The sequence below is a fragment of the Oncorhynchus masou genome, chromosome 12, assembly GCF_036934945.1.
Source record: "Oncorhynchus masou masou isolate Uvic2021 chromosome 12, UVic_Omas_1.1, whole genome shotgun sequence".
NCBI lineage: Eukaryota > Metazoa > Chordata > Actinopteri > Salmoniformes > Salmonidae > Oncorhynchus > Oncorhynchus masou.
In genome coordinates, this window is record NC_088223.1 from 17,263,490 (window position 1) to 17,333,047 (window position 69,558).

At 43.9% G+C, this 69,558-nt stretch overlaps 2 protein-coding genes across 5 annotated transcripts in view; both read right to left on the reverse strand.

Moving 5' to 3' along the window:
* LOC135549618 (TBC1 domain family member 5-like) overlaps window positions 1–11,567 on the reverse strand; it is a 43,121-nt gene extending 31,554 nt beyond the window's left edge. The window contains exons 1-2 of one of the 4 annotated variants that reach the window (XM_064979742.1): window positions 11,486–11,567; window positions 1,279–1,364 (exon numbers count right to left, since the gene is read on the reverse strand). The gene's annotated coding sequence lies outside the window, so the exon portion shown is untranslated. Of the gene's footprint in view, window positions 1–1,278; window positions 1,365–9,228; window positions 9,248–11,485 lie in introns of those variants that run through there. The other 3 variants (XM_064979743.1, XM_064979741.1, XM_064979744.1) reach the window with 3 other exon arrangements.
* A 17,739-nt stretch (window positions 11,568–29,306) lies between these two features.
* Window positions 29,307–60,702, reverse strand: LOC135549040 (DNA-binding protein SATB1-like). The gene is made up of 12 exons (XM_064979109.1): window positions 60,279–60,702; window positions 54,617–54,878; window positions 54,256–54,441; window positions 53,930–54,056; window positions 49,918–50,041; window positions 48,266–48,377; window positions 44,517–45,043; window positions 39,439–39,648; window positions 39,287–39,358; window positions 38,983–39,174; window positions 31,550–31,747; window positions 29,307–30,911 (listed from the first exon to the last, which is right to left on the reverse strand). The coding sequence occupies exons 2-12, from the start codon at window positions 54,849–54,851 to the stop codon at window positions 30,087–30,089; spliced, it is 2,808 nt and encodes a 935-aa protein (XP_064835181.1). The 5' UTR covers window positions 54,852–54,878; window positions 60,279–60,702; the 3' UTR covers window positions 29,307–30,086.
* Between the last annotated feature and the right edge of the window lie 8,856 nt (window positions 60,703–69,558).

A 69,558-nucleotide genomic window follows, 5' to 3' on the forward strand; every position in this document is an offset into this window, starting at 1 on the left:
GGTCCCTTTATTAATTATGGAAATCACCTTTACAAAAGGCATCTCCTTAAACCCATTAACGAGGCGCATGGAAAGGGGCTTCCATAAATCAGCCGTGCACGCTACCAAAATAAATCATTTTATATGCATAATGCATGCTCCCGTTTGCCTCGGCAACATCTGTTCTTCACAAAGACTAATGCCTTCTTTAAGTAATTTCAGTTTCTCTTCTCCCCCTTTTAAAAAGGCATTATCCCATTAAATAATTAGAACTAATCTCCAATGAGAGAGAGAGAGATGCTGTGAATAGGTAAATAATGGGTTGCGTTTCCTCATTTTGAACTAGAATGGATTCTGAAAATAGTTTGACGTGTTTCAGACGTGGCTGATCGGCTAGTTCCTCAAACTCTACGACTGCTCACTGTCAGGCCACGGGCTGTGTACGTTTCATGTCAATTTAATTTTTTACAGAAGAATCAGAACATGTAACAGAAGCTACTAGCAGTGCAGCAGTTCCAGCATCTCAGGTCCTCTAATCATGTAAGATGACGGCCTTCATCTTCAAATGGCCCAATAGAGACCAACCAAACCATTATTAAAAGAAGGGGGAGTTCTAATCTCAATATTTAGAAATTTAACAACTACACTGAACAAAAATATAAATACAACAAGTAAAGTGTTGGTCCCATGTTTCATGAGCTGAAATAAAATATCCCAGAGATGTTCCAAACGCACAAAAACCTTATTTCTCTCAATTTGTGCAGAAATTTGTTTACAGCCCTGTTAGTGAGCATTTCTCCTTTCCCAAGATAATTCACCCACCTAACAGGTGTGGCATATCAAGTAGCTGATTAAACAGCATGATCATTACACAACTGCAAATTATGCTGGGGGCAATAAAAGGCTACACTAAAATGTGCAGTTTTGTAACGCAACACAATGCTTCAAGTTGAGGGAGTGTGCCATTGGCATGCTGACTGCAGGAATGTCCACCAGAGCTGTTGTCAAAGAATTTAATGTTAATTTCTCTAACAACGTTTTCGAGGAAGACAGTACATCCAACCGGCCTCACAACCACATGTAACCACGCCAGCCCAGGACCTCCACATCCAGCTTCTTCACCTGCGGGATCGTCTGAGACCAGCCAACCGGACAGCTGGTGAAACTGGGTTTGCACAACCAAAGAATTTCTGCACAAACAGTCTCAGGGAAGCGTATGCGTGTGCTGGTCGTCCTCACAGGGTATTGACCTGACTGTTCTAGAATGTAGGGCCCCGACCTCAGCGGGAAAATGCTCACCTTCAATGGCCACTGGAGAAGTAAGCTCTTCATGGATCAATCCCAGGTTAACTGTACCGAGCAGCTAGTAGACAGCGTGTATGGTGCTAAAAAACAATTTGGAAAGGTATACGTGACCAACCGATGCATATCTCTATTCCCAGTTACATGAAATCCAAAGATTAGGGCCTAATGGATTTACTTAAATTAACTGATTTCCATTTATGAACTAACTAGGGTTGCAAAGGGTCGGAAACTTTCTGGACAATTTCCGGAATTTTCCATGGGAAGTTAAGCCTGGGAATTTAGCTTAAATTCATCAAAAAAATAGTTATAAGCTAACAGTGAACCTTTTGGTTAAACTGTCCTCAATTCAATGGAATTGCAACCCTCTGCATGCACGGTGCATTCTGCCATCACAAGGACAGCTGATTCTCAAGATCTTGCACACTAATGAGATGCTATTGAGCCCACACTACTACACTGGAGACAAGGACTACACGCTTTCTGGTAAGTTTTGATTACAATACTGGGTGGGGTGAATATATTTTATATGACATTTTTGTCTAACTAGTAAATAGTAGCCTACAGCAAAGTGTGTTTAAATGATTTTTAACTTAATTTCTGCAAGTTAGTGTTTGGACCATGTGGGTTTTAAGTTGCTTGATCCTGCTAACTGATGAGTGTTAATTCACCTGTTTCCATACATATATTTCATTTTAAAACATTTATATTACAAAGGAGTTGTTTAATCTAACTGCTTAACTATTTATCTGTACATGGAATTGTATTTAGATTATTTTTTTACTCATCTTTACAGAAAAATTCCACAGGCATTATCTGATGTGTGGAGACATTTCACTGCAGCTAATGTAAAAGAAAAGCTGTGTACATTTGCAAATACTGTGCCAAATCATGTGAAGAACGCAAATAAAGATGCCGAATCATCTGGCCAAGTGCATAAAGTTCCCTTAGCGCTCACAAGCAACCTCGAATAGAAGATGAGGGACTTCTGTCAGAGGTGAAAATTATGTGTCAGACACCTTATAGATAGCAACAGCTCATGGTCCTCCTGGAATCAGAACTTATTTTAACTGAATGGAGGTATATCGTCAGAGTAATGATGAATGTCTTGTTCGAGCTGTGTATGCAACTGGTTCACCTCTGACGCTCACAGGCAATGTGTATTGAAAGAGAATTCTGTATGTTCTTCGCCCAGCATACACCCCTCCAACCAGACATGCTTATCTACTCATTTGCTGGATGCGGAGTTCAACAGAGTTCAAGTGAAGGTCAAACAAATCATAGCGAAAGCAGACTAGCAATAATCTCTGATGGGTGGTCGAATGTTCGTGGGCAAGGAATAATTAACTACATCATTTCCACCCCTCAACTAGTATTCTACAAGAGCACAGACAAGGGACAGACACGCCGTTCTCTACACTGGAGATGAGCTGAAGGCAGTCAATGACCTTCGACAACAGAAGGTATTTGCACTGGTGACAGACGATGTCACCATGAAGGCGAACATAAGGCTGCTTGCTCTAAAGTGGAGGAGTCCTACCCCCACATCACACCCATTGATTGTGCTGCTCATGCATGGAATCTGCTCCTGATTCACCCTGTGGGGGAGGGGCGTGGGCCTGGGAGGGCCTAGGCATGGGTGGGCCTGGGAAGGTCTGGGGAGCGGGCCAAACGTCCTGCACGGTGTTGGGCTGTAAGCACAACCCCCACCTGTGGACGACGGGCCCTCATACCACCCACATGGAGTCTGTTTCTGACCGTTTGAGCAGACACATGCACATTTGTGGCCTGCTGGAGGTCATTTTACAGGGCTCTGGTAGTGCTCCTCCTGCTCCTCCTTGCACAAAGGCGGAGGTAGCGGTCCAGCTGCTGGGTTGTTGCCCTCCTACGGCCTCGGAGTCTACAACCCACACAAGTGGCTCAGGTAGTGCAGCTCATCCAGGATGGGACATCAATGCGAGCTGTGGCAAGAAGGTTTGCTGTGTCTGTCAGCGTAGTGTCCAGAGCATGGAGGCACTACCAGGAGACAGGCCAGTACATCAGGAGACGTGGTGTACTGATGTACTGGCCTGTCTCCTGGTAGCGCCTCCTGGTAGCGCAGATCTCTTCTAGAGCAGTGATGTTTTGGGGCTGTTGCTGGGCAACACGGACTTTCAACTCCCTCCAAAGATTTTCTATGGGGTTGAGATCTGGAGACACATTTCATCTTCATTGCCCTTGCTGATGGAAGGGGGTTTTCACTCACTCACGATACATGGCCCCATTCATTCTTTCCTTTACACGGATCAGTCGTCCTGGTCCCTTTGCAGAAAAACAGCCCCAAAGCATGATGTTTCCACCCCCATGCTTCACAGTAGGTATGGTGTTCATTGGATGCAACTCAGCATTCGTTGTCCTCCAAACACGACAAGTTGAGTTTACCAAAAAGTTATATTTTGGTTTCATCTGACCATATGACATTCTCCCAATCTTCTTCTGTATCATTCAAATGCTCTCTAGCAAACTTCAGACGGGCCTAGACATGTACTGGCTTAAGCAGGGGGACACGTCTGGCACTGCGGGATTTGAGTCCCTGGCGGCGTAGTGTGTTACTGATGGTAGGCTTTGTTACTTTGGTCCCAGCTCTCTGCAGGTCATTCACTAGGTCCCCCCGTGTGGTTCTGGGATTTTTGCTCACCGTTCTTGTGATCATTTTGACCCCACAGGGTGAGATCTTGCGTGGAGCCCCAGATCGAGGGAGATTATCAGTGGTCTTGTATGTCTTCCATTTCCTAATAATTGCTCCCACAGTTGATTTCTTCAAACCAAGCTGCTTACCTATTGCAGATTCAGTCTTCCCAGCCTGGTGCAGGTCTACAATTTTGTTTTAGGTGTCCTTTGACAGCTCTTTGGTCTTGGCCTGTCATAGTTGAAGTGTACCTATGATGAAAATTACAGGCCGCTCATCTTTTTAAGTGGGAGAACTTGCACAATTAGTGGCTGACTAAATACTTTTTTGCCCCACTGTACATACACTTAACAGAATAGCTAGTGTTTTTCCAGATGGCCTTGGTGCCCTGGCAGGTTGGGCACCTCTTGAGGGCCAAATGGCCTTGCACCTAAAATTCCAGGCCTGGTGTGCATGCCTGGAGGAAGACTTCACTTCTATTCTGAAGTTATATTTCAGAGTGTCAACTCCTTTTCTGTAACAATAACGACCAACTTCTCAGTGCAATAATCAACGCAAATGAACTACTGCATTATTTACCACATATCTCAAAAAGATACATATTTTATGTAATCAAATAAATACATAAATGGAAGGCATTAATAAACCAATAGGTAAATAGCAATGTAAAGTTATCTACAAGCATGTACTGGGATAAGATAAGACACTTGCCTGTGATTTAGCATACTGAAACAAGGCCCGCTAAATCCCACTTGTGTGAAAAACTGTGCCATATTCACTAGGTACCAAACATAACAAAACGGACTGAAACAGGGGAAACCTGGACTTGTCCAATAAGAAACGCTTGTTATTTTTCCATTGCAAAAATGTTTTGCTACAGTGTGCACTAATGAATACGATCCAGACATTTGGGGAATGAGGATACCCTTAGCACAGTCTGAGCCATTGACATTATTACGACACACATTAGAGTCCTCGTCCTGACCTCTACATGATCCCAGCCAGAAACAATGATTAGCCTTATGTAGTCGTTTGTACAGCGGATGACAACACATTACAGAAACAGAAAGCTAAATTTGACAAATGCCTTACAAAATAAAATGAGACATGCAAGTGAAATACATAAAGCTACACTTTCATTCCCTCAGGGAGATTAATAAACCAACATAATGATTCACTTCCTCTTTACTGTAAACAGCACATCACTTCATGCCTGCTTTGAAGAGGTGAAGTCCCTCTCCCTCCCTCCCTCCCTCCCTCCCTACTCCACTCCACTTAAAAGAAAGATTGAGGACTTGGAAGACCTGAAATGGTAGAAAACAAATTGGATATAAAATGAGCTAGACAGAGGGGCTGTGTAGTTTCTGCCCAGAGCCATAAAGACTTTATTCTGCTTTCAGTCAGTCTGATTATGTTGCTGTAGAACAGCAGATAAACTAGACATTCTGAGTTCTGACAACAGCAGAATACATTGAGGAACAACAGAAAGAGCAGGGTACTTCAGTGCTAGTATAGAAGACTACGACTTTCATGTGACTGAGGGTCCATCTTAGTGGAAGTAGTCTATACAGATTGGTTCAGTCTTCTTCACTCTGCCTAATGTAACCTGTTTCAAGAAGCTAGGGGGTATGTCGCACACCACAGGAGAGGCATTTGTATTTTTTTATTTTACCCCCTTTTTCTCCCCAATTTCGTGGTATCCAATTGTTTTTAGTAGCTACTATCTTGTCTCATCGCTACAACTCCCGTACGGGCTCGGGAGAGACGAAGGTTGAAAGTCATGCGTCCTCCGATACACAGCCCAACCAAGCCGCACTACTTCTTAACACAGCGCGCATCCAACCCGGAAGCCAGCCGCACCAATGTGTCGGAGGAAACACCGTGCACCTGGCAACCTTGGTTGGCGTGCACTGCGCCGGAGTCGTTGGTGCGCGATGAGACAAGGATATCCCTACCGGCCAAGCCCTCCCTAACCCGGACGACGCTAGGCCAATTGTGAGTCGCCCCACGGACCTCCCGGGCGCGGCCGGTTACAACAGAGCCTGGGCGCGAACCCAGGGTCTCTGGTGGCACAGCTGGCGCTGCAGTACAGCGCCCTTAACCACTGCGCCACCCGGGAGGCAGGAGAGGCATTTTAAGTTATTTTAAATAGATTTTTTGGGGACAAAAATGCCTTCAGGAACATGTGAGCTTTCATGTGCCTTAACAAACTTGTATGCCATCTGTAAATACGAATAACATTTAAATTATGAGCCTAGTTGGTTTATCCACAGAAGAATACAGGAACCTTGCCACTAGCCATTGTCATGACGTTGGCCTGGGGGTTAGGTTTATGACAAGTCATAAAATACCTCTTCCCACCTTTTCCATTCTCTACCCTACTGAGGTTACATTTGCAAAACCCTTGGTTAACATAGAGATTCAGGGAACATCAAAAGGTGTAGGGAAATGAACTATATTCTGGTAATCCAAACAATTGAACATGTGCTTTGGTACTTAATGAAAATGATGTCAGTTCGGTTGTCATCTGAGACATTCTCATCAATGATCAGATGACAAACTCTACAGTGGAAAGTCTACACAGAGTTATCAGATTCACACGTAATTGTTGTTCAATTTAAATGTTTGAATATGAAATTATTTGTGATGGGATGAAATGTGATTTTAGCTTCTAAAATGTGAGACAGGGCTCTGCTCAATCAGTGGCCCGCCCCTGTGAAGGGACATGGGCTATAAAACTTTTCAAACACGCCCTCCTCTCCCTTCCTATATAAGCCCTTGACGACAATATAACTTCCTGTTCCGAGGATGTAGGACGACTGTCCTATGTCAGAATGGTTCAGATAATAACTACAGAACGAAGCCAACATCAGCGTGAGATTTGGTTGCGAATGGTATGAACTTTGAACTCTTATTCACTACAGAAGTGATACCTCCTAGCTGTCGAGTTAGCAACAGCAGATGCAACGGGGTTAGGAAGGAACAGACAGAGTATCCCGTCTATCACACAATGACGTTAATACAACGTATTCAATTGGCAACCGGAGACATTCTTCAAAGGACTCGGTTGGGCAACACGGCCTTTCATCTACCACCAACCTACCGAAGCGCAGCTCAGAGTAAATATTTATTGCATTTTCCTTTTCCAAATGGGGGGGTAATTTAGAATGCATAAGATACTGTATTTACGATAGCACAGCTTCGCCTTTGTTCCTCAGTCTTCCCGCTACTTCACTCAAACCCAGTCCCTTTTCTTGTGGAACAAGCTGTCATATCTGTTCCGCCCACTAGGGACGTTTTCCTTTATGACATAATTTGAAATCAAGTTATGATTTAATTATGTGTATGTGTAATTCTGTGTGATTAGTTAGGTATTTAGTAAATAAATAATTAAACCCAATTTTGTATTGCTGATTCAACTTGTTCGCCAGGGATCGTGCAGATAACTAAGAATTTACAACTTTCAGATGAGACTGAATTAAGATGACGATTGATATTGACTGCTATTGATGTAAAATATTACTAGGTCTTTAAGAGTTTATTCCGAAGATAACAGCTCTATAAATATTAGCCAAAGACACGACATAGCCAAAGACACGACACCATGATCGGCTAAGATAATGGATGGGCTGGACAGGCCAAGAAATTAGTTTGGATTGGTCTACCATGAAGCATGCTCCGGTCTATAACATCAGATGCTCAGTATGTGTGGATAATCCTCTAACGGGGTTTGTTTTTTAAAGATATCATTAAGAACTGAAAAAAGTGTTCCATTGCTGCCCTAAAGTTAATAGCACTATAGACAAAGATCAGTGGGAAAACGTTGTGATGGACTACTTTTTTGACGATTGTTACATGCTGAAAATGAATCACGATGAGGAAATCCCTGATTTTAGGTTAAAAAAAATATTTGAACCAGACACTGTAGTCTTCCCCCATCACTGTCGTCAGAAGAAACAGCGAACAACAGTGGTTGTTATGAACAAGTTGCCCAAGTTTTTAAATCAGTGGAAGCTGAGAGATGAGAGGCTGTTGTTTAAAAATGTAATCCGGAGACAGGTGTTTTTATACAAATGGCAACTACATGACAGAGAAGCGGTCATCCATATAGACGGGGAAGAGTCTAGCTACATTTTCAGATATTATACGCTTCTAATTTTGTCAGAAAGCTAATTTAATTGCAAGTTAAAGCATACTGTTAGCTAGCTAATGTTAGCTGGCTCGCTCACTATCTAACGTTACGCGTATGATCTGATTAGTAATATTATTGGCATCTCAGACCATTTGCATTGCTCGTTATAGCTTAATATTAGCTAGCTAGCTAACATTGACCCTAGTTGGTTATCTTTAGCTACCTGCAGATTCATACGTGGTAGAATGAGTTGGGATTATGGTTCATTGTTTAGCTAGCTAGATGTTTAAACAAAAGGCTACTATGCAAGTAACCATTTCACTGTAGCGTTTACACCTTTATCCCATGCTTGTGCCAAATAAACTAAACTTGGATTGGATTTGATATAGTGTGTGTTCACCAGAGACGGTAATGTGAAGAACAACATGACCGGCACCAAAGTCAGATCAGGATACAGGCCAAGGACTAGTGCATTTTTACTACTACTTTATTCTTCTACTTATAGTCTTTAGTTGTTTACTAGACTACCGTATTTACTCTGTTCAGTACATGGCCTTACATGTGAATCATTAAAGAGATGGGTGGAGCTAAGGCTTAAGAGGGTGTCAACAATGCTGAATGGGTGTAGACAAATAAGAGCTCTCCAGTATGTGTACCAAAACATTCAAGGGCCATTTTCTCAAAAGTGGGGTTACAAGTTTATCAACTTTCAAAGCATAATTACTTTCCCATTGTTCCTCAACTGCAGTGGATGATAAAGCAACAAAATGGTATGAGTCTCTACTTTACACCAAAGTAAAACATTAAAAAAATAAAAATAAAAAATTCAAAAATTCAAATTTTGCTACATAGGATTAAATCCAGGTGGTGGATCACTGAGTACTCCCCACACAGTAAAAATACTCTACTTCAACTGTAAGCCTTCCTGGATGTAAGCCTAGCTAGCCCTAACTATATGTCACCTGCTGACAGACTCATCACCTGCTGTTCTGTTGACAGCACTAGTCTGTCTACCTACCAACACTATAAGCTACTGTGATGTCATCCTACAGGGAAAGACAGGATGTTTATGATCCTCCTCATAAACTCAGAGAGATACCCACTAATTATCAAAATCCAGAAAAGAGATATTAAATTCTACAATCACCTAAAAGGAAGCAATTCCCAAACCTTCCATAACAAAGCCATCACCTACAGAGACATGAACCTGGAGAAGAGGCCCCTAAGCAAGCTGGTCCTGGGGCTCTGTTCACAAACACAAACCATGAAAAAACAAATAGATAATTACTTGACACATTGGAAATATATTTTTTTTTTAAACAGAGTAAACTAGAATGCTACTTGGACCTAAACAGAGAGGACTGACCCAAACCTTAAGGAAAGCTTTGACTATGTACAGACTCAATGAGCATAGCCTTGCTATTGAGAAAGGCCACCGTAGGCAGACCTGGCCCACAAGAGAAGAGCTCTTAAGAGAAGACAGGCTATGTGCACACTGCCCACAAAATGAGGTGGAAACTGAGCTGCACTTCCAAACCTCCTGCTAAATGTATGACAATAGACACATTTCCCTCAGATTACACAGACCCACAAAGAATAAAAAAAACAAACCCGATTTTGATAAACTCATATCTACTGAGTGAAATTCCACAGTGTACTATCACAGCAGCAAGATGTGTGACCTGTTGCCACAAGGGCAACCAGTAAAGAACAAACGGCATTGTAAATACAACCCATATTGATGTTTATTTTCCCTTTTGTACTTGAACTATTTGTACATCATTACAACACTGCATACACATGCACATTTCTTTATTCTTTTGGAACTTCTGAGAGTAATGTTTACTGTTCATTTTTTAAAATTGTTTATTATCTAATTCACTTGCTTTGGCAATGTTAACTATGTTTACCATGCCAATATAGCCCCTTGAATTGGAGCGAGAGGAGCTGCTCTGATCGGAGCTGACAGGAAGAGTTAAGAGGGTGTCAACAATGCTGAATGGGTGTAGGACGACGGTCCTATGTCAGAATGAAGTTATTATCTGAACCAGCACACAATTAGCTCCATATTACTGCTGTACAGGGCTCTAGTCCCATGGTCTACAGGAGCTCCCAGACCAACACACAGGCTAATGTAAGATCCCAAATGGCACCCTATTCCCTATATAGTGCACTACTTGCCCCCAGGGCCCAAAGGAACTAGTGCACCATGTAGGGAATAGGGTGCCATTGGGGATGCATCCTATAGGCTACCACAGATCCTGAGCAGGCCAAGGTGCAGACCGGGATCCTGAAATGTTCTGTCTCTCAGTGTTTGAGACATGAAACAACAAAAATACACTATTATTCTTTTTTTTAATACTTTCTTGCTTCGCCCCTGCTATAGAGACTAGGTAGCATTTGCGCATGGGTGTACTAGAAAGATCCAATGCAGGGGGGCAGGGACAATAACTAGCTATATCTATAATCCAGAACTCCTTGTCCATCCCTCCGGATTGTATAATGGGTGGAAATCTGTAAAGAAACCGTCTGAGCCTACATTTATCTCCAAACCGGCACCTATAACTCGGCTTGGGTGGAATATCCGGATGGACAGACAAGGAGTTGCGGATTAGATGTCTTCAGTAACAGGTTAGACTGGCTGCTTCCCTGTAGTCAGCGTACCTCGCTCAGAGATCATAGGGTCGACGCTGACAGAACGGTTCTTACTGGACAGACCTCTCCTGTTAGGCCTCCGAAACAGCTCTGGATACAACCTGACTCAACTGTCACTACACTATGCAAACGCCCTGCAATTACCTAATATAATCAATGCCTTATACTGGGCCACAAGTGTTGTTGGCAACTATAACTTGGGACATGATAAAAACAGGTAGGCTAGTGCATAGCTAACTAGCAAACAACAGATTCAAAGTGGAGGCCAACTGAATGTCTCAAAATGCATCGACCGAATGTGAACACAGGGTAAATAGACAGTTAACAAAATTATAGCTTTAATAACAGAAAAGGTGAACAGACATTTTCACCGCAATGTTAGTGTGTAATATTGGCATGACTTAGCAGCTAACGTTAGTTGTCCAACAACATGGTGGTAGACCAACAAACAGGTCTTTAACTAGGTAGCAACACCATGCATATTTACAACAGCAAGCAAATAATGTATTATGCCACTGCGTTGCTGATGGCTCGTAATATAATTTAATCGTTAAACTGTCTCGCTAGTTTTTTTTCTTCAGGCTAGCTGCAAGAGCATTGCACACAGGCCCAGCTGTACACTTCCGACATGCAGTTAGATAAAGACAAAACAAAATAGCAACTTCATGCAAACACAAGACTTGTTTCCCAATAAAATATAAATAAAAAATCATTTGTATATTCTGTCGTTTACTGTGAGTGTGTTTTACCAGTTCTGCTCATGCGGGATTCCCCATTCTGGTCGGTCTGTCTTCTAATTGTAAACAGTCGCGAAACAGGCGGATATGCTGGTGCACAGCTGATAGAACATGTGACCAGGGAGATAATATTATGGCAGCGTATTTACCATAAACATGTTCTTGAAATGATCAATCATAACAAAAACAGGATGGGTTGAGGACCCATATTAAAATAGGAACCTTGGGATATGTTTCATTTATATTACATACTTCTACATCAAAATATTATCATGCAACACATCACTATCCTCTGTCATGTGATGAATGATGAGGATTAAACGTGTGTGATGAAGGCCCACTTGCAAAGTGCATGTCTGTGAAGGCTAAAAGAGAATCTACAATGGTGAAATGGTTAAACGGTACATTAAGCACACTTGCCCTTATTCCCAAACAGACTGAAGAACAATGCTTACATTGTTTTAGGGTTTGCAGCATAATAAGAGACAGCCCCTGAAGAGCCCCATAGCCACTAGCCCTCTGTAAGTAGAGCAGACAACTATTGTGTCAGATTGATATGTTTGTGTGTGTGTGTGTGTGTGTGTGTGTGTGTGTGTGTGTGTGTGTGTGTGTGTGTGTGTGTGTGTGTGTGTGAGCATGTGCAGGGTTGAATTCAAGAAATTTAAGCAGCCTATCAATCAATGTTTTTGAAACCAGTGGACAGCCTGTGAACAATGCACTCTTGGACCAGCTGCATTGTGTGGATTGAAGCCTATGGAATAAAAGTGGGGTTTTTATTTCTCAATCCAATTCACGCTGATACAAAGTAAATAAATACATCCATAGCCCTATTGACTCTTAAATAATCACACTTTATAAATGCCTCATGACTTTAGTTCAACTGTCACACTCCATGAGAACCCAAAATATAGACTTGTTTTATTCCAATGTTTGTAAAGACTGTAAATGTAAACAAGCACCCTATAGCCTCATAACATGGTTAAAACAATACTTCTGATATAGTGGAGGGTCAGTCCTTGCATCCATAGCTCTGTCTATTCATCTGAGAGTGGGTACATTTCTCCAGGTCCATCCCTCCGCATTTTACCAAAACAGAGGCGGGGCGACCGTTTAGTCATTTTTTAATTCTGTGGATTTGTCCTTTAAACAGCTGCATATTATCGAGATATCAACGTGTCACCAACAAAAAGATAAACAATAGGCCCATAGCAAATGCAGCATATAGCATTAATTTTTCACATGTAAATAGCACTTTTCAGTAGTTCTCAAAGCAGGCCATTACATGAGTGCAGCATTTATTTTTCAACTCGAATCAAATGAGCCCAATCAGTCCTCCATGACAACAAAATCATAAACAACAGAGTAGGGCTGGCTAATAAGTCCTTAGTTTTGGGGTCATGCTCAGGTAAAACAATTTGGATAATCTATACTTCCATGTTCCAAGTCCTGTTCTTGAAGATAAAGGGGTATAACATTTATTGGAATGACTGGAATTCTGATAGACTTTGTTTTTAATGTAAAGATATATTTTAACCATATTATTATATGTAGTAGAAAGTGATGGGTTAGAAGAAGCCTACATAACCAACCCATAAAGTAAAATTTAACATGCCAGCTATGCAAACTTTAACATTGATTTATCCTGCAATAGATGTAATTTAATTGGTAACATACATTTTTGTATTCTTCTAATGCCTCTTAAGGGGAAAGTCATCTAAAAGTAATTGAATGTAACCAGATTATGTTACTGAGTTTGGGTAATCAAAAAGTTACATTACTGATAAAAATGTTGGACAGGTAACTAGTAACTGTAATGGATTACATTTAGAAAGTAACCTACCCAACCCCGCGGGGGGTATCTTTTTTCTCGCTTATACAGTATAAAAGTTACATTTCAAATGTTTCCAAAACTGTATCGCAAGTGAGGCGTATTTACAATTAGACAGAGCGTCGGGATTGTAGTTCACGAGGGAGCCAGCTGTGATCAGTACCATCAACTGAGAACCCAAGGGAGGCCAGTTTATGGCAAACTTACCCCTGTCTGGAGAGCAACGCGAGTATGGCAACCTTACCCCTGTCTGGCCAAGACAGGTATGAAAGATGTTATAAAAAACATTCCATTAAAGAGCAACTGAAGGCATTAAGGCATGAACAATTTCTCTGGTAGAAAATGGATCATGTGGCATCAATGTTAGCTAGACACATTTATTCTAGTGTCAAAATTGACTACAAAGTGTAAATATGATCATTTTGGTCATGAAGTCAGTCTAGTCACACAATACCCCATACTGACAAAGCAATAACAGTTTATTTTATTTACATTTTTGCAAATGTATTAAAAATAAAATTGTAAATATTACATTTACATAAGTATTCAGACGCTTTACTCAGACCTTTGTCGAAGCACCTTTGGCAGCGATTACAGTCTAGAGTCTTCTTGGGTATGAAGCTACAAGCTTGGCACACCTGTATTTGGGGACTTTCTCCCATTCTTCTTTGTAGATCCTCTCAAGCTCTGTCAGATTGGATGGGGAGCATTGCTAGACAGCTATTTGGAGGTCTCTCCATTGATGTTCGATCAGGGTAAAGTCCGGGTTCTGGCTGGGCCACACAAGGACATTCAGAGATGTGTCCCGAAGCCACTCCTGCATTGTCTTGGCTGTGTGCTTAGGGTCGTTGTCCTGTTGGAAGGTGAACCTTCATACAAGGCTGAAGGTCATGACGGCTCTGGAGCAGGTTTTCATCAAGGATCTCTCTGTACTTCGTTCCGTTCATCTTTGCCTCAATCCTGACTAGTTTCCCAGTCCCTGCCGCTGAAAAGCATCCCCACAACATGATGCTGCCACCACCATGCTTCACCGTAGGGCTAGTGCCAGGTTTCCTCCAGACGTGATTCAAGTGATGCTTGGCATTTAGGCCAAAGAGTTCAATCATGGTTTCATCATATCAGAGAATCTCGTTTCTCATAGTCTGAGAGTCTTCAGGTGTCTTTTGTAAACTCCTAACAGGCTGTCATGTGCCTTTTACTGAGGAGTGGCATCCGTCTGGCCACTCCACCATAAAGGCCTGATTGGTGGAGTGCTGCAGAGATGGTTGTCCATATAGAAGGTTCTCCCATCTCCACAGAGGAACTCTGGAGCTCTGCCAGACTGACCATCGTGTTCTTGGTCACCTCCCTGACCATGGCCCTTCTCCCCCAATTGCTCAGTTTGGCTGGGGGGCCAGCTCTAGGAAGAGTCTTGGTGGTTCCAAACTTCTTCCATTCCATGATGGAGACCTTCAATGCTGCAGAAATGTTTTGATACCCTTCCCCAGATCTGTGCCTCGACACAATCCTGTCTCGGTGCTCTATGGACAATTCCTTCAACCTCATAGCTTGGTTTTTGCTCTGACATGCACTGTCAACTGTGGGACCTTCTATAGACAGATCTGTGCCTTTCCAAATCATGTCTAATCAATTGAATTTACCACAGGTGGACTCCTATCAAGTTGTAGAAACATCTCAAGGATGATTCATGGAAACATCACCTGAGCTCAATTTCGAGTCAATTTCGAGTCTCATAGCAAAGGGTCTGAATAGTTTTATAAATAAGGTATCTCTTTATTTGTGATTCTATGCTAACATGCTGACCACACCTCTCACGTTGCGTGTGTGTGTGCGAACATTGCAAAATAAATTTACACATACATGTTATTCAATCATTGCACCCACACTGCTCGCACGCATCAACGACCATTTGCGTAACCAGGCGCTAAAATAGAACTTGGTTCTATTTGTGACACTTGACGGGCTGCAAGTCCCGTCTCTCCGATGTCCTCATTGGTTTTTAGGAGCATATACCCACATGGGTGATTGCAAGATGAACTGAGGTCCACACTCCAGTCCAGTTGGTAGAGGTTACACACCTTAAAGTTGGTTGCCAAGCACCATATAAAGTCCAAAGAAAAAGATGAAGCCTGAAGGAGAAGAGATTACTGGAAATGAACATGGTTTACCCTTTTATCTGTGGATTAATTGTCGGAGGAGAGGACCTTGTGCATTTAAGTTAAAATAACAACCCAATGTTTATATCCCAGGACAAATTAGCTAGCAACAGCAAGCTAACTAGCTAAATTTCCATACATATTTAATGCTTTTCAGCCTGTCCCCAAATGAATATAGTTGGTTCAGAGTTCATTTTGATATTTCAACCTGCGTGTCCTGTTCGCATCTAGTGGACAAAATCAACATGCGAACGGTCTGATCGGCATGTAAGAGACATGTAAGGTTTTTGGTGAGCAACTGAGACACTGATAGAGAAACTGACACTGATTATCAAGAGCGGTTCTCAGACAAATCTAACTCATTAGTTCTGATTAAGATATGCTTAATGAGATAATTAGAGACAATTGATGATAATAGGAACAGAAGTCAATATGAAAATAAATGTAACGCACAAAGTTCGATGGAAGTTTATACATTTATAATTTTGAAAAACGTTGAGGGAGTGTGTGTGTGTGTGAGAAAGAGAGAGAGAAACCATTTGTATGGGGATTTATTTTTAAGATTGCTTTTGACAAGTGTTGATGATACTTCAATGCTGATGGTGCTTCATACTTCTCAGAGTTGACTGCTTGGTAACAGCCATGAAAGTTATCACAGCCATGAAGGTCATCACAGTAAAAGCCAATGAGTCTCCTGTCCATTAAGAACCTCAATAATGTCTGATGGGAGAGAGTAAGGGGGGAGGGTCATTAACCTGTCCTGCATTAAGAGTACTGCAGGAGGATGTTGATATGGGAGGGGGAGATGGGGCAGCGTAACGAAACAACAATGTCTAATCATCATCATCATTACCATCGTAATAATAATCAGGAGCGCTGCATTTTCAGAAACGCCATTAACGTTATTATCGCTAATATTACCGATGACGAGGATTCCACGGGCCCTGATTGGCCCCGGTAGAGATGTCGTCATGGTAACAGATGACAGAATGCCGCAAATCTTTATTGAATTATGCTAAAAGACATTCAGAGCAAATGGGGCTTGAACGATTCACTATCTGGTGAAGAATAGCAATGGGCAACATCATCGAGCAGAAGAACATAGAGAGAGAGAGACATAATGAAAGAGACAGAATGACAGAGACAGAAAACTGAGAGGCACTAACCTATGTCCGACAAGACACAGATTCACTTAGACAGAAAGCACCAACATTTTACAAGGTGACAGACTATAACTAAATAAAGCTGATAAACTGTGCATTCAATCTATTTAAAGTTTTAGGCCTACAATTAAACACCTGTATCTATTAATGATCTGTCTGAGACTTACAGATTGTTTGAGCATTGAAGTAGTTGAACATAGTGCATGATGGAAAACGTGTTCATCTGACAACAACATCCATCAACTCAGCCAGTGGCAACCTGTTTGATCCCCAACTGTTTTTTTGTTGTTGATGTTTTTTGTTGCCTGTCTTGCATGTTATTTTGCCATTAATACAATGCCCCTTGAATTTGTACACATTTTGTTACATTACAGCCTTATTATAAAATGGATTAAATAAATAAACTCCTCACTAATCTACACACAATACCTCATAATGACAAAGTGAAAACCGTTTGGGTCTGAAAAGGGTCTGAAAAGCATTCAGACCCTTTGCTATGAGACTCGAAATTGAGGTCAGGTGCATCCTTTTTCCAGTGATCATCCTTGAGCTGCTTACACAACTTTATTGGAGTCCACCTGTGATAAATTCAATTGATTGTACATGATTTGTAAAGGCACACACCTGTCTATTTAAGGTCCCACAGTTGACAGTGCATGTCAGAGCAAAAACCAAGCCATGAGGTTGAAGGAATTGTCCAGAGAGCACCGAGAAAGGATTGTGTCAGGGCACAGATCTGGGGAAGGGCATCAAAACATGTCTGCAGCATTGAAGGTCCCCAAGAACATAGTGGCCTCCATCATTCTTAAATGGAAGTAGTTTGGAACCACCAAGACTCTTCCTAGAGATGGCCGCCCGGTCAAACTAAGCCAAGGACCTTGGTCAGGGAGGTAGCCAAGGACCTTGGTCATGGAGGTGACCAAGAACCTGATTGTCACTGACAGAGCTCCAGAGTTCCTCTGTGGAGATGGGAGAACCTTCTAGAAGGACAACCATCTCTGCAGCACTCCATCAATCAATCATCAGTATGAGAAACAAGATTCTCTGGTCTGATGAAACCAAGATTGAACTCTTTGGTCTGAATGCCAAGCGTCACGTCTGGAGGAAACCTGGCACCATCCCCACGGTGAAGCATGGTGGTGGCAGCATCATGCTGTGGGGATAATTTTCAGCGACAGGGACTGAGAAACTAGTCAGGATCGAGGCAAAGATGAACGGAACTAAGTACAGAGAGATCCTTGATGAAAACCTGCTCCAGAGCCGTCATGACCTTCAGCCTTGTATGAAGGTTCACCTTCCAACAGGACAACGACCTTAAGCACACAGCCAAGACAATGCAGGAGTAGCTTCGGGACACGTCTCTGAATATCCTTGTCAAATCAAATCCCAAATCATATCAAATTTTCTTTGTCACATACACATGGTTAGCAGATGTTAATGCGAGTGTAGCGAAATGCTTGTGCTTCTAGTTCCGACAATGCAGTAATAACCAACAAGTAATCTAACTAACAATTCCAAAACTACTGTCTTATACACAGTGTAAGGGGATAAAGAATATGTACATAAAGATATATGAATGAGTGATGGTACAGAGCAGCATAGGCAAGATACAGTAGATGGTATCGAGTACAGTATATACATATGAGATGAGTATGTAAACAAAGTGGCATAGTTAAAGTGGCTAGTGATACATGTATTACATAAGTATGCAGTAGATGATATAGAGTACAGTATATACGTATACATATGAGATGAATAATGTAGGGTAAGTAAACATTATATTAGGTAGCATTGTTTAAAGTGGCTAGTGATATATTTTACATCATTTCCCATCAATTCCCATTATTAAAGTGGCTGGAGTTGAGTCAGGGTGTTGGCAGCAGCCACTCAATGTTAGTGGTTGCTGTTTAACAGTCTGATGGCCTTGAGATAGAAGCTGTTTTTCAGTCTCTCGGTCCCAGCTTTGATGCACCTGTACTGACCTCGCCTTCTGGATGATAGCGGGGTGAACAGGCAGTGGCTCGGGTGGTTGTTGTCCTTGATGATCTTTATGGCCTTCCTGTAACATCGGGTGGTGTAGGTGTCCTGGAGGGCAGGTAGTTTGCCCCGGTGATGCGTTGTGCAGACCTCACTACCCTCTGGAGAGCCTTACGGTTGTGGGCGGAGCAGTTGCCGTACCAGGCGGTGATACAGCCCGCCAGGATGCTCTCGATTGTGCATCTGTAGAAGTTTGTGAGTGCTTTTGGTGACAAGCCAAATTTCTTCAGCCTCCTGAGGTTGAAGAGGCGCTGCTGCGCCTTCTTCACGATGCTGTCTGTGTGAGTGGACCAATTCAGTTTGTCTGTGGTGTGTATGCCGAGGAACTTAAAACTTACTACCCTCTCCACTACTGTTCCATCGATGTGGATAGGGGGGTGTTCCCTCTGCTGTTTCCTGAAGTCCACAATCATCTCCTTAGTTTTGTTGACGTTGTGTGTGAGGTTATTTTCCTGACACCACACTCCGAGGGCCCTCACCTCCTCCCTGTAGGCCGTCTCGTCGTTGTTGGTAATCAAGCCTACCACTGTTGCGTCGTCTGCAAACTTGATGATTGAGTTGGAGGCGTGCGTGACCACGCAGTCGTGGGTGAACAGGGAGTACAGGAGAGGGCTCAGAACGCACCCTTGTGCGTTGAGGATCAGCGGGGTGGAGATGTTGTTGCCTACCCTCACCTTGTGTGGCCCAGGCAGAGCCCGGACTTGAACCCGATTGAACATCTCTGGAGGGACCTTAAAATAGCTGTCAAGCAATGCTCCCCATCCAACCTGACAGAGCTTGAGAGGAACTGCAGAGAAGAATGGGAGAAACTCCCCAAATACAGGTGTGCCAAGCTTGTAGCTTCATACCCAAGAAGACTCTAGGCTGTAATGTGATATTTCCGCTTTTTTTTGTATACATTTGCAAAAATGTAAAAAAAATACTGTTTTTGCTTTGTCATTATGGGGTGTTGTGCGTACATTGATGAGGGGAAAAAACAATTGAATCATTTTTAGAGTAAGACTGTAACATAACAAAATGTCAGGGGGTGTGAATACTTTCTGAGGGCCCTGTATCTGGTCTGATCTAATCAGTCAGACTTGTGGGAAAGTACCTGTTATCACTCAGGAAGTTGTAGTGGCTGGTATCGTCATCACTCCTTCCCAGCTACACTATATACACAAAAGTATTCAGACACCCCTTCAGATTAGTGGATTCGTCTTTTTCAGGTGTATAAAATGTGTATAAAATTGAGCACACCGCCATGCAATCTCCATAGACAAACAGTGGTAGTAGAGGAGCCTTACTGAAGCGCTCAGTGACTTGACTTTCACCCACATAGGATGCCAGCTTTCTCATAAGTCAGTTCGTAAAATGTCTGCCCTGCTAGAGCTGCCCCGGTCAACTGTAAGTGCTGTTATTGTGACATGGAAACGTCTAGGAGCAACAACAGCTCAGCCGTGAAGAGGTAGGCAACATAAAGCTAACAGAACAGGACGTAATAGTGCTGAAGCGTGTAGCGTGAAGAAAATTGTCTGTCCTCGGTTGCAACACTCAATACCGAGTTCCAAAATCCCTCTGGAAACAACAGCAGCACAAGAGCTGTTTGTCGGGAGCTTCATGAAATGGGGTTCCATGGCCGAGCAGCCGCACACAAGCCTAAGATCTCCACACGCAACGCCATGCAAGACTAAGATCTATACACAAGCCTAAGATCACCAAAGCTCACCACCATTGGACTCTGGAGTAATGGAAAGGCGTTCTCTGGAGTGATGAATCACGCTTCACCATCTGGCAGTTTGACGGACTAATCTGGGTTTGGCAGATGCCAGGAGAAAGCTACCTGCTTCAGTGCATAGTGCCAACTGTGTAGTTTGGTGGAGGAGGAATAATGGTTTGGGCTAGACCCCTTAGCTCCAGTGAAGGAAAATCTTAACGCTACAGCATACAATGACATTCTAGACAATTCTGTGCATGACAATGCCCCCGTGAACAAAATGAGGTCCGTACAGAAATGATTTGTTGAGATCGGTGTGGAAGAATTTGACTGCCTGCACAGAGCCCTGACCTCAGCCCCATTGGATACCTTTGGGATAAATTGGAACGCCGACTAGAATTCAGGCTTAATCGCCTAACATTAGTGTCCGACCTCAATGCTCTTTTGGCTGAATGGAAGCATTGCCCCACAGCAATGTTCCAACATCTAGTGGAAAGCCTTCTCAGAAGAGTGGAGGATGTTATAGCAGCAAAGGGGGGACCAACTTCATATTAATGCCCATGATTTTGGAATGAGATGTTCGACAAGCAGGTGTCCACATACTTTTGGTCATGTAGTGCATCACTAAACTAAACTATGACCTCCGCCCTAGGGTAGTTGCGCAAAGCGAGTTTTGTCCCTCTCCTTCCGAGCATTAGAAGTGTGTGTCTGAACGAGATGATCTAAAACCCAACCTATATTTCCTCACTGATTCTGTATCACGCTGGTGTAATACGAGAATGGGAGGGTAAACTTGTTGCCAAAAAATGTGTTAGTCCATCATCAGATTGATAAACCACAAAGTTGAGGTTCTGGAGACTTCACCAATCTATCAAAAACACTGCACCTCTGCTCCTTAATGATGTTGGACACCATTAGTCTAACTCTAACCCTACAACCCTGCTGCACCTCTGCTCCTTAATGATGTTGGACACCATTAGTCTAACTCTAACCCTACAACCCTGCTGCAACACTGCTCCTTAATGATGTTGGACACCATTAGTCTAACTCTAACCCTACAACCCTGCTGCACCTCTGCTCCTTAATGATGTTGGACACCATTAGTCTAACTCTAACCCTACAACCCTGCTGCAACACTGCTCCTTAATGATGTTGGACACCATTAGTCTAACTCTAACCCTACAACCCTGCTGCAACACTGCTCCTTAATGATGTTGGACACCATTAGTCTAACTCTAACCCTACAACCCTGCTGCAACACTGCTCCTTAATGATGTTGGACACCATTAGTCTAACTCTAACCCTACAACCCTGCTGCAACACTGCTCCTTAATGATGTTGGACACCATTAGTCTAACTCTAACCCTACAACCCTGCTGCACCTCTGCTCCTTAATGATGTTGGACACCATTAGTCTAACTCTAACCCTACAACCCTGCTGCACCTCTGCTCCTTAATGATCTTGGACACCATTAGTCTAACTCTAACCCTACAACCCTGCTGCAACACTGCTCCTTAATGATGTTGGACACCATTAGTCTAACTCTAACCCTACAACCCTGCTGCACCTCTGCTCCTTAATGATGTTGGACACCATTAGTCTAACTCTAACCCTACAACCCTGCTGCACCTCTGCTCCTTAATGATGTTGGACACCATTAGTCTAACTCTAACCCTACAACCCTGCTGCACCTCTGCTCCTTAATGATGTTGGACACCATTAGTCTAACTCTAACCCTACAACCCTGCTGCAACACTGCTCCTTAATGATGTTGGACACCATTAGTCTAACTCTAACCCTACAACCCTGCTGCAACACTGCTCCTTAATGATGTTGGACACCATTAGTCTAACTCTAACCCTACAACCCTGCTGCACCTCTGCTCCTTAATGATGTTGGACACCATTAGTCTAACTCTAACCCTACAACCCTGCTGCAACACTGCTCCTTAATGATGTTGGACACCATTAGTCTAACTCTAACCCTACAACCCTGCTGCACCTCTGCTCCTTAATGATGTTGGACACCATTAGTCTAACTCTAACCCTACAACCCTGCTGCAACACTGCTCCTTAATGATGTTGGACACCATTAGTCTAACTCTAACCCTACAACCCTGCTGCACCTCTGCTCCTTAATGATCTTGGACACCATTAGTCTAACTCTAACCCTACAACCCTGCTGCAACACTGCTCCTTAATGATGTTGGACACCATTAGTCTAACTCTAACCCTACAACCCTGCTGCAACACTGCTCCTTAATGATCTTGGACACCATTAGTCTAACTCTAACCCTACAACCCTGCTGCAACACTGCTCCTTAATGATGTTGGACACCATTAGTCTAACTCTAACCCTACAACCCTGCTGCAACACTGCTCCTTAATGATGTTGGACACCATTAGTCTAACTCTAACCCTACAACCCTGCTGCAACACTGCTCCTTAATGATGTTGGACACCATTAGTCTAACTCTAACCCTACAACCCTGCTGCACCTCTGCTCCTTAATGATGTTGGACACCATTAGTCTAACTCTAACCCTACAACCCTGCTGCAACACTGCTCCTTAATGATGTTGGACACCATTAGTCTAACTCTAACCCTACAACCCTGCTGCACCTCTGCTCCTTAATGATCTTGGACACCATTAGTCTAACTCTAACCCTACAACCCTGCTGCAACACTGCTCCTTAATGATGTTGGACACCATTAGTCTAACTCTAACCCTACAACCCTGCTGCAACACTGCTCCTTAATGATCTTGGACACCATTAGTCTAACTCTAACCCTACAACCCTGCTGCAACACTGCTCCTTAATGATGTTGGACACCATTAGTCTAACTCTAACCCTACAACCCTGCTGCACCTCTGCTCCTTAATGATGTTGGACACCATTAGTCTAACTCTAACCCTACAACCCTGCTGCACCTCTGCTCCTTAATGATGTTGGACACCATTAGTCTAACTCTAACCCTACAACCCTGCTGCAACACTGCTCCTTAATGATGTTGGACACCATTAGTCTAACTCTAACCCTACAACCCTGCTGCACCTCTGCTCCTTAATGATGTTGGACACCATTAGTCTAACTCTAACCCTACAACCCTGCTGCAACACTGCTCCTTAATCATGTTGGACACCATTAGTCTAACTCTAACCCTACAACCCTGCTGCACCTCTGCTCCTTAATGATGTTGGACACCATTAGTCTAACTCTAACCCTACAACCCTGCTGCAACACTGCTCTTTAATGATGTTGGACACCATTAGTCTAACTCTAACCCTACAACCCTGCTGCAACACTGCTCCTTAATGATGTTGGACACCATTAGTCTAACTCTAACCCTACAACCCTGCTGCACCTCTGCTCCTTAATGATGTTGGACACCATTAGTCTAACTCTAACCCTACAACCCTGCTGCAACACTGCTCCTTAATGATGTTGGACACCATTAGTCTAACTCTAACCCTACAACCCTGCTGCACCTCTGCTCCTTAATGATGTTGGACACCATTAGTCTAACTCTAACCCTACAACCCTGCTGCACCTCTGCTCCTTAATGATGTTGGACACCATTAGTCTAACTCTAACCCTACAACCCTGCTGCAACACTGCTCTTTAATGATGTTGGACACCATTAGTCTAACTCTAACCCTACAACCCTGCTGCAACACTGCTCCTTAATGATGTTGGACACCATTAGTCTAACTCTAACCCTACAACCCTGCTGCACCTCTGCTCCTTAATGATGTTGGACACCATTAGTCTAACTCTAACCCTACAACCCTGCTGCAACACTGCTCCTTAATGATGTTGGACACCATTAGTCTAACTCTAACCCTACAACCCTGCTGCACCTCTGCTCCTTAATGATGTTGGACACCATTAGTCTAACTCTAACCCTACAACCCTGCTGCAACACTGCTCCTTAATGATGTTGGACACCATTAGTCTAACTCTAACCCTACAACCCTGCTGCACCTCTGCTCCTTAATGATGTTGGACACCATTAGTCTAACTCTAACCCTACAACCCTGCTGCAACACTGCTCCTTAATGATGTTGGACACCATTAGTCTAACTCTAACCCTACAACCCTGCTGCAACACTGCACTACCATAGGTGCTATCTAGAGCCTAAAATGATTCTTCAGCTGTCCCCATTGAAGAACCCTTTTGGGTTCCATGTAGGACCATGTAGGTCACACCCTGTTTCACCTATCCTCGTTATTGTCTCCACCCCCTCCAGGTGTCGGTTGTTTTCCCCAGTGTATTTATCCCTGTGTTTATCCCTGTGTTTCCTGTCTCTTTGTTCGTCTTGCACGTTCCAAGTCAACCAGCGGTTTTCCCGTTCACCTGCCTTTTGCTATTCTCCCTTTTCCTAGTCCTCCCGGTGTTGACCCATGCCTGTTTCTGGACTCTGTACCCGCCTGCCTGACCATTCTGCCTGCCTTGACCACGAGCCTGTCTGCCACTCTGTATCTCCTGGACTCTGATCTGGTTTTGACCTTTTGCCTCTCCACAGCTATTCTGTTGCCTACCCCTTTGGATTATTAAACATTGTAAGACTCCAACCATCTGCCTCCTGTGTCTGCATCTGGGTCTCGCCTTGTGCATTGATACTCATGAGTGATGTTGGACACCATTGCTCTAACCTTACAGCCATGCTGCACCACTGCACTACCATAGGTGCTATCTAGAGCCTAAAATGATTCTTCAGCTGTCCCCATTGAAGAACCCTTTTGGGTTCCATGTAGGACCCTTTCCACAAAGAGTTCTATGTGGAACCAAAAAAGGTTCTCCCTGGAATCCAAAAGGTTTCTCCTATGGGGACAGCCAAAGAACCCTCATGGAACTCTTTTTTCTAAGAGTGCATTACTCATGCTCATTCAACTATTGTTGATTGAAATGTTGGCTAGTTGCACTCAATGATATCAAAGGTAACATTATTGTTCTTTGAACTGGTCAGAGTAAAAAAACAGTGTGTGTGTTAATAGTGTATATCAGAGCGTCTCCTTTGTGCTCCAAAGTGAGCTTTTAACGTCCTCAACAGAATGATCGAGAATAATAAGACGTTATTAGATATATGTGAAGTAAGCTATATGCTAATGTATGACTAATGAAAGTCATTTGATCTATTAACTGTAATTTGGCCGTGTTCTACTTCTCGCTCTTCTACAGCAGAGTTTATAGAAAGAAATTAGAGGCAGTTTGTCTCACGCATTAGTCTTTCTGTGCACAACGCATAACATAAACCCTGAATTAATATGTGAGAAATTATCTTTGAAAATTATGATTTACTCTCAGGAGAGAAAGGTTTATTAAAATACACAAAAAATAATCTAAAGAGAGAAAATGTGCAGTTGATTAAAGAGTCCTCGCCTTGAACAGCATTAAAGAATAATTAAGATGATTCCACTTCATAGGCCTATGTCATTGTGTCATTGTGTGGAGGTGTTTTTAAAAAGTCAAATCGCTTCTCTGAAGGACTTAATCTCGTATGAATGGTGTTTAAATATATCATGTGATATGATTTATTTGAAAAAAATAATTAAAACCCCCGAACAACCAGTCTGGCTTGAGAGGAGGGCGCAGTCAGTCAGTCTGTCAGACAAGCCAGGAAATTTTCATCAGGGCCCATCGTTTGTCAGATGTTTTCAGATCCTCCATAGTAGCCGCTCCTCCGTAGGTAGCTGATCCTCCATAGTAGCCGCTCCTCTGTAGGTAGCTGATCCTCCATAGTAGCCGCTCCTCCGTAGGTAGCTGATCCTCCGTAGTAGCCGCTCCTCCGTAGGTAGCTGATCCTCCATAGTAGCTGCTCCTCCGTAGGTAGCTGATCCTCCATAGTAGCCGCTCCTCCGTAGGTAGCTGATCCTCCATAGTAGCCGCTCCTCCGTAGGTAGCTGATCCTCCGTAGTAGCCGCTCCTCCGTAGGTAGCTGATCCTCCATAGTAGCCGCTCCTCCGTAGGTAGCTGATCCTCCATAGTAGCCGCTCCTCCGTAGGTAGCTGATCCTCCATAGTAGCCGCTCCTCCGTAGGTAGCTGATCCTCCATAGTAGCCGCTCCTCCGTAGGTAGCTGATCCTCCATAGTAGCCGCTCCTCCGTAGGTAGCTGATCCTCCATAGTAGCCACTCCTCCGTAGGTAGCTGATCCTCCATAGTAGCCGCTCCTCCGTAGGTAGCTGATCCTCCATAGTAGCCGCTCCTCTGTAGGTAGCTGATCCTCCGTAGTAGCCGCTCCTCCGTAGGTAGCTGATCCTCCGTAGTAGCCGCTCCTCCGTAGGTAGCTGATCCTCCATAGTAGCCGCTCCTCCGTAGGTAGCTGATCCTCCATAGTAGCCGCTCCTCCGTAGGTAGCTGATCCTCCGTAGTAGCCGCTCCTCCGTAGGTAGCTGATCCTCCATAGTAGCCGCTCCTCCGTAGGTAGCTGATCCTCCATAGTAGCCGCTCCTCCGTAGGTAGCTGATCCTCCATAGTAGCCGCTCCTCCGTAGGTAGCTGATCCTCCATAGTAGCCGCTCCTCCGTAGGTAGCTGATCCTCCATAGTAGCCGCTCTTCCGTAGGTAGCTGATCCTCCATAGTAGCCGCTCCTCCGTAGGTAGCTGATCCTCCATAGTAGCCGCTCCTCCGTAGGTAGCTGATCCTCCATAGTAGCCGCTCCTCCGTAGGTAGCTGATCCTCCGTAGTAGCCGCTCCTCCGTAGGTAGCTGATCCTCCATAGCAGCCGCTCCTCCGTAGGTAGCTGATCCTCCGTAGTAGCCGCTCCTCCGTAGGTAGCTGATCCTCCATAGTAGCCGCTCCTCCGTAGGTAGCTGATCCTCCATAGTAGCCGCTCCTCCGTAGGTAGCTGATCCTCCATAGTAGCCGCTCCTCCGTAGGTAGCTGATCCTCCATAGTAGCCGCTCCTCCGTAGGTAGCTGATCCTCCGTAGTAGCCGCTCCTCCGTAGGTAGCTGATCCTCCGTAGTAGCCGCTCCTCCGTAGGTAGCTGATCCTCCATAGTAGCCGCTCCTCCGTAGGTAGCTGATCCTCCGTAGTAGCCGCTCCTCCGTAGGTAGCTGATCCTCCATAGTAGCCGCTCCTCCGTAGGTAGCTGATCCTCCATAGTAGCCGCTCCTCCGTAGGTAGCTGATCCTCCGTAGGTAGCTGATCCTCCATAGTAGCCGCTCATTGGGGGGGTCATTGCCACGAGCCCGTATTCCCCAATTAAGGTGCCACCAACCTCCTGTGCTATACAACATAAGAGCAATAGCCAACAACGCATTTCCCCATGCTACATTGCGAAATGACAAGAATGACTTAAAAATCAAAACAACAGCAACACAATTAATGTCATTGATTATACACAGTTGAAGTCAGAAGTTTACATACACTTAGGTTGGAGTCATTAAAACTAGTTTTTCAACCAATCCACAAATTTCTTGTTAATAAACTATCGTTTTGGCAAGTCGGTTAGGACATCTACTTTGTGCAAAGTAATATTTCCAACAATTGTTTACAATTCCAGTGGGTCAGAAGTTTACATACACTAAGTTGACTGTGCCTTTAAAAGGCTTGGAAAATTAAAGAAAATGATGTAATGGATTTAGATGCTTCTGATAGGCTAATTGACATCATTTGAGTGGATGTATTTCAAGGCCTACCTTCAAACTCAGTTCCTCTTTGCTTGACATCATGGGAAAATGAAAAGAAATCAGCCAAGACATCAGAATTTTTTTTGTAGACCTCCACAAGTCTGGTTCATCCTTGGGAGCAATTTCCAAACGCCTGAAGGTACCACATTCATCTGTACAAACAATAGTACTCAAGTATAAACATCATGGGACCACGCAGCTGTCATACCGCTCAGGAAGGAGACTCATTTTGTCTCCTAGAGATGAACGTACTTTGGTGCGAAAAGTGCAAATCAATCCCAGAACAACAGCAAAGGACCTTGTGAAGATGCTGGAGGAAACAGGTACAAAAGTATCTGTCACCACAGTAAAACGAGGCCTATATCGACATAACCTGAAAGAACACTCAGCAAGGAAGAAGCAACTGCTCCAAAACTGCCATAAAAAAAGCCAGACTACGGTTTGCAACTGCACATGGGGACAAAGATTGTACTTTTTGGAGAAATGTCGTCTAGTCTGATGAAACAAAAATAGAACCGTTTGGCCATAATGACCATCTTTATGTTTGGATGAAAAAGGGGGATGCTTGCAAGCCGAAGAACACCATCCCAACAGTGAAGCACGGGGGTGGCAGCATCATGTTGTGGGGGTGCTTTGCTGCAGGAGGGACTGATGCACTTCACAAAATAGATGGCATCGTGTGGCAGGAAAATTATGTGGATATATTGAAGCAACATCTCAAGACATCAGTCAAGTTAATGCTTGGTCACAAATGGGTCTTCCAATTGGACAATGACCCCAAACATACTTCCAAGTTGTGGCAAAATTGCTTAAGGACAACAAAGTCAAGGTATTGGAGTGGCCATCACAAAGCCCTGACCTCGATACTACAGAACATTTGTGGGCAGAACTGAAAAAGCATGTGCGAGCAAGGAGACCTACAAACCTGACTCAGTTACACGAGCTCTGTCAGGAGGACTGGGCCAAAATTTGTCCCAATTTATTGGGTTCACCCTCTCTACTATTATTCTGACATTTCACATTCTTAAAATAAAGTGTTGGTCCTAACTGACCTAAGACAGGGAATTTTTACTAGGATTAAATGTCAGGAATTGTTAAAAACTGAGTTTAAATGTATTTGGCTAAGGTGTATGTAAAATTCCGACTCAACTGTCGTACATTTATTTTCAAGGGAATAATAACTGAGCAGGTGTGAACATGTCACAAAAAAAGATGCCTGTCTACCTCTTAGTCTGTTTGGGAAAAACCAGCTTAGATTGAAAATAATATTTGTAACCATAGATACCACAGAAAAAAACAACCAAATCAACAGTAGCTCCATTTTATAAGTGTTTAATGTGTGACGAAGCAAATCATAAATCACAGGTATAAATACAAAATTAATTAACATCCACATTCATTGCATTTCTGAACAGATAAATTATTAAAGATGTTAAAAACAACCACTTCGATCAAGTTACTCATAAATCGATGGAATTAACTATTTTAAAACAAATACATTTTTACAAAGATGGTTGGTTAAATCATAGGCAGTTATACACACACATTATTTGCATATTAGCCTTTTCTTCTACAGTTGACCAACTGAAGTATTAAATTGCATGAGTGGGAAGCCACTCAAATATGTTGATTGTTGACCATAAAATACTTTAAGACAATTGATTTTACCGTCAGTCAAAGAGACACCTAAAAGTGGACGTTGTGACAGAAAGATATAAGAAAGCATAGTTGAGTTCGGTGACAGAGAAAGAAATCAAAACAAACTATTCACATTTCAGTATCATCAGAATCCAGAGAGGACGATCTAGCCATAGGACCAGGTGGGTAGTGATGCATACTACAAGGCATTTGTTGGCATAATGTGTTAAAAATGGGATCCTCAACAGTTAAAATATCTTGTGTAACTACATAGTCTCATTTCCTTTCAAAGACAGTCCTTTATTTCAATATTTCATTTCAAATAAGGGAATCACCAATTATGACACATCATTACTACAGTTCTTCAGAAATGGGGAATATTATTTTTTGCAGTAGCGTAGTGAAAATATCTAGTTGAGTCATTGGGTTAGAGGGGACAACTAGTGGTTGGGGCCATGCTATTCATCAGAGTCATGTGGTTGGGTTGTCTCCAGCTGTGATTGGTCATGTTGCTCCTCCTCCTTTAGGGTGACGATGGTGTTAGTCTGGGTGCCCACATCCAACTCTTTCCCCCCCTCCCACTCTATTACCTCTTCCCCCTCCATGTCCTCCTCCTCTCCACCTATCTGTCCAGTGGGATCTACGGCTCCTCCTTCTTCCTTCTCCCCTGTAGTTCTGTCAGGCTGGGTTGGGCCTGCTCCAATACAGAAGAGCAGGTCCTGGTCCCTGTGGTTCTGGCTGGGAAGTTGGTTGTGGTGGATCTTACTGTAGTCCTGTCTATGGTTCTGGTGTGTGTAACTGTGGTGGTGGCAATGGAAGAAGCTGAGGATGGTGTGTTTTGGCAGGCCCAGCTGGGCTGACAGGGTGTGGACAGCCTCCTCGTCTGGGTTCAGACCCACGTCCTGGATGAAGCTCTGCAGGATCCCCTGCGCCTCCCGGGACACCCGAAACCCCTCACCCCCCTCACCATTACGCCCGCCATTGCCCTCCCCATTACTCTGTCTGGCCCCCGACCAACCTCCCTCGCCCCCTTCCTTGTCACTACTACCCTCAGCCCTACTCCTATTGCCCAGACCAGTAATGTCCTCTACCCTCCCATCAACCTTACTACCCCCCAACCAGGTCTTCAGTTGGCCCCCACCCCCCTCAGTCTCGGCTTGTGATGCAGTGGACGGTTGTCGTGGAGGTAGGCGAGGCCCCGCCTGGGGCTGCAAGGGCTGCTGGGACCGAGGGGTCAGGAGTCGTTGATGGTGTTGCTGTGGCAATGGGGAGTGGCGTTGGAGCTGGTGGAGACAGATGGAAGTGAAGTTCTAAACAAACCAATGGGAGCTGATGGCTGTGTTACAGGAGGACCAAACTACACGTATGAACACTATCGTCAAACAGCTACACAACTCTACATTCAATTATCTACACACGCATGTGTAACGCATGTACATTAACGGAGTACAATTATGTGTATGTGTTGTGTGTGCGCTTCCATCCATATAAGTGTGTGTGTAGGCTATACCGGGTAGACTGACCAGTGTGTAGTCATTGACTAGCTGTGTGAGTCTGTCTCTCTCCAAAGTTGTTTTTGTGTTTGTGTTGACTGTGTATTACTGTATGAGTGTGTGTATGTACAGATGTAGGATCTTAATTTGACCAGCATTGTCGTAGCAAAACAATCCTACAGCAACTGGATTTTAACGTTTAGTCAATAATGTTGCTTGATCGGTGGTTAGGCTATTAGTTAGCTAAAATGAAGCTACATGAAAAGTGCATTACTGTTAATATGACCGTGTGGTAGTGCAGGTTCAGGGAATTTATGTATATCAAAAAAACTAATTGGCATTTGCAGCAGCGCAGGAAAATTCTCAGCAACAACATAGTGATCAAATTAAGATCCTACATCTGTACAGGCTATTTAGAGTAGACTGACCAGTGTGTTGTTGTTGACTTGCTGTATCAGTCTGTCTGTACAGTGTTGCTGCAGAGTGTTGCTCTCCTGTTCGTAGATGGCATCTCGCTCCGTCTGGGCCAGACTCAGGAAGCGCCTGATCATACACAGGTTCTCCCACAGGGTCCGGTTCTCCGGGGACGGATCCTCCTTCCAGCGCAGCAGCTCACACAGCCAGCCCTGCAGAACACATATCAGAACCCAGTCAGAGAAACCATAGAAAAGGAACCTTTTCAGAACCCCTTCAATAAAATAAAATGTTATTTGTCACATGCATTGTAAGCAACAGGTGTAGACTAACAGTGAAGTGCTTACTTATGGGCCCTTCCCAACAATGCAGAGAGAAAATAGAGAAATAATAGAAAAGTAAAACACGTAATAATAAAAGTAATAATAGCTACACAATGAGTAACAATAACTTGGCTATAAACACAAGAGGTAATAACTTGGCTATATACACAAGGTACCTGTACCGAGTCGATGTGCAGGGGTACGAGGTAATAACTTGGCTATATACACGAGGTACCTGTACCGAGTCGATGTGCAGGGGTAGGAGGTAATAACTTGGCTATATACACGAGGTACCTGTACCGAGTCGATGTGCAGGGGTACGAGGTAATAACTTGGCTATATACACGAGGTACCTGTACCGAGTCGATGTGCAGGGGTACGAGGTAATAAATTGGCTATATACACGAGGTACCTGTACCGAGTCGATGTGCAGGGGTACAAGGTAATAACTTGGTTATATACACGAGGTACCTGTACCCAGTCGATTTGCTGAGGTACGAGGTAATAACTTGGCTCTATACACGAGGTACCTGTACCCAGTCGATGTGCTGAGGTACGAGGTAATAACTTGTCTATATACACAAGGCACCTGTACCGAGTCGATGTGCTGAGGTACGAGGTAATAACTTGGCTCTATACACGAGGTACCTGTACCCAGTCGATGTGCTGAGGTACGAGGTAATAACTTGTCTATATACACAAGGCACTTGTACCCAGTCGATGTGCTGAGGTACGAGGTAATAACTTGGCTATATACACGAAGTACCTGTACCGAGTCGATGTGCAGGGGTACGAGGTAATAACTTGGTTATATACACGAGGTACCTGTACCCAGTCGATTTGCTGAGGTACGAGGTAATAACTTGGCTATATACACGAGGTACCTGTACCCAGTCGATGTGCAGGGGTACGAGGTAATGAGGTAGATATGTACATATTACTAGGAACAAAGTGACTAGCTAACATAATATATAATAAACAGTAGCAGCAGTGTATGTGATGAGCCAAAGTTAGTGCAAAAAGAGTCAATGCAGATATTCCGGGTAGCTATTTGATGAATTATTTAACTAACTTTTAGCAGTCTTATGGTTTGGGGGTAGAAGCTGTTCAGGGTCCTGTTGGTCCCAGACTTGGTGCTCTGCTCAGGGTCCTGTTGGTCCCAGACTTGGTGCTCTGTTCAGGGTCCTGTTGGTCCCAGACTTGGTGCTCTGTTCAGGAGCCTTTAGGTCCCAGACTTGGTGCTCTGTTCAGGGTCCTGTTGGTCCCAGACTTGGTGCTCTGTTCAGAGTCCTGTTGGTCCCAGACTTGGTGCTCTGTTCAGGGTCCTGTTGGTCCCAGACTTGGTGCTCTGTTCAGGGTCCTGTTGGTCCCAGACTTGGTGCTCTGTTCAGAGTCCTGTTGGTCCCAGACTTGGTGCTCTGTTCAGGAGCCTTTTGGTCCCAGACTTGGTGCTCTGTTCAGGGTCCTGTTGGTCCCAGACTTGGTGCTCTGTTCAGAGTCCTGTTGGTCCCAGACTTGGTGCTCTGTTCAGGAGCCTTTTGGTCCCAGACTTGGTGCTCTGTTCAGGGTCCTGTTGGTCCCAGACTTGGTGCTCTGTTCAGGGTCCTGTTGGTCCCAGACTTGGTGCTCTGTTCAGGGTCCTGTTGGTCCCAGACTTGGTGCTCTGTTCAGGGTCCTGTTGGTCCCAGACTTGGTGCTCTGTTCAGGGTCCTGTTGGTCCCAGACTTGGTGCTCTGTTCAGGAGCCTTTTGGTCCCAGACTTGGTGCTCTGTTCAGGGTCCTGTTGGTCCCAGACTTGGTGCTCTGTTCAGGAGCCTTTTGGTCCCAGACTTGGTGCTCTGTTCAGGGTCCTGTTGGTCCCAGACTTGGTGCTCTGTTCAGGAGCCTTTTGGTCCCAGACTTGGTGCTCTGTTCAGGGTCCTGTTGGTCCCAGACTTGGTGCTCTGTTCAGGGTCCTGTTGGTCCCAGACTTGGTGCTCTGTTCAGGGTCCTGTTGGTCCCAGACTTGGTGCTCTGTTCAGAGTCCTGTTGGTCCCAGACTTGGTGCTCTGTTCAGGGTCCTGTTGGTCCCAGACTTGGTGCTCTGTTCAGAGTCCTGTTGGTCCCAGACTTGGTGCTCTGTTCAGAGTCCTGTTGGTCCCAGACTTGGTGCTCTGTTCAGGGTCCTGTTGGTCCCAGACTTGGTGCTCTGTTCAGGGTCCTGTTGGTCCCAGACTTGGTGCTCTGTTCAGGAGCCTTTTGGTCCCAGACTTGGTGCTCTGTTCAGGGTCCTGTTGGTCCCAGACTTGGTGCTCTGTTCAGGGTCCTGTTGGTCCCAGACTTGGTGCTCTGTTCAGGAGCCTTTTGGTCCCAGACTTGGTGCTCTGTTCAGGGTCCTGTTGGTCCCAGACTTGGTGCTCTGTTCACGAGCCTTTTGGTCCCAGACTGGTGCTCTGTTCAGAAGCCTTTTGGTCCCAGACTTGGTGCTCTGTTCACAAGCCTTTTGGTCCCAGACTTGGTGCTCTGTTCAGGAGCCTTTTGGTCCCAGACTTGGTGCTCTGTTCAGGAGCCTTTTGGTCCCAGACTTGGTGCTCTGTTCAGGAGCCTTTTGGTCCCAGACTGGTGCTCTGTTCAGAAGCCTTTAGGTCCCAGACTTGGTGCTCTGTTCAGGAGCCTTTAGGTCCCAGACTTGGTGCTCTGTTCAGAAGCCTTTTGGTCCCAGACTTGGTGCTCTGTTCAGGAGCCTTTAGGTCCCAGACTTGGTGCTCTGTTCAGAAGCCTTTTGGTCCCAGACTTGGTGCTCTGTTCAGGAGCCTTTTGGTCCCAGACTGGTGCTCTGTTCAGGGTCCTGTTGGTCCCAGACTTGGTGCTCTGTTCAGAAGCCTTTTGGACCCAGACTTGGTGCTCTGTTCAGGGTCCTGTTGGTCCCAGACTGGTGCTCTGTTCAGGGTCCTGTTGGTCCCAGACTTGGTGCTCTGTTCAGGAGCCTTTTGGACCCAGACTTGGTGCTCTGTTCAGGGTTCTGTTGGTCCCAGACTTGGTGCTCCGGTACTGCTTGCCGTGTGGTAGCAGAGAAAACAGTCTATGACTTGGCTGGCTGGAGTCTTCGACAATTGTCCGGGCCTTCCTCTGACAGCCTGGTATAGAGGTCCTGGATGGCAGGGAGCTCGGCCCCAGTGAATTACTGGGTCATACGCACTACCCTCTGTAGCGCCTTGAGGTCGGATGCCAAGCAGTTACCATACCAGGTGGTGATGCAGCCAGGCAAGATGCTCTCAATGGTGCAGATGTAGAACTTTTTGAGGATCTGAGGACCCATGCCAAATCTTTTCAGCCTCATAAGGGGGCAGAAAATTGCCATGCCCTCAACACGACTGTGTTGGTGTGCTTGGACCATGTTAGAAACTTGAAGCTATCGACCCGCTCCACTACAGCATCGTCAAGCAAGATACTAAAATGAAGTTTACTATCTTTAGTAAATATAGTAAATCAGATGTTCTGTGCTTTTCATGAGTAGAAAACAACAGTTATTAATGCTTTATACAAAGCAAGTACACTTCAAACTCATAGCAGAAACCTTCTCTGTATTAGGAGCTGGAGGACAGGAGGAGACAGCGAGGGAAAGCAGCAACAATGCCAAGCTTTCCACCTCTACACAATTACAGTGGCACACACACACACACACACACACACACACACACACACACACACACACACACACACACACACACACACACACACACACACACACACACACACACACACACACCTGGCCGTAGTCCAGCACTAGCACAAACAGCCATCCAGATGCAGTAAGCAGATACAACACAGAGCTCCAACATGGTGCTGCCTGCCAAACAGCCATAGACTAACGTGAGCTGACACAATCGTATTACAGAGAGAAAGAGAGAGGGAGAGAGGGAGAGAGAGGGGGAGAGGGAGAGAGGGGAGGAGAGAGAGAGGGAAGGTGGGGTTTGAGAGAGAGAAAGAGGCAGAGGAAGAGAGAGAGAGAAGGTGGGGTTTGAGAGAGAGAAAGAGGCAGAGGGAGAGAGGGAGAGAGAGAGAGAGAAGGTGGGGTTTGAGAGAGAGAGGCAGAGGAAGAGAGAGAGAGAAGGTGGGGTTTGAGAGAGAGAAAGAGGCAGAGGGAGAGGGAGAGGGAAGGTGGGGTTTGAGAGAGAGAAAGAGGCAGAGGGAGAGAGATTAAACAGTAGCCCAGCAGGGGTAGAGTACCACCTGTCAGTGTAATGGCATTGACCTCAACATGACCTTATAGAGGAGAACAACCTGATCCTCACTGGAGAGAGAGAGAGAGAGAGAGAGAGAGAGAGAGAGAGAGAGAGAGAGAGAGAGAGAGACAGAGAGAGAGAGAGAGAGAGAGAGAGAGAGAGAGAGAGAGAGAGAGAGAGAGAGAGAGAGAGAGAGATGAAAATACGGTTAGAGAGAGAGGGACTGAGAAAAAGGTATTTGGGATGAAAGACAGAGTGACTAAATGAGAAGGAGAAAGACAGAATCATGACAGAAAGAAAGGCAGAGAGAGACAGAAGCGGAGAAAAACAGAAGCAGAAAGACAAAGAGGCAGAGAGAAAGAGAGGAAGAGAGAAAGAGGTAGAGCGAAAGAGAGGAAGAGGCAGAGCGAAAGAGAGGCAGAGCAAAAGAGGGGCAGAGCAAAAGAGGGGCAGAGCAAAAGAGGGGCAGAGCAAAAGAGGGGCAGAGCAAAAGAGGGGCAGAGCGAAAGAGGGGCAGAGTGAAAGAGGCAGAGCGAAAGAGGCAGAGCGAAAGAGAGGCAGAGAGAAAGATGAAGAGGCAGAGCCGAAAGAGAGGCAGAGCGAAAGAGGGGCAGAGCGAAAGAGGGGCAGAGCGAAAGAGGGGCAGAGCGAAAGAGGGGCAGAGCGAAAGAGGCAGAGATAAATAGAGACAGAAAAATAGAGACAGAGAAAGCGAGACAGAGAGAAAGAGAGGAAGAGAGGAAGAGGCAGAGAGAAAGAGGCAGAGAGAAAGCGAGGCAGAGAGAAAGAGAGGTAGGGAGAAAGAGAGGCAGGGAGAAAGCGAGGTAGAAAGCGAGGCAGAGAGAAATAGAAGCAGGGAGAAAGAGAGGCAGAGAGAAAAAGAGGCTGAGAGAAAGAGAGACAGAGAAAGAGAGACAGAGAAAGAGAGACAGAGAAAGAGAGACAGAGAAAGAGAGACAGAGACCTCAACAGATGAAATCCCACTGAGAGAAATGATCCCCGAAACAAAAGGCAATAACAAGCTTATGGTTGACAGAAAAAGAGACAGAGTGAAAGAAAGGCAAAGAAAAAGAGAGCCAGAGAGAAAGAGAGGCAGAGAGGCAGAGAGAAAGAGAGGTAGAGAGAAAGAGAGGCAGAGGCAGAGAGAAAGAGAGAGAGTGAAAGAGAGGCAGAGGCAGAGAGGCAGAGAGAAAGAGATGCAAAGGCAGAGAGAAAGAGAGGCAGAGAGAAAGAGAGGCAGAGAGAAAGAGAGGCAGAGAGAAAGAGAAGCAGAGAGAAAGAGAAGCAGAGAGAAAGAGGCAGAGAGAAAGAGAGGCAGAGGCAGGGAGGCAGAGAGAAAGAGATGCAGAGGCAGAGAGGCAGAGAGAAAGAGGCAGAGAGAAAGAGAGGCAGAGGCAGGGAGGCAGAGAGAAAGAGATGCAGAGGCAGAGAGAAATAAAGGGAGAAAGAGAGGCAGAGGCAGAGAGGCAGAGAGAAAGAGGCAGAGAGAAAGAGAGAAATAGAAGCAGAGAAAAAAGAGAGGCAGAGAGAAAGAGGAAGAGAGATATAGAGGCATGGAGAAAGAGAGACAGAGAGAATGAGAGACAGAGTGAAAGAGAGAAAGAGAAGCAGAGAGAAATAGAGGCAGAGAGGCAGAGGGGCAGAGAGAAATAGCAGCAGAGAGAAAGAGAGGCAGAGGCAAAAATATATACAGGCAGGGAGAAAGAGTCAGAGAGAAAGATGCAGAGATAAATAGAGGCAGATAAATATAGCAAAAATATATACAGGCAGAGAGATAGAGGCAGAGAGAAAGAGGCAGAAAGAAAGTCAGGCAGAAAGAAAGTGAGGCAGAGATAGCAAGAAAGAGAGGCAGAGAGAAAGAGGCAGAGAGAAAGAGGCAGAGAGAAATAGAGAAAAAGTGGTAGAGAGGAAGAGGCAGAGAGAAATAGACGCAGAAAGAAAGAGAGAAATAGAGGCAGAGAGAAATAGAGGCAGAGAGAAAGAGAGGCAGATGCAGATGCAGAGAGAAAGAGAGGCAGAGAGAAAGAGAGGCAGAGAGAAAGAGAGGCAGAGAGAAAGAGAGGCAGAGAGAAAGAGAGGCAGATGCAGATGCAGAGAGAAAGAGAGGCAGAGAGAAAGAGAGAAATAGAAACAGAAATAGAGGCAGAGAGAAAGAGATGCAGATGCAGAGAGAAAGAGAGGCAGAGAGAAAGAGAGGCAGAGAGAAAGAGAGGCAGAGAGGCAGAGAGAAAGAGAGGCAGAGAGAAAGAGAGGCAGAGAGAAAGAGAGGCAGAGAGAAAGAGAGGCAGAGAGAAAGAGAGGCAGAGAGAAAGAGAGATCCCTCCATTCCACTGAGGAGGGAAATGATCCCCAAAACAAAAGGCAATAACAAGCTTATGGTTCTGCCTTGAAAACAAGCACAATAAAAGCACCAGTGTTTATGTGTGTTGGCATGTGTGTGTGTGTGTGTGTGTGTGTGTGTGTGTGTGTGTGTGTGTGTGTGTGTGTGTGTGTGTGTGTGTGTGTGTGTGTGTGTGTGTGTGTGCGTGTGCGTGTGCGTGTGCGTGTGTGTGCGTGTGTGTGCGTGTCTGTAAATAATCTGGCATTTTCTACACAGCCAGTTACTGCCCAATGTGGCTCTGTGTACAGATGGTATAATAAATTCACACACACAGAAAATCTGATAAAGGTACTTGTGGGAGTGTGTGTGTGTTACGCATTTTCTAATATCAGTCTGAAATATAAACATTTCCCTCTCAGTCCAAGAGGGAGGGGGGAACGATGTAATACTAAAGATCGTCTTCGCTTCCATAGACATCCCTCCAGTCAGTGAGTACCATATTCTCTCTTCTGTGTGTGTGTGTGTGTGTGTGTGTGTGTGTGTGTGTGTGTGGGCGCGCCTGTGTGTGTGTGTGCGCCTGTGTGTGTGTGTGTGTGTACCTGACTCTTGGATGCGGCCATCTTGGCGAACATGGCCTGAGACACCTTGGCTCTCTTCATCTCCTGTTGGATCTCCTCATAGATAGAACTGTTGATGTCTAGAACACATCCCTCGCTCTTCACCCCTCTGTCTAGAACACATCCCTCGCTCTTCACCCCTCTGCTTATTACTTCTACTGGGGACAGCCTCGCCTGCAGGAGGGAGGGAGGGAGGGGGAGACAGAGAGAAAGTAGGTAGAGCGGAAGGGGGGGTTAAAGAGAGGGGTTTAGAGAGAGAGAGAGAGAGGGACGGGGTTATCCTTACTATAGGGATGCCTATGGAAACCCGGGAGTGCCAATCTTCAGCCTTGACAAAGTTCTCCTCTTCCTTTCTGGTCTGAAACATTAAAGGAATATATCTTTGAGTGGCATGAACGAGACAGAACTTCAATACCCGCACTCCCTTCTCTGTCTGACCTGTGTGTGGCATGATGGGGTAGTGTTGTTGGGTGAATGGGTGATAGTGGTCGACACGGTCAGACTCCTCTCCCTCTCCTCCTGGTAGATACGGTCGCGGTCGCCCTCAGGTAGCTGGAGGAAACTCTGCATGGACCGCAGGTTGACCAGGAGAGACTGAGACGCACTCTTCGGATCCTCCTCTTTACGCAGGATCTCAGACAGCAGGCCCTGACACACAGAGATAGACACCATCAGGTCCTAAGAGGGAATACACCGGGGCATCACAAAACAGCAGGTTTTTAGTCGCTACAGACATGGAACAGAGCATATTTCACTCTAACAACCTGGGCCTGGGCTCCTCCTGAAGAAAACTTTGAAGAGCCATGATTTAAATGAATGGAAGCAGCGACTTGTGGTAAGTTACACATCCAGCGGAGCAGCCCTGTAATGTTGACCAGGCCAAGAGACACTCAGACAGATCAGTTCTGATAAATGTGCATAATTAACATTAAAAAAAGAACCCGACGGAAAGTTTTGTACCAAAACAAACCTGGCTGAGGGTCATCTATAGACCAGGAGTTTCTCTGAACAGACACACCCACCCAGACAGCACATGTTTTCACAGTAGTAGTTTTCTGTTCAAGGTAGTAGAGTAAACACAGTAGTATTTTTCTGTTCAAGGTAGTAGAGTAAACACAGTAGTATTTTTCTGTTCAAGGTAGTAGAGTAAACACAGTAGTATTTTTCTGTTCAAGGTAGTAGAGTAAACACAGTAGTATTTTTCTGTTCAAGGTAGTAGAGTAAACACAGTAGTATTTTTCTGTTCAAGGTAGTAGAGTAAACACAGTAGTATTTTTCTGTTCAAGGTAGTAGAGTAAACACAGTAGTATTTTTCTGTTCAAGGTAGTAGAGTAAACACAGTAGTATTTTTCTGTTCAAGGTAGTAGAGTAAACACAGTAGTATTTTTCTGTTCAAGGTAGTAGAGTAAACACAGTAGTATTTTTCTGTTCAAGGTGCTAGAGTAAACACAGTAGTATTTTTCTGTTCAAGGTAGTAGAGTAAACACAGTAGTATTTTTCTGTTCAAGGTAGTAGAGTAAACACAGTAGTATTTTTCTGTTCAAGGTGCTAGAGTAAACACAGTAGTATTTTTCTGTTCAAGGTAGTAGAGTAAACACAGTAGTATTTTTCTGTTCAAGGTAGTAGAGTAAACACAGTAGTATTTTTCTGTTCAAGGTAGTAGAGTAAACACAGTAGTATTTTTCTGTTCAAGGTAGTAGAGTAAACACAGTAGTATTTTTCTGTTCAAGGTAGTAGAGTAAACACAGTAGTATTTTTCTGTTCAAGGTAGTAGAGTAAACACAGTAGTATTTTTCTGTTCAAGGTGCTAGAGTAAACACAGTAGTATTTTTCTGTTCAAGGTAGTAGAGTAAACACAGTAGTATTTTTCTGTTCAAGGTAGTAGAGTAAACACAGTAGTATTTTTCTGTTCAAGGTGCTAGAGTAAACACAGTAGTATTTTTCTGTTCAAGGTAGTAGAGTAAACACAGTAGTATTTTTCTGTTCAAGGTAGTAGAGTAAACACAGTAGTATTTTTCTGTTCAAGGTAGTAGAGTAAACACAGTAGTATTTTTCTGTTCAAGGTAGTAGAGTAAACACAGTAGTATTTTTCTGTTCAAGGTAGTAGAGTAAACACAGTAGTATTTTTCTGTTCAAGGTAGTAGAGTAAACACAGTAGTATTTTTCTGTTCAAGGTGCTAGAGTAAACACAGTAGTATTTTTCTGTTGAACGTAGTTGTCACACCCTGACCATAGTTTGCTTTGTATGTTTCTATGTTTTGTTTGGTCAGAGTGTGATCTGAGTGGGCATTCTATGTTACATGTCTAGTTTGTATATTTCTATGTTTGGCCTGATATGGTTCTCAATCAGAGGCAGGTGTTAGTCATTGTCTCTGATTGGGAACCATATTTAGGTAGCCTGTTTGGTGTTGGGTTTTGTGGGTGAGTGTTCCTGTCTCTGTGTTTGCACCAGATAGGGCTGTCTTGTCTTGTCTTAAAGAACCATGAATAGAAACCTACGCTGCATTTTGGTCCGCCTCTCCTTCAACTCCAGAGAACCGTTACAGTAGTAGAGTAAACAAAGTAGTATTTTTCTGTTCAAGGTGCTATCGTAAACAAAGTAGATAACCACCTTCTAAAGCTCTGCTATTAAACTGCTATTAAACTTATTACATCATTATCTGTCTGCTTCTGCTCTTACAGGAGTCAGACTCTCTCCCTTAAGGTGGGGCTCATCCCTCCCTCCCCAGAAATGAGCAATTTTGTGCTTCACTCCAGCTGTTACAACTATACCCCTCTAATGTAGACACCCCCCCCCCCCCCCCCCCCACATACACACCAGCCATTAAGCCTTCACACTCCAAGCCCCACTCACTCTACCCCTTGGCACCATACCCAGGTGAAACGTTCCTTCCAGACCACACCCTCTTTTACCTGGCTGCTGAGCCCTGTTGTCATGGCAACGGGTGGGCAGGTGCCTATAATGACAGCCTTTGGTAATTATAATAACAGCCATGATGATGCTGGTGATAATGATGGTAATAATAAGTGGGCTACATCTCTCTAGAAGCTATTCATGTGAGTGCCTTCTAACTGCAGGAGCACAGGACAGACAGGAGGAGAGAGGGGGGAGGCAGACAGACAGGAGGAGAGAGGGGGAGGGAGGCAGACAGACAGGAGGAGAGAGGGGGAGGGAGGCAGACAGACAGGAGGAGAGAGGGGGAGGGAGGCAGACAGACAGGAGGAGAGAGGGGGAGGGAGGCAGACAGACAGGAGGAGGGAGGCAGACAGAAAGGAGAGAGAGGGGGAGGGAGGCAGACAGAAAGGAGAGAGAGGGGAGGGAGGCAGACAGACAGGAGGAGAGAGGGGGAGGGAGGCAGACAGACAGGAGGAGAGAGGGGGAGAGAGGCAGACAGACAGGAGGAGGGAGGCAGACAGAAAGGAGAGAGAGGTATCAAATGGGGAGAGATGAAAATCAAGGGATAGACCAGTCACATGAAGACACAAAATGGATACAGAGAGTGAAATAGAGTAGGAAGTATAAAACGAGAGGAAGATATATAGAGAAATTAACAGAGAGAGTGATAGAGAGATGTAGAGGCCCCCCCCCCCAAAGCCAATTCCTCCTTTGGTCGTCTTTACTTCCAGTTCTCTGCTGCCAATGACTGGAACGAACTGCAAAAATCTCTGAAGCTGGAGACTCATATCTCCCTCACTAGCTTTAAGCACCAGCTGTCAGAGCAGCTCACAGATCACTGCACCTGTACATAGCCCATCTGTAAACAGCCTATCTACCTACCGCATCCCCATACTGTATTTATTTATTTATCTTGCTCCTTTGCACCCCAGTATCTATAATTGCACATTCATCTTCTGCACATCTACCATTCCAGTGTTTAATTGCTATATTGTAATTACTTCGCCACAGTGGCCTATTTATTGCCTTACCTCCCTTATCTTACCTCATTTGCACTCACTGTATATAGACTTTTTGTTTTCTTTGTTCTACTGTATTATTGACTGTATGTTTTGTTTACTCCATGTGTAACTCTGTGTTGTTGTATGTGTCGAATTGCTATGCTTTACCTTGGCCAGGTCGCAGTTGCAAATGAGAACATGTTCTCAACTAGCCTACCTGGTTAAATAAAGGTGAAATAAAAAATAAAAATACATTTAAAAAGAGAGCAAGAGTAAGGGAGAGAATCGAGGGATGGAAAAATGGGAGAGGTAGAGACTCTCTGATGGAGTGTGATGAGAGAGGTAGGGGTACAGACTCTCTGAGGGACTGTGATTAGAGAGGAAAAGACTCCCTGAGGGAGTGTGATTAGAGAGGTAGAGACTCTCTGGGGGAGTGTGATTAGAGAGGTAGAGACTCTGATGGAGTGTGATTAGAGAGATAGAGACTCTCTGAGGGAGTGTGATTAAAGAGGTAGGAGTAGAGACTCTCTGAGGGAGTGTGATTAGAGAGGTAGAGACTCTGATGGAGTGTGATTAGAGAGATAGAGACTCTCTGAGGGAGTGTGATTAAAGAGGTATAGACTCTGAGGGAGTGTGATTGGAGAGGTAGAGACTCTCTGCGGGAGTGTGATTAGAGAGGTAGGAGTAGAGACTCTCTGAGGGAGTGTGATTAGAGAGGTAGGAGTAGAGACTCTCTGAGGGAGTGTGATTAGAGAGGAAAAGACTCTGAGGGAGTGTGATTAGAGAGGTAGAGACTCTCTGAGGGAGTGTGATTAGAGAGGTAGAGACTCTCTGAGGGAGTGTGATTAGAGAGGTAGAGACTCTCTGATGTAGTGTGATTAGAGAGGTCAAGACTGAGGGAGTGAGATTAGAGAGAAAGATACTCTCTGGGGGAGTGTGATTAGAGAGGTAGAGACTCCCTGATGGAGTGTGATTAGAGAGGTAGGGGTACAGACTCTCTGAGGAAGTGTGATTAGAGAAGTAAAGACTGGAGGAGTGTGATTAGAGAGGTAGAGACTCTCTGAGGGAGTGTGATTAGAGAGGTAGAGACTCTCTGAGGGAGTGTGATTAGAGTGGTAGAGACTCTCTGCGGGAGTGTGATTAGAGCAGTAGGGGTACAGACTCTCTGGGGCAGTGTGATTATAGAGGTATAGACTCTCTGAGGGAGTGTAATTAGAGAGGTAGAGACTCCGAGGGAGTGTGATTAGAGAGGTAGAGACTCTCTGGGGGAGTGTGATAGGAGAGGTATAGACTCTCTGCGGGAGTGTGACTAGAGAGTTTGGGGTACAGACTCTCTAGGGGAGTGTGATTAGCTGGCCCAGCAGCTGCTACACTGCTGTCACGAGTTCCTACTGCAGAGAAGAGCTGGGACACACACACACACACACACACACACACACACACACACACACAGTCAGACATGCGGCAAAAGGCCATGCCAAGAGCTAATCACCACGCACACGTGCACACACAGAATGAGATCAACCCCTCCTTCTCTCCCACCCCTCATAAATCCCTAACCACTAGTTTACATCACAGTCCCATACATCCAGTTCCCCCTGTCCCTGTCTGTCTCCTACCTGGGTCCTGTTGAAGGCCACGCGGGCGAACACAGCCTGGGAGATGCCTGCTCTCTTCAGCTCCTCTCTCACCCACTGGTAGATCTCACAGTAGATGTCTGATGGTCCACACACCTGGCTCTGGGACCCAGACCCAGGTCCTGGTGGTCCAGCCTGGGGCTGGGGGTCGAGGGCCTTAGCTAGGGCCAAGGAGGTGGGAGGCCTCCCCACAGAGGGGTGGTTGAGGAACTGGTGGGGGGAGGTGGAGACAGATACAGACAGGCTCTGCTGGGATAACATTCGGGTAACTGCATACTGCTGGTTGAGGAACTGGGCCATGACTATCTGTTGGGGGTTGACTAGATGGGGGCTGAGGGGGGCGGTCACCAGCCCTGGGGGGCGGAGACTTGGGGCCAGGCAGCCACGACCGTGAGGGAAGACGAGGGGCGAGGAGTCGGCCTGTTTGGCTGTGTTGCCTGGGATTGGTTGATGGGTAAAGGTCAGATGGGTGGAGCCCGGTTGGGATTGGTCAGAGAAGCTATCAATCTCTGAAGTGAGGAAGAGAGGGATGGAGGATGAGAGGGAAGGAGGACGAGAGGGAAGGAGAAAGAGAGGGATGGAGGAAGAGAGGGAAGGAGGACGAGAGGGAAGGAGGACGAGAGGGAAGGAGGACGAGAGGGAAGGAGGACAAGAGGGAAGGAGGAAGAGAGGGAAGGAGGACAAGAGGGAAGGAGGACAAGAGGGATGGAAGAAGAGAGGGGAGTTAGTATAAAAAGCCACAGCTACTATTTGCTAACATTAGCATTGATGATGAATATAGGTTAACTATATCGTCAGAGTACCTAACTGAGGAACTCAACTTAACCTTACTCTAGATGCAGTTGCACCCCTAAAAACAAAAAACATTTGTCATAAAAAACTAGCTCCCTGGTATATAGACAATACCCGAGCTCTGAAGCAAGCTTCCAGAACATTGGAACGGAAAAGCCACTACACCAAACTGGAAGTCTTCCGACTAGCTTGGAAAGACAGTACCGTGCAGTATCGAAGAGCCCTCACTGCTGCTCGATCATCCTATTTTTACAACTTAATTGAGGAAAATAAGAACAATCCAAAATGTATTTTTGATATTGTCGCAAAGCTAACGAAAAAGCAGCATTCCCCAAGAGAGGATGGCTTTCACTTCAGCAGTGATAAATTCATGAACTTCTTTGAGGAAAAGATCAGGATCATTAGAAAGCAAATTACGGACTCCTCTTTAAATCTGCGTATTCCTCCAACGCTCAGTTGTCCTGAGTCTGCAAAACTCTGCCAGCACCTAGGATCAAGGGAGACACTCAAGATGTTTAGTAGAATATCTCTTGACACATTGATGAAAATAATCATGGCCTCTAAAACTTCAAGCTGCATACTGGACCCTATTCCAACTAAACTACTGAAAGAGCTGCTTCCTATGCCTGGCCCTCCTATGTTGAACATAATAAACGGCTCTCTATCCACCGGATGTGTATCAAACTCACTAGTGGCAGTAATAAAGCATCTCTTGAAAAAGATAAACCCTGACACAGAAAATATTTTAAAAACTATCGGCCTATATTGAATCTCCCATTCCTCTCAACATTTTTTGAAAAAGCTGTTGAGCAGCAACTCACTGCCTTGAAGACAAACAATGTATACAAAATGCTTCAGTCTGGTTTTAGACCCCATCATAGTACTGAGACTGCACTTGTGAAGGTGGTAAATTACCTTTTAATGTTGTCAGATCGAGGCGCTGCATCTGTCCTTGTGCTCCTAGAACTTAGTGCTGCTTTTGATACCATCGATCACCACATTCTTTTGGAGATTGGAAACCAAATTGGTCTTCACAGACCTGATTTAGATCTTATCTGTCAGAAAGATATCAGTTTGTCTCTGTGGATGGTTTGTCCTCTGACAAATCAACTGTAAATGTTGGTATTCCTCAAGGTTCCATTTTAGGACCACTTTTGTTTTCACTATATATTTTACCTCTTGGTGATGTCATTCGGAAACATAATGTTAACTTTCATTGCTATGCGGATGACACACAGCTGTACATTTCGATGAAACATGGTGAAGCCCCAAAGTTGCCCTCCCTGGAAGCCTGTGTTTCAGACATAAGGAAGTGGATGGTTGCAAATGTTCTACCTTTAAACCCGGACAAAACAGAGATGCTTGTTCTAGGTCCCAAGAAACAAAGAGATCTTCTGTTGAATCTGACAATTAATCTTGATGGTTGTACAGTCGTGTCAAATGAAACTGTGAAGGTCCTCGGTGTTACTCTGGACCTTGATCTCTCTTTTGACGAACATATCAAGACTGTTTCAAGGACAGCTTTTTTCCATCTACGTAACATTGCAAAAATCAGAAACGTTCTGTCCAAAAATGATGCAGAAAAATTAATCTATGCCTTTATCACTTCTAGGTTAGACTACTGCAATGCTCTACTTTCCGGCTACCCGGATAAAGTACTAAATAAACTTCAGTTAGCGCTAAACACAGCTGTTAGAATCTTGATTAGAACCAAAACATTTCATCATATTACTCCAGTGCTAGCCTCTCTACATTGGCTTCAATGTTTTACTGCTTACCTACAAAGCATGACATGGGCTTGCTCCTACCTATCCCTCTGATTTGGTCCTGCCGTACATACCTACACGTACACTACGGTCACAAGACGCAGGCCTCCTTACTGTCCCTAGAATTTCTAAGCAAACAGCTGGAGGCAGGGCTTTCTCCTATAGAGCTCAATTTTTATGGAATGGTCTGCCTACCCATGTGAGAGACGTAGACTCGGTCTCAACCTTTAAGTCTTTATTAAAGACTCATCTCTTCAGTAGGTCCTATGTTTGAGTGTTGTCTGGCCCAGGGGTGTGAAGGTGAATGGAAAGGCCCTGGAGCAACGAACCGCCCTTGCCTTGCCGGTTCCCCTCTCTCCACTGGGATTCTCTGCCTCTAACCCTATTACAGGGGCTGAGTCACTGGCTTACTGGTGCGCTTCCCTTACTGGTGGGCTTACCGTCCCTAGGAGGGGTGCGTCACTTGTGTGGGTTGAGTCACTGATGTGATCTTCCTGTCCGGGCTGGCGCACCCCTTGGGTTGTGCCGTGGCGGAGAACTTTGTTGGCTATACTCGGCCTTGTGTCAGGATGGTAAGTTGGTGGTTGAAGATATCCCTCTAGTGGTGTGGGGGCTGTGCTTTGGCAAAGTGGGTGGGGTTATATCCTGCCTGTTTGGCCCTGTCCGGGTGTATCGTCGGATGGGGCCACCGGTGTCTCCTGACCCCTCCTGTCTCAGCCTCCAGTATTTATGCTGCAGTAGTTTATGTGTCGGGGGGCTAGAGTCAGTTTGTTTTATCTGGAGTATTTCTCCTGAAAAGCCAACTAACATTTACTCCTGAGGTGCTGACCAATTGCACCCTCGGCAACCACTGTGATTATTATTATTTTACCCTGCTGGTCATCTATGAACATTTGAACATCTTGGCCATGTTCTGTTATAATCTCCATCCGGCACAGCCAGAAGAGGACTGGCCACCCCTCATAGCCTGGTTCCTCTTTAGGTTTCTTTCTAGGTTTTGGCCTTTCTAGGGAGTTTTTCTAGCCACCGTGCTTCTACACCTGCATTGCTTGCTGTTTGGGGTTTTAGGCTGGGTTTCTGTACTGCACTTTGAGATATCAGCTGATGTAAGAAGGGCTTTATAAATCAATTTGATTGATTGAACTACCCTTTTAAAGGCACCTGTAGTCTTACCCATGATGCCTTTGGTCTTCCTGAAGTGCTTGTACCAGCGGCCAAACTCGTGGCACTTGGTGGCCGACACGTTTGCGTAGTAGGTGCTGTTTACAATGGAGGAGATCATACTCTGAGAGACGGGGACAAAATACAACAATATGGAGTCAGTGAAAAAAGTGTCAGGGAAAAGCATTAGGAATACTGATCCACAATCATCAGATCAATACATAATAAAGTAATAATACAAGAACATGTTATATACGCTAGCCTGAGAGACACTCTATTTTCCTCTTGTTGACAGAGCTGAGGAACTGTGTAATACTTCCATTAGAAGTCAGAATACAAACAATTAAATCTACAATACTATTAAAGAGACAAAGAAGTAACGATTCTCATTTTATATCATCGTTCTGCCTCTCATTTTACCCGTCTCCATTTTTCTCCCTGTATCTTTGTGAGTCTCAGCTGAACACAGAATGTGTGATAATAATGAACTCCGATCTCTGTTATTAAAACATACCCCCAGGTAAACTCTGTAATAAAGACAGATGAGTCTGTGTGTGTGTGCGTGTGTGTGTGCATGTGTCGCCTCAACTAAGTGCAATCTGTTGTTTAAGAAACTGAAGGCAAAGGGAATAACAGATCACACACACATACAGGATTTTCTCCCAAGACAATCCTGTGTCATCTACACATCTTATTACACCTTCTATTTTCATATGTATTCTAATCGGCTCCAGAGAGAGAGAGGGAGAGAGAGAGAGAAGGAGAGAGAGGGAAAGGGTGAGAAAAAGAGAGAGAGAGAGAGCAGGAGAGAGAGAAAGAGGGTGAGTGAGAGAGAAAGAGGGAGGGAGAGAGAAAGATATCAAGAGGAGAGAAGGCGAGAGAGAGAGAGGGAGAGGGAGAAGGCGAGAGAGAGAGCGAGGGAGAGGGAGAAGGCGAGAGAGAGAAGGCGAGAGGGAGAGAGAGAGAGAGAGAGAGAAAGAGGGCGAGAGGTCCCCTGTCTGCATGTTACAATACTGGTTTAGCCCACTGAGCTAATGCCTGGGCTTGCAACAGTGTGACATACACACACAGAGAGAAAGAGAGAGATTGACTAGGTAGAGCGAGAGAGAGATGGTAGCAGAGGGGTACAGTGGTACAGTATACACCAGCAGAACTAACCATCTCAATAGGTGTGTGTGTGTGTGTGTGTGTGTGTGTGTGTGTGTGTGTGTGTGTGTGTGTGTGTGTGTGTGTGTGTGTGTGTGTGTGTGTGTGTGTGTGTGTGTGTGTGTGTGTGAAAGTGAAAGTGTGTGTGAAAGTGTGTGTGAGAGTTGTGTGTGCATGTCAAACGTTAAAAAAAAGTTTAAAAAAGGTCCAAAAGAAGGTGCTTATATTTGTACTGGTTCTCACATGTACAAGTGTGTGTGGTGAAATGGAAATGTATTTTGCATATCCTATTCCCCCTGAGACACCCTCGGAGAGTGGGGTCACGAACAGGTGTGTTTGTGTGTATGGGCATACATGTTCGTGCCTCTGTGTGTGTGCAGGTGTTCGTGCACATGTGTGCGTGTTTGTGTGTTTATGCACGTGTTTGTGCCTGTGTGTTTGTGCCTGTGTGTACGTGTTTGTACCTTTATACACATGCGTGTGCGTGCGTGCACATGTTTATGCCTGTGTTTGTGTACCTGGGACAAAGGGCACTCTTTGGCCAGTGAGCTCTGGTTCATGTCTCTCAGTAGCTCCTTCAGGGCGTTTCTCACTGTAGAGTGACTCCACTGTTCTGGAGGGAGTTCCTCCAACCTGGGACAACTAGAGCGAGAGGGGGGTAGAGAAAGAGAGAGCGAGAGAGATAGGGTGAGAGGGGGATAGAGAGAGAGTTATGTGGGGGCGATAGGGGGGAAGATAGAGGGGTAAATAGAGAGGGATACGGGGCGAGAGAGACAAATGGAGAGATAGAAGAAGAGAGGGAGGAAGAGAAGTAGAGTGAAAACTGAATAAATATGCAGTCTGAATCTGATCCCCCTCTTGTGGAATGGCATGTCTAGACTTTGGCTAACTGTGTGTTTCTGTGTGTGTTCCTGTATACCCAAAAGGGTTATTCACCTGTCCCCATAGGAGAACTATTTTGACTTCCATGAAGAACTCTCTGTGTTAAGGGTTCTACCTGGAACCAAAATGGTTCTATCTGGAACCAAAAAGGGTTCTTCAAAGGGTTTTCCTATGGGGACAGGTGAATAACTCCTTTCGGTTGGAGACACAGAGCCTTCAGGAAGTATTCACACCTCTTGATTTCCCCACGTTTTGTTGTGTTACAGCCCGAACTTAAAATTGATCAAATGTATATATTTTTGTCACTGGACCACACAATATCAAATGGGAACTTCTCCTAATTTATTACAAATTTAAAGCTGAAATGTCTTGAGTCAATAAGTAATTGTTATGGCAAGCCTAAATAAGTTCAAGAGTAAGCATTTGCTTAACAAGTCACATATTAAGTTACATTTACTAATTTGCAATTATAGTGTTTAACATGATTTTTGAATGACTACCTCATCTCTGTACCCCACACATACAATTATCTGTAAGGTCCCTCACAGTCAAGCAGTGCATTTCAATCACAGATTCAACCACAAAGACCAGGGAGGTTTTCCAATGCCTCGTAAAGAAGGGGACCTATTGGTAGATGAGTAACAATACAAAAAAAGCAGACATTAAATATCCCTTTGAGCAAGGGAAAGTTATTAATTACACTTTGGATGATGAATCAATACACCCAGTCACTACAAAGATACAGATGTCCTTCTTAACTCCAAAGAGGAAGGAAACAGCAGATTTGACAATGAAGCCAATGGTGACTTTAAAACAGTTACAGTTTAATGGCTGTGATAGGAGAAAACTGAGGATAGATCAACAACATTGCAGTTACTCCACAATACTTACCTAATTGAGAGAGTGAAATGAAGGAAGCCTGTACAGAATAAAAAAATATTGCAAAACATGCATCTTGTTTGCAACAAGGCACAATAGTAATACTGCACAAAAAGTGGCAAAGCAATGAACTTTTTGGTTGAGTACAAAGTGTTAAGTTTTGGGCAAATTCAATACAACACATTACTGAGTACCACTCTCCATAATCTCAAGCATAGTAGTGGCTGCATCATGTTATGTGTATGCTTGTAATTGTTAAGGACTGGGGAGTTTTTCAGGATAAAAAAACAAAACAGAATGGAGCTAAGCACAGACAAAATCCTAGAGGAAAACCTGGTTCAGTCTGCTTTTCCCAGACACTGAGAGATGAATTCACATTTCAGCAGGTAAATAACCGAAAGCACAAGGCCAAATCTACACTGGAGTTGCTTACCAAGAAGACAATGAATGGTCCTTGAAAATCTAAATCAAGACCTGGAAATGGTTGTCTAGAAATGATCAACACCAATTTTGCTAGATTTTGAAGAATTTTGAAAAGAATAAATGGGCAAATGTTGCACAATCCAGGTGTGGGAACCTCTTAGAGACTTACCCAGAAAGACTTACAGCTGTAATCACTGCCAAAGGTGTTTCTACAAAGTATTGATTCAGGGGTGTGAATACTTGTGTAAATTTGATTTTTCTGTATTTATTGTCAATAAATTTGAAAACATAAAAAAAACATGTTTTCACTTTGTCATTATGGGGTATTGTGTGGAGATGGGTGAGAATTATTATTTTTTAATTAATTTGAATTCAGGTTGTAACACAATAAAATGTGGAATTAATCAATGCATATGAATACTTTCTGAAGGCACTGTACCACCTTTTGTGTGTGTGTGTGTGTGTGTGTGTGTGTGCCTGTGTGTGTGTGAGTCTGTGTGTGTGTGTGTGTGTGTGTGTGTGTGTGTGTGTGTGTGTGTGTGTGTGTGTGTGTGTGTGTGTGTGTGTGTGTGTGTGTGTGTGTGTGTGTGCCTATGTCTCCTGGTGGTAGTTATTAATTAATTACTTCACACAACACATATGAAACAAGTCCAAGTACCAGAACCTCTTTGGTCGCTCCACCCCACTTCTCTCCACATGTCTCATGCATGTCTATGGGCCAAATGTCCTTCTCTCCACATGTCTATGGGCCAAATGTCCTTCTCTCCACATGCCTCATTCATGTCTATGGGCCAAATGTCCTTCTCTCCACATGTCTCATGCATGTCTATGGGCCAAATGTCCTTCTCTCCACATGTCTATGGGCCAAATGTCCTTCTCTCCACATGCCTCATTCATGTCTATGGACAAAATGTCCTTCTCTCCACATGTCTCATGCATGTCTATGGGCCAAATGTCCTTCTCTCCACATGTCTCATGCATGTCTATGGGACAAATGTACTTCTCTCCACATGTCTCATGCATGTCTATGGGACAAATGTCCTTCTCTCCACATGTCTATGGGCCAAATGTCCTTCTCTCCACATGCCTCATGCATGTCTATGGGCCAAATGTCCTTCTCTCCACATGTCTCATGCATGTCTATGGGCCAAATGTCCTTCTCTCCACATGTCTCATGCATGTCTATGGGCCAAATGTCCTTCTCTCCACATGTCTCATTCATGTCTATGGGCCAAATGTCCTTCTCTCCACATGTCTCATGCATGTCTATGGGCCAAATGTACTTCTCTCCACATGTCTCATGCATGTCTATGGGCCAAATGTCCTTCTCTCCACATGTCTATGGGCCAAATGTGCTTCTCTCCACATGTCTCATGCATGTCTATGGGCCAAATGTCCTTCTCTCCACATGTCTCATGCATGTCTATGGGCCAAATGTCCTTCTCTCCACATGTCTATGGGCCAAATGTCCTTCTCTACACATGCCTCATGCATGTCTATGGGCCAAATGTCCTTCTCTCCACATGTGTCATGCATGTCTATGGGCCAAATGTCCTTCTCTCCACATGTCTCATGCATGTCTATGGGCCAAATGTCCTTCTCTCCACATGTCTCATGCATGTCTATGGGCCAAATGTCCTTCTCTCCACATGTCTCATTCATGTCTATGGGCCAAATGTCCTTCTCTCCACATGTCTCATGCATGTCTATGGGCCAAATGTACTTCTCTCCACATGTCTCATGCATGTCTATGGGCCAAATGTCCTTCTCTCCACATGTCTATGGGCCAAATGTGCTTCTCTCCACATGTCTCATGCATGTCTATGGGCCAAATGTCCTTCTCTCCACATGTCTCATGCATGTCTATGGGCCAAATGTCCTTCTCTCCACATGTCTATGGGCCAAATGTCCTTCTCTCCACATGTCTCATGCATGTCTATGGGCCAAATGTCCTTCTCTCCACATGTCTCATGCAAGTCTATGGGCCAAATGTCCTTCTCTCCACATGTCTCATGCATGTCTATGGGCCAAATGTACTTCTCTCCACATGTCTCATGCATGTCTATGGGCCAAATGTCCTTCTCTCCACATGTCTCATGCATGTCTATGGGCCAAGTGTCCTTCTCACCACATGTCTCAAGCATGTCTATGGGCCAAGTGTCCTTCTCACCACATGTCTCAAGCATGTCTATGGGCGAAATGTCCCCTTCCCTTATGACATTCTAAAGATCCAGAACGTCATACTGATAACCAGGGAAGTTCCTCGTTCCGCATCCTATAATCTGTTGACAGACGTTAATATACAATTTATGTTTCGTATGTCTGTCCTCAAGAGATTCTGGGTACCTGGTGAGCTGGATCTTGAGGGTGGTGACATGGTAGAGGTCCTGCAGCATGTCAGCCACTGTGGCATCAGGAGCATCAGTCACACAGGACAGAGGGACAGGGTTCCACCTACCCACCTGGATCAAACCTGTTGACAGACAGACAGACAGACAGACAGACAGACAGACAGACAGACAGACAGACAGACAGACAGACAGACAGACAGACAGACAGACCAGACAGACCAGACAGACAGAGACACACATTGTTACAAACAATGACACTGGAGGAAGAGCGTGTGTGTGTGTGTGTGTGTGTGTGTGTGTGTGTGTGTGTGTGTAGTGTACCTTTTGCTTGTGCTGCTGAGCTGTGAGAGTAGCCCAGGGCCAGTAGAGCCATCTCTATCAGCTGGTTAAACAGCAGGTCTCTCCTGACCAGTACAAACTCTGCATGCTCCTCTCGCCTCTCAGCCTCCACTGCCGAGACTGGGTTCTCTCTGTGCTCCACCACACACAGCACAGGCAGAAGGCTCCCTGGGACGACGGACACACAGCATAGCCAATCACATCACAGCATTCAGATAGAAGCAGAGGGCATGGGAAATGAAAAGGTAATAGTTGTCTACTCTTGCAATGAATAAACGCTCTCTCTCCTCTATTCACCCATTTCTCCCTTTCTCCTCTCCTCCTCTCTTCTTTTCAGTCCTACCTCTCTTATGCCAGTTCTTAGGTTGTGGTGCGGGTATCGTGGGTATGGGGGTGGGGGTGGGGGCTCTGGCCCCTGGGCTCCCCTGTCTCGTCCTGCCCTGGTATGGCCCTGGGGGGCCCATGCCACCATTCAGCTCCAGGCGGGACAGTTTGGCAGGTGGGGGCCAGGAGTCCCCGTTGCCGAGTGAGTCACAGCTCTCTGACACTTGGCCTCCATCACTCTGTTGGTGGTCCATCACACTAACACTGTAGCTCAGAAACACCTGAGACAGAGAGAGAGGGAGAAACTGAATGACTGACAAGTCCTTGAGTTAATTTGAGAACCTTAGTGACTGTTGAAAAATATACCGGGGGGGGGGGGGGCATTTAAAAAGCTCCCCCTTCCCAACGTTAAGAATATTTTCACATGACCATTCCTTCGACTGTAAAACAAAATGTGCCCACCCTCCCCCTCATATAATGAACTTTAAAATAATGATTACCACCACAACTAACAATAACTGTAGCAACCCTGTGTTTATAAACGTTGATATCGACTTGACCACTTCTGCATGGTTTAGTGGCACAGTCGATGCCACGCAGGGCTACGGGCCAGAACATTGAGGCTCCGGTGACCACCACAGGCAAACTCACTCTCCCTGACGGTCTCATTACACTATGATCAGAGCCACCTGCAGACAATAATCAGCTAGGGGGAAATCAGATGATCAACATTTTGATGATATATTTATAATTATATAAAATATATGCAACGAATTTTCCACCAACAGGTTCCTGTGCCAATGCATCACACACAACCAATTAGCAACGCAGCATTACAGATTACCGACTTTGAGGGCTTTATGATTGTTTGCGTTTTCAAACCCACAATCAAATAGTGTATGTCAATCTGGAGAAACAGAAAATCCATCCCTCCCTACTGTACTCAGTATGGAAGGCTTGACTTGACGATCTCTGAATTCTCATCAACTTTCTGGTGTTTTGTAACAGACGTCTCTTTCCAATGGCCAGTGCAGTTTGGATGCTGGAATTACATTAGAGTGGATGAATGTGCGCAGGTAACCTACAAGATACTTTTGAATTAATCAGATGAAAACATTGTGACTAGTTGTGACTGGCTATACGTTTTAGAAGTTAAATGACACATGTTCAGGCTATATTGAAGCATTAAGTTTGAGGTCGAGGAATAGCCGCTTGGACTGGAAAGGAGGCAGAACGTGCATTAAGCTTTTCTGAATAACTGGGCCTGCTGGGCGCATAGGACGACTTGGGAGAATGATGATCATCAACAGACAGCGCATCAGTATCAGAAGTAACATACAGCCAGACTGTCCTGTGCCGTGCCTTTCTAGACCTTATTATCTATCGAGAGTAGACCCACAACTGATCCAAATGGAAGAACAAGGAAGTGAAACCGGGTTACTAGCGTGAAAGGCAAACACCCTATGCATCGTGCCCACTTGGTAGGAATTGTATCAAGGCTCATATAGCCAGGATTGTGACAGTATAATGGTTTTGGAAGGACAGTCACAGGGACCAGGGTTTGAGTCCCCATCAGGGTACCCTGCTCTCTCTCTCGCTTCTCCTTAATTTTTGAAGAAATGTATTTGGTGTGGCAGGGTATCTTAGTGGTTAGAGCGTTGGACTAGTAACCAGAACGTTGCAAGTTCAAACCCCCGAGCTGACAAGATACTAATCTGTTGTTCTGCCCCTGAACACTGCCACTGTTCCTAGGCTGTCATTGGAAATAAGAATTGGTTCTTCACTGACTTGCCTAGTTAAATAAAGGTTAATAAAATAGAAACTTTTCAACTATATACGTTTCTCTCTCTTTGAGACAACTACTCACCACATTTTATGCACTGCAGTTCTAGCTAGCTGTAGATTTTGCTTTCAGTACTAGATTAGTTATCTGATGTATGTATATATGTATATATATTTTTTCAATTTCAATTCAAGGGGCTTTATTGGCATGGGAAACATGTGTTAACATTGCCAAAGCAAGTAAGGTATATAATATATAAAGTGAAATAAACAATAAAAATTAACAGTAGACATCACACATACAGAAGTTTCAAAACAATAAAGACATTACAAATGTCGTATTATATATATATATACAGTGTTTTTACAATGTGCAAATGGTAAAGGACACAAGATAAAATAAATAAGCATAGATATGGGTTGTATTTACAATGGTGCGTGTTCTTCACTGGTTGCCCTTTTCTCGTGGCAACAGGTCACAAATCTTGCTGCTCTGTTGGCACACTGTGGAATTTCACCCAGTAGATATGGGAGTTTTTCAAAATTGGATTTGTTTTCGAATTCTATGTGGATCTGTGTAATCTGAGGGAAATATGTCTCTCTAATATGGTCATACATAGGGCAGGAGGTTAGGAAGTGCAGCTCAGTTTCCACCTCATTTTGTGGGCAGTGAGCACATAGCCTGTCTTCTCTTGAGAGCCATGTCTGCCTACGGCGGCCTTTCTCAATAGCAAGGCTATGCTCGCTGAGTCTGTACATAGTCAAAGCTTTCCTTAATTTTGGGTCAGTCACAGTGGTCAGGTATTCTGCCGCTGTGTACTCTCTGTGTAGGGCCAAATAGCATTCTAGTTTGCTCTGTTTTTTTGTTAATTCTTTCCAATGTGTCAAGTAATTATCTTTTTGTTTTCTCATGATTTGGTTGGGTCTAATTGTGCTGCTGTCATTGGGCTCTGTAGGGTGTGTTTGTGAACAGAGCCCCAGGACCAGCTTGCTTAGGGGACTCTTCTCCAGGTTCATCTCTCTGCAGGTGATGGCTTTGTTGTGGAAGGTTTGGGAATCGCTTCCTTTTAGGTGGTTATAGAATTTAACAGCTCTTTTCTGGATTTTGATAATTAATGGGTATCGGCCTAATTCTGCTCTGCATGCATTATTTGGTGTTCTACGTTGTACACTGAGGATATTTTTGCAGAATTCTGCGTGCAGAGTCTCAATTTGGTGTTTGTCCCATTTTGTGAAGTCTTGGTTGGTGAGCGGACCCCAGACCTCACAACCATAAAGGGCAATGGGCTCTATGACTGATTCAAGTATTTTTAGCCAAATCCTAATTGGTATGTTGAAATTTATGTTCCTTTTGATGGCATAGAATGCCCTTCTTGCCTTGTCTCTCAGATCGTTCACAGCTTTGTGGAAGTTACCTGTGGCGCTGATGTTTAGGCCAAGGTATGTATCGTTTTTTGTGTGCTCTAGGGCAACAGTGTCTAGATGGAATTTGTATTTGTGGTCCTGGTGACTGGACCTTTTTGGAACACCATTATTTTGGTCTTACTGAGATTTACTGTCAGGGCCCAGGTCTGACAGAATCTGTGCATAAGATCTAGGTGCTGCTGTAGGCCCTCCTTGGTTGGTGACAGAAGCACCAGATCATCAGCAAACAGCAGACATTTGACTTCAGATTCTAGTACGGTGAGGCCGGGTGCTGCAGACTTTTCTAGTGCCCGCCAGTTCGTTGATATATATGTTGAAGAGGGTGGGGCTTAAGCTGCATCCCTGTCTAACCCCACGACCCTGTGTGAAGAAATTTGTGTGTTTTTTGCCAATTTTAACCGCACACTTGTTGTTTGTGTACATGGATTTTATGATGTCGTATGTTTTACCCCCAACACCACTTTCCATCAGTTTGTATAGCAGACCCTCATGTATATATATATATATATATATATATATATATATATATATATATATATATATATATATATATATATATACACACAACAATGGCCGGAGTTGAATGGAACACCTTAGTGACTGTTCCCTCTGCTCTATACAATCAATACATATCTGTTTATTTTATGTGAAGATAAAAGGCTCATACAATACAAAAAAATTGTTTATGTTTTCTTTCACAGTGATAGCAACTCCGACTGGGAGGCCCCGGTGCCAATGCACCACTTGTTCAGTTTGCCTCTGCTTTACATCAGAAAGAGACTGCTATGGGACATGGCACAGGCAGCAAGATATAAAGGGGTGTGTACTGTTTTTTTTAAATATTTATTTTCTAATATTTTTTAAAACATTTTTGTGTGTGTGTGTGTGTGTTAGAATTGCTTTTTGATATGTTGTATATAGTTATTTGCACTGCTGTATATAGTTATAGGTCATTTCACCAATTCGGCCACTTGGGTACATTTGGGCAACTTGTGTGGGACACCTGGGTGACTTCATGCTAAATGTCATGTAGCTCACCCATTCCTGAAGTTATCAGTCTCACCTACAGATGTCCTCTTGTGTTATCCATCAAAATTATCTCCAGCATCCTATCTGACTGTGTAGTTCTATCATTCTAGTACATGTGAAAGATGATACTACAACAAAACGTATGCTCTTTCTTTCTCTTTTCTCCCACCAGATCTAGTGTGTTATATTCTCCTACATTCAATTAACATTTCCACAAACTTCAGAATGTTTCCATTCAAATGATACCAAGAATATGCATATCCTTGCTTCTGGGGCTGAGCTACAGGCAGTTAGATTTGGGTTTGTCTTCAGGCGGAAATTGAGAACAAAGGGTTGCAGCCATAACAGGATATCTTACCTTTCAAAGTTTTTGCTTCAGGCTGACTACTAGCATCTATTAAGTTGCAATGTCCAAATCAACTTAAAGTATTTACTAAATTAGTATTGTGGTGACACAATTCATTCGGATGGCTATAGCAAAAAACATTTTCACAAATTATTATTTGGATTCCCATGATTCGATTGACCGCAATTTATGTAACCGAACCCCAACTACTACAATGGCGAAGGACATCATTCATTCAATTAGGTAAAAATAGTTGTTTCATATGAATTAAATAAATCACTATTTAATTTTTTACTATTTTTAGAAATGTGAAGAGGAGAATCCTTTATACAGTAAATGTCATTTGTATGAGAGCTGCGTGTCTTGACAGTTCTTTCATGCGAAATGACACATCAGCTATTCCTCTACATTCATGTGGATTTATATTGAAAATTGGTGCAGATTTGAATGATATTATGTATGGTATGATTGCTAGTTAACCTATTGCAGATCTGGACAAACTATCCACATACCATTATTGTCAATATGGATAGAGGGCAGGATAGAGTTGACTGTATAGTCAGTGGGCAGAAAAGCATAGTGCATAAGAGAAGTACCAAAACATGCAGATGAGCAGATGAGGAAATGGCTATATTGAAGGAATTAAATAGTATAACCTGCAAAATGGGGAATGTAAACCAGGGAAAAAATGCACTGTGACAAATAATACAAAAATCACACAATCCTCCCCAAACCAACAAAAAAATATTTTGACAAACCTTTTTTGGACCACCACCCAGCCCAGTAAATGTCGATCTATCTCTATAGACATCGGACTTTGACAGTGGCATATCAAGACAACAGAAGCCGACCGGACAAAAGCACTCTACAAAACGCCCTGTCACACTCATTGTGGAGAAAGTTTTAGAGGCAAACGTTGTCAGTCCTCATTATTGCGCGTCGTAAATTATTGTAGATTGACTAGTTGTGAATTTCAACAACACCAACAACAACAACAACAACAAAACCTCCACAATCTCAGTTATAGTTATCTCAGGTACCGGTACATCAACAAAAACGTTCTGTTTTTTAAAACCGAAGTAGGCTAAATCAGACAAACCTGACATCCGCCGCTGGTTTCTTGTCTCTTGAGACTCCGAGATGCCGTTAGTAAAATAGTACAGTTCTTTGTGTTGTTTTCTGTGTCAGTGTGTGAACAACATCTCACTTTCGCCTTCACTCGGTCTATCGTGTCAATATTAGCTGTGTAGCAACATGCCCCGTCGTCTCTGGCTGGCTGCGTTTTTCGGACCTCTTCAACGGAATGAAACGAGCCTTATAGGCCTATAGGTGGTCTATCCGAAATCTCAGTCAAAGCATCCACAGTGACGGCCACTGTTCCTGGGATGACGATACAGACCAGCTGGTAGGCTACAGGGATCCAGTAGAGAAACGGATTAAGCGAACAATACACCGCGAGTGTCATTAGTCTGTCTGTGAAGCAACTATCTATTCTTCAGTTGTCTATTGGTTGCAACAAACACGCGCGGACAAGCGTGCGCACGCGCTCCATACCTCCCTCTCCTCTCCCATGTATCTACCGGTCACCGAGTTTCTCTGGGCGTTATTAGACTACACGTTTATAGAGTACTAATAGGTAGCCTATGTAAACCAAATGTAACTGTGAGCATGTGGAATGCAACCTTATCTCCCCGTGCTTCTTTGTTTATGAGAACTTGAATGTGGAAACAGAATGAGACCTACAGCACGTGTCTCCACTCTTACAGAGTTGGTTTAGTTTGTACAAAATAATTGTATTTTACGACACACTGCATGATATGACGGATATATAGCCCATCTGCCCAAAAAAGAAAGGATAATTGTTGAATTTTTTCTTTAGATATTTTTCCAAATTCAAATTAAAATGAATCACGCACGTAAACCCATAGCCCATAAACAGAGGCAGCTGCATTAACATATGGCGTAATAATGAATTCAACCCTGCACTCCGGTAGCGTAAGTGTATTAAATGTGACAATCACGCATAAATGTGTTTATTATTTTCTGCCGTTATATGCATGGTTTGTTTTTATATCCGGGATGTAATAACTCTCCATGGAAACGCTTTGGACGTGACGGGCTGCTTATCAACTTTTCTCATGTGTGTTTGTTGTTCAAATTATTCTCGACCCACCTCCATATAAGCAATCATCTTCAATGTATCCCTATTGTAGGCATATATTTTATTTTGGGTGATGTGAAGCCGTTGAAGTAGGGGAAATTATGAGCTTGACTTCGGAAGTTATGTTGATTCTAATGAATAGACTGGATATGAAGGGTGGCCTATTAAAACAGAGGGGTAGCCTATTAAAACAGAGGGGTAGCCTATTAAAACAGAGGGGTAACCTATTAAAACAGAGGGGTAGCCTATTAAAACAGAGGGGTAGCCTAGTAAAAGGTTGAAGTGAGAGATGGTAATTTGTTTATCTCCACTGTCAATAGGAGTGTAGTCTACCTTGTCCTAAAACATTTATATGACACAGAATAAATCGTGTTTCATCCCTATAATAGTTGAATCCCTATAAATATCCTAAAATGCTCCTTGCAAAATATAGACTAACCATAAAGTTGCATCAAGGCATGTCATGGAGTCAATAAGTAAATTCCCACAAGGACAAAAATGATAGCCACTAAACGCAAATGCTTCGTTTGTAAATTATGCCTGAGTGTTGGAGTGTGCCTCTGGCTATCCTGTAATTTAAAAAATAAAAAAATAAAATTGTGCTGTCATTGTGCTGTCTGTCTGGTTTGGTTAATATAAGCAACTTTAAATTATTTATACTTTTGATTTTACTTGAGCTCATGAAGTATATTTTTGCAATTACGTTTGCTTTTTAAACTTAACTATATTTAAAACCAAATACTTGTACACTTCTACCCAAGTCGTTTTTTACTGGGTGACTTTCACTTTTACTTTCAGTAATTTTCTATTAAGGCATCTTTACTTTTACTCAAGTATGACAATTGGGTACTTATCCACCACTGCTTAAGGCATTCCAAGGCAGAGTGTCAAGTTCTGACCATCTTTCGTGTGTGTTTTCCTTGTTTTAGTGTTGATCAGGACGTGAGCGGGGTGGGCATTCTATGTTGTGTGTCTGGTTTGTCTATTTCTATGTTTGGCCTGATATGGTTCTCAATCAGATGCAGGTGTTAGTCATTGTCTCTGATTGGGAACCATATTTAGGTAGCCGGTTTTGTGTTGGGTTTTGTGGGTGACTGTTCCTGTCTTTGTGGCACCAAATAGGAATGTTTTTTTTTATTTTTTTTTATTTTTTTTAATTTTTTTATTATTATTATTATTATTTTTAAATGTTTCTTGTTTTGTAGATTGTTGTACTTTCATCTTTATTAAAGATGTACAAAACTAACCATGCTGCATTTTGGTCCGCCTCTCTTTCCCCAGAAGAAAACCATTACACAGAGAGAATGTTGCCTGGCTACCCAGACTCCTTGCTCTGGCCAAAGTGGCCCGTTCATTTTCAATGAAGCCTAGGTGGTGGGCAAAATTCTATCCAGGCGGAGAGGTCAGTGGTGCTCGTGCCTGTGGAAGCCGCTCAGCCAAGGGGCCAGGGTTCTGGTCTGGAACGATGCTTTTGCCTGCACCTACAGTATTGCTTTGATACTGCAGTTTAACTGAACCATGGAGTAGAAAGACAATTCCCATTGATGGACCCATAGAGCAGAGTTTCCCAAACTCGGTCCTGGTGCACTTTGTGCACAAAACCTCCAAATTATTGTCGCAGAGGCCGATTCTTTTCCCATCACTCACAGTCAAAGATATTGACATTTTATTTTCATGCTCTCAGGTCATGACCACATCTAGCCAAGTGACGTGCTAGTTGGCTTGTTTAGCTGTCCATGTGCTCTGACAGAGTTCCCGGAGCATGTTCACATGATACTGCTGTCTGTCCAGTGCTCACTGAGCGCTAGTGCGCAGGCAGAGTAATCCCAGTAAGAAAGATGGCAGCAACAACGAAATGGCATATGCAAATATTAGTAGATTACGTTGAAAACAAAGGTCGGCCATTTTTAGAGGCAGTCTCTAGTTTGTATTATACCTCAGTGCGCTCAACCAAGGCAGAGAAAACAGGATTCTGCTCTATTTTTCAAGCGTTGTTGTTGACCAATCAAAATGTAGCCTGGTTAACACTATCAGTTTACAGAGTCACTTTAACAAATAAAAATAACTGTTTTGTAATTCATTTTTTCATTAATAATTTCTGTTGCACGTCAATAGGTTTTTTTTTCTCATGATTATAGCAATTATTTTTTCGCACATTGATAGTTGCTATGGTCACCGGCAGCTTTGTCAAATGTGTCATTGGCTCTGATACTCTGATTGGTTAGAGACCTTTCCAACCTCTATTGACTTTGTTTTGCACAACACCCCCCCCCCCGTGAACACAAACAACTACAATGATGGCAGTCTCAGACTAAAGTATGTAGTGAAAGACAGAGCAGTGGAATAATTTAGTGTGAGTCGTCAGGCTAGACAGAATCAAATCAAAAAATCAAAACACATTTATTTATAAAGCACTTTTTACATCAGCAGATGTCACAAAGTGCTTATACAGAAACCCAGTCTAAAACCCCAAACAGCAAGCAATGCAGGTGTAGAAGCACGGTGGCTAGGAAAAACTCCCTAGAAAGGCAGGAACCTAGGAATAAACCTAGAGAGGAACCAGGCTCTGAGGGGTGGCCAGTCCTCTTCTGGCTGTGCCGTGTGAAGATCATAAGAGTGAGAATGAGAGATGGAACATTTTTTAAATTGATAGAGAGAGCGAGAGAGAGAGAGAGAGAGAGAGAGCGAGCTCCATTACCCTCTTGGTTAATTAGACAAACAGAATTATCTCCTTATAGCCAGACCGAGTCACGGCTGGTTAGATTTCATTCATTGTGACTAAGAGAAAGAGATGACACTCTGAGGTAGGTGTGTGTGAGTGTGTGTGCATGACTGTGTGTGTGTCTTTCTCTATCCCTCTCATATGCTTAAATTCCTCGTCAATGAGGCTGATGGTAAATAATCATTAAGACTATTACACGGTCACAGAGCAAGCTAATAGTATAACACAGAGCCAGCTAACAGTACAACACAGAGCAAGCAAACAGTACAACACAGAGCAAGCTAACAGTATAACACAGAGCAAGCTAACAGTACAACACAGAGCAAGCTAACAGTATAACACAGAGCAAGCAAACAGTACAACACAGAGCAAGCTAACAGTATAACACAGAGCAAGCTAACAGTACAACACAGAGCAAGCTAACAGTATAACACAGAGCAAGCTAACAGTATAACACAGAGCAAGCTAACAGTACAACACAGAGCAAGCTAACAGTACAACACAGAGCAAGCTAACAGTACAACACAGAGCAAGCAAACAGTATAACACAGAGCAAGCTAACAGTACAACACAGAGCAAGCTAACAGTACAACACAGAGCAAGCTAACAGTACAACACAGAGCAAGCAAACAGTACAACACAGAGCAAGCTAACAGTACAACACAGAGCAAGCAAACAGTATAACACAGAGCAAGCAAACAGTATAACACAGTGCAAGCAAACAGTATAACACAGAGCAAGCTAACAGTACAACACAGAGCAAGCTAACAGTACAACACAGAGCAAGCTAACAGTACAACACAGAGCAAGCTAATAGTATAACACAGAGCAAGCTAATAGTACAACACAGAGCAAGCTAACAGTATAACACAGAGCAAGCTAACAGTACAACACAGAGCAAGCTAACAGTACAACACAGAGCAAGCTAACAGTATAACACAGAGCAAGCTAACAGTACAACACAGAGCAAGCTAACAGTACAACACAGAGCAAGCTAACAGTACAACAGAGAGCAAGCTAACAGTACAACACAGAGCAAGCTAACAGTACAACACAGAGCAAGCTAACAGTATAACACAGAGCAAGCTAACAGTACAACACAGAGCAAGCTAATAGTACAACACAGAGCAAGCTAACAGTACAACACAGAGCAAGCTAATAGTATAACACAGAGCAAGCTAACAGTACAACACAGAGCAAGCTAATAGTACAACACAGAGCAAGCAAACAGTATAACACAGAGCAAGCAAACAGTATAACACAGAGCCAGCTAACAGTACAACACAGAGCAAGCTAATAGTATAACACAGAGCAAGCTAACAGTACAACACAGAGCAAGCTAACAGTATAACACAGAGCAAGCTAATAGTATAACACAGAGCAAGCCAACAGTACAACACAGAGCAAGCTAAGAGTACAACACAGAGCAAGCTAACAGTATAACACAGAGCAAGCTAACAGTACAACACAGAGCAAGCTAACAGTATAACACAGAGCAAGCTAATAGTACAACACAGCTTTCTCAATCTGCTGCTGATCCCAGGGGCTTCCCTAACAGTCTCCCAGTACTGTCTTTCTCCAAAATAGGTTAGGCATCATTGGGTTAGCTATCATTAGATTAGCTATCATTGGGTGAGTTATCATTGGGTTAGCTATCATTAGGTTAGCTATCATTGCAGTCAAATGCCACTGTTATGATATGGTTATTACATGGTTGTACTCTTTTTAGTGGGAAGGCACACACACACACACACACACACACACACACACACACACACACACACACACACACACACACACACACACACACACACACACACACACACACACACACACAGACACACACACAGAGAGAGAGACAAATCGAACCAACACAGGAATTCTGTTCATATTTTTCTTGTCATGCCCCAATATAGAGACATTTCAACCCATAAATCTGGCTGCAGGGTATCCATACTATAACCTTATTACTTCCATTGTGGCGCCTTCTCCCTCCTCATGTTACCCCTGATACAGGGGTGTGGACGGGACTCCTTAGACCGATAATACCTCTCCTTACAGGGACCAGGTATGAGCTGGGACAGCAGGGCCCCTGGTGAAAGTGTATTACTGTTCCTATTGAAAAACTCCTCAGTACATTACATTCATAATGGCCTATAAGCCACTGACCTCTTTGATTCTGGTTCAAGTGCAGACGTCACAAAGTTCTAAGGTTCTACAGATTTCAGTTCATATACCGCTGATTGTTCAGTACAGCTACAGCTGTTGTTATCAACTGGTATGAGGGTTAGTTATGTGTGTGTGTTTGTGTGTATGTGTCTTTGTGTTTGTGTTTCTGTGTGTTTCTGTTTCTGTGTGTGTTTCTGTTTCTGTATGTGTGTGTGTGTGTGTGTGTGTGTGTGTGTGTTTCATGGCTCTTGGCAAGCTCTGCCAGCGTGTGGGTAAAGTGCCCATCAGTGCCCCTGGAGAGCCATGTCCGCTCACTGCATGGTACCAGAGGGAATAGTATAACTTTGCGGTTACCATGGCTATGCTGGAATACTGGCACACTTAGAACCTCACCGTGACTGACATGCCAAAGAGGAGAGGAGAGAGTTTGGACCCAAATGCATGGCTGGGTGCAACAGAGACAGCCTATATAGTGTACAGATACAGCTAAAGGAAATGTATGGTGCTGCAATAAGGACAACATAGTAGATTGGATGGAGTTCAAAGTCAAATGCATTTGGATAGTGGAGATGAGTGGAGATATGATGAAACCATTTTGACCCAGGCCAAGACATTTCCATATCCTACAGTTCTCAAAGATGCCAACACTGTAAGAACAAACATTCTCTACTACATCTCCAATGATGCAGATGCAGATAGAGGGGACCTGTAAAGAGAGGGGGGAGTTTATTCAATCTGAGACCAAAGTAGGTGAATATAACACATTAGTCCATCTGATATCGTTTGATAGACGGACTGTTAAAAAATGGAAAGACTAGTTGAATTACTGTATTACTGTATCTGATCCCAGAGAGGAGACAATGAAGTGATATAGGGAAATGATGGCTATAAATGGACACAGGATCTCCCTTAAAGGAAAAATCCCCTTAAAACCACTCATTCCTTTAAATAACACTAATATGTGAGAACAATATTTTTTGTGAACAAATGTTTCATTTTGGTGTTATGATAAGGTTGGTAGCAAAATGGAAAATTGTTGTGGCAATGTGTTGCAGCTCAAGTTGACTACAAAATCCACAGTGCAAAACTCTCACTATGTGCTGGCTGACTAGCAAACGTAGCTACACACAATAATAACAAACACAATATCAGCATGTAACGTAGCTAGTTAGTTGTAAAATCTCTAACAATTTCACCATGTTCAACGTGCAGATCTATGTCCCTCACAGAGGCAACGGCAGATATACTTTTGAGAAGATGGGAAATGTTGCCCATGCTACGGCAATGGGCCACGCCGTGCATTCTGGGCGATTATGGGACAAGGAGCGCTCAAGGAGTGAAGGGGAGTCTATTGAGCGCAAGCTCAAAAACGCAATATTAGCAAAAAATGTATCAACAAGAAGTAAAACATTACAAATCTTTTCCAAGATATGACATAATTAACTTGCTATCTGTTGGGTGGGTCATTAAACAATCCTTCATTCATTGGATTCCTATCTCCTTTCTATAATATCTCTGGCAACGGCAACATGCAATGCACCCTGGACTGAAGAGGCAGACAAATAGGAAAAATGTGCAAGACCCGCCGTTAAATTACACATTTCTCGAGGTAGAAATAACGGAAATATATTATCAATGGCTCATTAGAGAGAAGACAGCCTCCAGAGTTATGACACCAGCCAGTATTGAAATCTGACATGTTTGATAGATGTATTGGCGATTTAAAAGTCCTATTCCTGTTGACTTCCAGTGTAGTGAGAGAGACTTTATCACAGTGCTACGTCATACCTGCTGGATTTCTGCCTGCTTGAACACCAATATCTCAGATACACATGAAAATATGAAATGATCCAGGGAATCGATAGAACATCAATCGGAGTTGAACAAAAATAATATAACATACAAAATGGATGAACCTTTCCTTAAAGGCAGGAAAGCATCACACACACTGAGTGCAGTGGTGATCAGGCAGAAATTCTGTGTTAAGCACTTAATTACCAAGGTGAAGCACCACTGGCTGGCCTTAGGCTGGAGTGAGTCAGTGTGTGTATGTGAGAGAGAGATTGTATTGTTGAAACACTGTATATATATATAATATGACATTTGTAATGTCTTTATTGTTTTGAAACTTCTGTATGTGTAATGTTTACTGTTAATTTTTATTGTTTTTCACTTTATATATTCACTTTATATATTATCTACCTCACTTGCTTTGGCAATGTTAACACATGTTTCCCATGCTAATAAAGCCCTTGAATTGAATTGAGAGAGAGAGAGAGAGAGAGAGAGAGAGAGAGAGAGAGAGAGAGAGAGAGAGAGAGAGAGAGAGAGAGAGAGAGAGAGAGAGAGAGAGAATTAGGCCGAATTAGACTCCCTCACTTACAGTACCAGTCAAAAGTTTGGACACACCTACTCATTCAAGGGTTTTTCTTTATTTTTTACTATTTTTACTTTATCACTCCTACCTTGTCAGAACACAACTGATTGGCTCAAATGCATTAAGAAGGAAGGAAATTCCACAAATTAACTTTTAACAAGGCACACCTGTTAATTGAAATGCATTCCAGGTGACTACCTCATTAAGCTGGTTGAGAGAATGTCAAGAGTGTGCAAAGCTGTCATCCAGGCAAAGGGTGGCTATTTGAAGAATCTCAAATATAAAATAGATTTTGATTGATTTAATACTTCTTTGGTTACTGCATGATTCCATGTGTTATTTCATAGCTTTGATGTCTTCACTATTATTCTACAATGTACAGAATAGTCAGAATATAAATAAAACTTGAATGAGTATGTGTTCTAGAACTTTTGACCAGAAGTGTACATACACACACTGACTCACTCTAGCCTAAGGCCAGCCAGTGGTGATTCACATTGGTAATTAAGTGCTTAACACACAATTTCAGTCTGATCACCACTGCTCTGAATGTGTGTGTGTGTGTGTTGCCCTTTGCCCTTTATGGTTGTGAGGTATGGGGTACGCTCACCAACCAAGAATTCACAAAATAGGACAAACACCAAATTGAGACCCCCAAAATATCCTCTGTGTACTATGTAAAACACCAAATAATGCATGCAGAGCAGAATTAGGCCGATACCAGCTAACCATCAAAATCCAGAAAAGATAAGTTAAATTCTACAGCCTCCTAAAAGGAAGCGATTCCCAAACCTTCCATAACAAAGCCATCACCTACAGAGAGATGAACCTGGAGAAGAGCCCCCTAAGCAAGCTGGTCCTGGGGCTCTGTTCACAAACACAAACACACCCCACAGAGCCCCAGGACAGCAATACAATTAGACCCAACCAAATCAACCAACCCAACCAAA

Excerpts from the sequence above, each read along its gene's own strand:
- LOC135549040 (XM_064979109.1), bottom strand. The coding sequence starts at position 54,851 with ATGGACCACCAACAGAGTGATGGAGGCCAAGTGTCAGAGAGCTGTGAC. Across the intron at positions 54,442-54,616 it reads TAAGAACTGGCATAAGAGAG|GGAGCCTTCTGCCTGTGCTG; the intron begins GTAGGACTGAAA and ends CCGTCGTCCCAG. Across the intron at positions 30,912-31,549 it reads AAGTCAACAACAACACACTG|CTCCAACGCCACTCCCCATT; the intron begins GTCAGTCTACTC and ends TGTCTCCACCAG.